Below are 72,089 nucleotides of genomic sequence, written 5' to 3' on the forward strand. Positions count from 1 at the left end.
ATATATTAGGAAATATATTTTAAGTATTTATTCAAGTCAAAACTTTGGTCAAAAGATCCATATATTTAATTTCAAGACCGATGGTATTTTTACTTAGAAGAAAAGGCAGACAGAACAGTCTATATTTTAAATAAAATACTTCTACTCTCTAGAATGACTTAAAATTTGGTATGGATCATTTAAATAGTATTTTCTGTGCATGGTAAAAATTTCATAATATTTCGATAATTTTTGTTCCGACACAAAAATCAAGGTAGTTGGTCCCACGTTTGACCTAGCTACCATTGATCAAGGTTGACCAAAACTTGCAGGACATCATTTTATAATATATAGGTAATTATCATATTTTTTATGATATTTATTTAAGAGTTTTTAGGGTGGTCATATTTAATGGTGCTTAATACTTAATTTAAATGATTAAACAATAATTAAAAGAAAAAGAAAAAATATATTTAATTAAATATATCAGCTGAGTTTTGAATCATATAAAGTTGTTTGTCTTATATGGCTATGTCAAACAATCACAACCTACTTGCCAAGTCATCAATCCATGTGACATACAACATCCACCATCCATTTTCCTCAAATCTCCACCATTCAATCCACCTAACTTTTCCTATAAATAAACCCCCACCCCAACCCATTTTCTCCAAGCTAAAGAGCCACAAAGTTGCTAGGATTTTTTCAAAAAGTGCTTCTCTTCATCTCTTTCAAATTCTATACACACACTTCTTCTTAAAAACCTTCTCCCTCTTAAATATATATACATATATATAAGGTTTTAAAACCCAAGCTTAGCTTCACCTAACCAAGCTTATTCCCACCAAGTGAGCTTATCCACTACCACTCTCCGGCCTCCCTAAAGGCTGGCCAAGTTCGACCATAGTGCCAAAATCCGGCCGAACCTCCGGCGAATTTTTTCGGTGAACTTTTCCGACCATTTTCCAAAAGTGGTAATTTTTAGCTTCTTCTTTGATTTTATTTTATTTTATCTTTGTACTTAATTTCTCTACTTCATCTCAAGCTCTAATACTAGATCTCCTATAAACAAGGTTCTCTAAGAAAAGAGAACAAAGATTCGAACTCGGAATTTCGAATAAAGTACTTGATCTTCAAAAAGAAGCTTTAAAAGAAGAAGATCCATAAAATACAAGTACTTAAATCTCTGTAACACCTCATGAGTGAGATTTCCTAAATCTCTATAACTCCTCACGAGTGAGATTTCATATTTGACAAACCTCATGAGTTGGCCAATTACTTGCACTTTATTTATCTTGATCTTGGCCAACATATTTCATGAATCTAGAAATAAGTACGGAAGGTATCATATAATCCTCACTAACATCTTTAGTATTCTTTGGGATTATAATTCGATAAATAGTAAGCTTCGTAATTTTGTCAAATATCAAAGACGGATTTAATCACACGAGTTGGCCAATTACTTGCACTTCATTTATTTGGATCTTGGCCAACACATAGTTCGTGTACATAGTATCATTACGAAAAGTATCGTATAATCCCCATCAACATCTTTAGTGTTCCATGGGATTATAAATCGATAAATAGTAAACTTCGTAATCATCCATCTAAGCTTCAAAGGTGGATTTAATGACACGAGTTGGCCAATTACTTGCACTTCATTTATTTGGATCTTGGCCAACGCATAGTTCGTGTACATAGTATCATTACGTAAAGTATGGTATAATCCCCACTAACATCTTTAGTGTTCCGTGGGATTATAAATCGATAAATAGTAAACTTTGTAATCATCCACCTAAACTTCAAAAGCACAAATCCAAAGCCAATTACTTGCACTTCTTTTATCTCGATCTTGGCTTATATAGAACCCATAAATTTGCACGAAGTTAAAAGTATACTTTGGCTCTATACTTGTCAAAATATAAGTATACTAAAATCCTTAAGCCTGCGAGCTTAAAAAGGATAAGTTACAATTCCGAGATTGTAACTAAAGTATTCTCGATTTATAAATACATAATCGAAATAAGAAGAATACTGAAGAAGTCATAAGCTATATTGCTTATATATATAAAAGACTTCTTATATTACTCCGATAAACATATATTCTACAAAGACGGAGTAATCGAAAGTATACTTGACATATTATTCTATATATCAAGTCTAGTATACATAGTTGATATTTAATATTCTTATTTGAATATTATATTATCTTGTGGGCTAGTACCATAACATACTAGTTCAACCAATCTTTTCTCTATACTTGTTATTTTGTGGATTATCTTATTAGTTTTATAGTCAGGTCAAGTGACGTGAGGTGATTCTCATTCTAAGACCCAAGTCCTATACGTACTAGCGGGGAGTTAGTAGTATTTGTACCGTGAACAAGAGGAAAGACCCAAGACTGGATCACTAAGATCCAAGACCGATAAAAGCCAAGGAAGCCAAGTCCACACAAGGGTTTTACATCAACTTTAAGAAATAGCGGGGAGTTATTGTCTAAGATAAGTTGTGTAGGTATTACATTTATTTTAAGGTGGTGACCTTTGTTTTTCGCACCAAGACAAATATTTATAAGGGTGTAAAGGCTTCTCCGCCTACTAAAGGAGCGAGTTTATTATAAGGAAAAATCCTGAGTCCGGGAGAGGAGCTCGGGGACTGGAGTAGGGGTGAGCGTATCTATTAGAGGTTGCGCCATCGCGAACCAGGATAAAATCATCGTATGGTATTTTCTTTCCTTGCACTTTATTTTCCGCACTTATAAACTGCATAACCACTCGGTAAAGTTTTAAAAAGGGATAAATTTTTTAAAATGCAACAATAATTTTTAAATTTGTAATTAAGCTATTCAACCCCCCCTTCTAGCTTAATATAGCCCTTTTACGGGACCTATCATTGGGTGAGTCCAGTTCAGTGTGTGCCGAAGAAAGGAGGTATCACGGTTGTAGCTAAAGAGAAGAATGAGCTCATTCCTACTCGGACAGTCACGGGGTGGAGAGTTTGCATGGATTACAGGATGTTGAACAAATCCACGAGAAAGGATCACTTCCCTCTGCCTTTTATTGATCAAATGCTTGACAGATTGGATGGGCACGACTACTATTATCTTCTGGATGGCTATTCGGGCTATAATCAGATTTGCATTGCCCTAGAAGATCAGGAAAAGACTACTTTCACTTGTCCATTTGGTACTTTCTCCTTCAGAAGAGTTTCTTTTGGATTGTGTGGAGCATTTGCCACATTTCAAAGATGCATGATGGCTATCTTCTCTAACACGATTGGTCAGAATGTAGAGGTGTTCATGTATAACTTCTCTATGTTTGGCGATTCATTTGATGAGTGCTTGCAAAATCTTAGTGCAGTTCTTAAAAGGTGTGTTGAGACCAATCTGGTTCTCAAATGGGAAAAATGTCACTTTATGATGCGACAGGGCATTATTCTTGTTCATAAGGTCTCTAGTAAAGGTCTTGAGGTGGACAAAGCCAAGGTGGGGGTCATTGAAAATCTTCCTCCACCAATTTCTGTCAAGGGAGTTCACAGCTTTCTTGGTCATGCGGGTTTCTATAGGTGGTTCATCAAGGACTTCTCTAAAATTTCTAAACCCATGTGCAATCTGCTGGAGAAGGATATCCCGTTCAAGTTTGATGACGAGTGCCTAGCTGCTTTTGAGTTCTTGAAAAAGAGTTTGATCACGACACCTGTCATAACTGCACCAGATTGGAATGAACCTTTTGAGATGATGTGCGATGCAAGTGACTATGCAGTTGGAGCAGTTCTTGGGCAGAGAAAGAACAACATATTCATGTGGTCTACTATGCTCGTAAGACCCTCAATGGTGCGCAACTGAATTATACTACTACTGAGAAAGAACTATTGGCCATTGTCTACAGTTTTGAGAAGTTTTGATCTTATTTGCTTGGGACTAAGGTGACAGTTTTTACTGATCACGCTATGATTCGATATCTCGTCTCGAAGAAGGACTCGAAGCCTGGATTGATTAGATAGATTCTTTTGCTTCAGGAATTTGATTTAGAGATCAAGGACAGAAAAGGTACTGAGAATCAAGTCGCTGATCATCTTTCTCATTTGGAAGACCCAAATGCAACTTCACAAGATAAGACATTGATAAATGAGTCTTTTCCCGATGAGCAGCCGTTTGGGGTGCAAGAAAAAGAACCATGGTTTGAAGATATTGTGAACTACCTTGTGAGTAATATCATGCCTCCATACTTGTCTTATGCTCAAAGGAGGAAGTTTCTTCATGAGGTAAAGTGGTACATGTGGGATGAACCATATCTGTTTAGGGAAGGAGCTGACCAAATCATCAGGAGATGTATTCTGTACATCGAAAAGGGGGGATCTTGCGAGACTGTCATTCGACTGTTTATGGAGGCCACTATGGTGGAGAGAAGACAACAGCTCATGTCCTTCAAGCAGGATTCTTCTGGCCTACATTGTTTAAGGATGTGCATCACTTTGTTTTGAAGTGTGATCAATGCTAGCGTGTGGGTAATATGTCGAAGAGGGATGAGATGCCTCTTAATGTGCTTCTTGAGGTTGAAGTCTTTGATATTTGGGGAATCGACTTCATAGGGTCGTTTGTCTCATCTTGCAATAATCAGTATATCTTGTTGGCGGTCGATTATGTGTCGAAATGGGTTGAAGTTCAAGCTTTGCCGGTAAATAATGTGAAGGTAGTGCTTAATTTTCTTCATAAGCAGATATTCACACGATTTGGGACTCCAAGAGTCATAATCAGTGACGAGGGATCGCAAGTTCACTACTTTGATGCAAAGGTATAATGTGAATCATCGCATCACTACAGCCTACCAGCCTCAGACTAATGGTCAAGCTGAGGTGTCTAACAGAGAGATCAAGCGTATTCTAGAGAAAGTTATGTATCCATCAAGGAAGGATTGATCTTTGAAGCTTGATGAAGCTGTTTGGGCATATAGAACAGCACACAAGACTCCACTTGGCCTGTCGCCATTTTAGTTGGTTTATGGTAAGGGGTGTCATTTTCCTGTGGAGCTCGAGCATAAAGCATATTGGGCTTTGAAGAGGTTGAACCTTGATTTAGATGCAGCTGGTAAGAAGAGAATGCTTCAATTGAATGAACTCGACGAATTTTGACTTCAAGCGTATGAAAACAACAAAATGTATAAGGAGAAAGTCAAGAGGTGGCACAATAGGGGTCTGGTGCTTAAATCATTTGTGTCAAGGCAACAAGTTCTGTTATTTAACTCTCGTCTCCTTCTTTTTCCTGGAAAATGGAAGTCGAGATGGTTCGGGCCTTTCATAATCAAAACTGTGTTTCCGCATGGAGCTGTGGAGATTTTTGAGAATGATCCAGGCCAAGCGGTCAAAATGAATGGTCAGAGGTTGAAGCACTACTATGGGGATACGGCAAACCGTGAGGTGGTTAGTGATGTTCTATTGTCTACTTGATCTCGAGATTCTATGTCAAGCTAACGACGTAAAGCAAACGCTTCTTGGGAGGCAACCCAAGTTATTTGTACATTAGTAGATAGAGGAAGAAGAAAGAAAGGAGAAAAACACAAAAAAAATCAAAAAATCAGAAAAATTCGGTGCCAACTACAGTAGCATGGCGCGCCCGCGCTGAAAAGTCAGTAGCACGGCGCCTCCGCACTGGCATGCGGGGCGGCCGCGCTGGTTTTCCAGAAGCACGGCGCGCCCGCGCTGCCAGGCAGGGCGGTAGTGCTGAGTCACTGTTTGCGAAAAAATATATTTAAGTCGGAATAAAGAGAAAATCGGGGATTTTATTCCAAAATTAAGTCAAACCCGATTTTTACTCTTCCACATCCCATATTTCCCTATCCAAATTAAACCCATTATTCCCATTATTCCCATTATTTCCATAATCAATTCCTACTCCTTTTCCATAACCAATTCTATTCCTAAACTCCTATATATACATACACTTATACACAAACTTCTCCATCACTTCTCAAACTCTCAAACACACAAATCTCTCTAACAAACTTCTATTCTCTCAAGCTTATTCAATCTCAATGGCACCAAAAAGACAGTGAACCCAAGTAAGCAGCAACACCACTGATTCTTCGAGTGCAGGTGGTGTGATGCCTAGACTTTCAACTTCCGAGGCTGAGACAGAGTATGTGAGGCTGCTTTCGAAGCCTATAGCCAAGGAGCGTGGTTTTCTGCCATCGGAGAAAGATGGTAAGTTGTTGGAGATGGGTTGGGTTGTTTTTTGCAAGACACCCGCTGATGTACCCATGAGTGTGGTACGTGAGTTCTACGCAAATGCTAAGGCGGAGAATAACGGTTTCACGGTGGTTAGGGGGATGAAGGTGGAGTACAGTGTTGAGGCTATTCGTGAGCATCCCGAGAGGAGGCCATATTAGGAAAACTGGAATGAGAAGAATCCGGAGGAGTTTGACTTGGATTTGATTGTTGCTACCCTGTGTGTGCCTGAGACTCATTGGAAGTTCAAGAAGGGCACGAACGAGTATGCCACTTTCCCTGCATCGTGCATGAACAGGTTTGCGCGTGCATGGAATTCTTTTATTTGTGCTTACATCATGTCATCTTCTCACATGCATGATATTACTGTGGAGCGTGCACATTTGTTGTGGGGCATTCTTCAGGGAGACTATGTGGATCTTTGGATGGTGATTCATCAAGGTATTTTGAGGTTCTTGCGAGGGAGTACTACGGGTTCGATACCCTATGTGTCCATCGTGACGAAGTTGTGTATGGCGGTTGGCATTTATTGGCCCGCACATGAGCAGCTGCAACTCCCTAGTGCTCTGATTGATAGTTTGACGCTGTTGAATATGACGGAGTGGTATGGAGGGAAGCCCGATCCTAAGGGGCTTGGATATTCTTATGACCATCTGCCAGGTGGAAGGCCAGCAGATCAGACGTATGCTGGTGGGACTTCGCAGGCCCGTTGAGCAGCTTGGAGAGCTCAGTTGGGAGAGGAGGATGGTCCTTTGGGATCGCAGCAGCAGCAGCAGTAGGAGGAAGCACAGGGCAGTGTTGGGTTGAGTACGACGCAATATAGGCATTTAGCTAGGAGGATGGATGCGATGCATGACATCCATAGCAGGTTTGAACAGGACCTTACCCAGGTGTTGGGGACTACATTCAGAGCCACATGAGTGACATCCAGTGGCCAGTATTCGGTGCGGATTCTATATATCCGCCTCCAGACACTCCTGACACTCCACCCCTTGAGGGTAATGACCCTGATTCTGATTAGGTATGCCTCATTCCTTGCTATTACCTTCACTGAGGACAGTGAATATTTTAAGTTTGGGGGTAGTAGTTAAGGATTATGTGTTTTATGTGAATCTCATATAGTTTGCATATTCATGATAATTTAGTTCATATAGTTACATATTTTCCATGTAGTAGTTTTTTTGTATTTTTTTTGGTATGATAGTTTGTTGCATATAATTTCATGCATTTGCATAATAACATGATACCTTAGATGATTTTGCCGATTGATTTGTGATATTGATGCTAGTGTAGTGATGTCGTGCTTATAGGTCGCTTGAGTGCTAGATCATGGTCATCGTTTATTTGTTTGTCGAGGTTTAATCACTTGTTTATATTTAGAATTTAGGATATTCTCTTAATGATAAAATAACATGGATATTTAAAAATTGGAGTAAAAATTAGATTTAATTGCTAGTTATTGTGGCTAGGGGTCAAATGGCTAGTAGCCGGCTCATTTTATGAGTAGCCTAGGGTTGAACGAGATGGAGCGAAACACACTCGTTCAGAAATTTGTGAAAAAAAAGAAAAAAAAAGAGAATATATATATATATAAATATATATGTGTGTGTGTGTGTGTGTTTATGCATAATTGATCACGAGTGGGCTATTTAATACTCGAGTTATTAAGTTCTTAGGGGACTTTGTGCCTAGTGACCTAAAGCATTTTATAGTCTGGGATCCACTAACCTAACGCTCGCTACATGGGTATTATTGTATAAGTCTTTTGTAGACCTCACTCATTGCACGGTCAAATAAGCATATTTGTGTTGTTTTTGTGTTATGAATGAAAGCATGGATCCATGTGAAACTCCGATGTAAGAATTGAAGTGTTATAAGGTATTTTGAGTTTAGCTTTTATTCTATTTATAACCTTGCGATTGCCTTGATGAGTAGTGAGTCATAATTATTGATTTAGTTGCGATAGTTTATCTGTGAGCATTTGCACACACGCACGTTGCGGGCTTGTAAGTTGATTTGTGGGGCTTGATTGATCTTTATGCGAATAGCTGCATTTGTTGAGATGTTGCTTGTTGATTGGTTTAGTTATTCTATGGGGATCATTGCATTCATATAGTTGCATTCATGCATTTTATTTCTTGTTCTTTGAGTCTGTTTATGCTTGAGGACAAGCATTGATTCAAGTTTGGGGGTATGTTGAGTGGCATTTATGTCACTTTAAACGCTCCGTAAAGCTTTGAATTGGTGTCTTGTACTCGAGTTGTTGGTGTTTTTAACGTGTTTTGTAGTGTTTTTTTGCATTTCAGGCTTATATCAGGAATTCAGGTGAATTGGCATTGTTTTGATGCTAATATGGTGTTAGGATAGTGTCTAGAATAAAAGCTCATGAAAAGACCAACTCAAACCAGCAAGAAAAGAAGAATTCAGAATTTTTTCCAGAGAGTCAGCACGCCCGCGCTGTAGTAGCACGCGCCCGCGCCAGGAGTACAGAGATGCAGCGCGCCCGCACTGGTGAACCGCACGGCCGCGCCATGTCGAATTCAAAGAATCTTGTTTCTACTCTGATTTTGATCCAGAAGAGTTCTAATCTACATGGGCTACTATATAAACATAACTTAAGGTCGTTTTTCATAACAAGACGTACCAGAGCTTAAGGAGAAGGCGTAAGAAGACCGTATAGCACAATTCAACCAAGGCGAAGAGGATCTAGTTTATACTTGTGATTCTTTATTTTAAGTTGTAACCTTGAATGCTAGTTTTCTTGCTTGTGAACCTATACTCTTGTTTTATACTTGGTTTATTATTTATTCAGTATAAAGACTATGTTTATTATACCGTGCTTTCATCGGAAGCCACGTTGATGATGAGTCCGATTATGGGCTAATCGTTATCGTGGGGTTCTGACGGATTTATTTAGTTAATTCGTTTCGATACCTTAGTGTGTGGTGATTGTATGATAACCTAGTTGTGCTTATTCGTCTTATGAGCGTCGCGAACTTATAAGATAGCGTGTTAATCTCTATTGAAGCGAAAGTAAATATAGGGGTTTAGAACTTGCCATGCTAGCATAGGTTCATGTATTTGATATGCATGTTTCGTAGGTAATTTTAACCATCTTACTTGCCATATGTAATCACGATAGATAACTTGTGCATTAAACCGTTATGTTATCAGGAATTCAGGTGAATTGACATTGTTTTGATGCTAATATGGTGTTAGGATAGTGTCTAGAATAAAAGCTCGTGAAAAGACCAACTCAAACCAGCAATATAAGAAGAATTCAGAATTTTTTCCAGAGAGTCAGCACGCCCGCGCTGTAGTAGCGCGCGCCCGCGCCAGGAGTACAGAGATGCAGCGCGCCCGCACTGGTGAACCGCACGGCCGCGCCATGTCGAATTCAAAGAATCTTGTTTCTACTCTGATTTTGATCCAGAAGAGTTCTAATCTACATGGGCTACTATATAAACATAACTTAAGGTCATTTTTCATAACAAGACGTACCAAAGCTTAAGGAGAAGGCGTAAGAAGACCGTATAGCATAATTCAACCAAGGCGAAGAGGATCTAGTTTATACTTGTGATTCTTTATTTTAAGTTGTAATCTTGGATGCTAGTTTTCTTGCTTGTGAACCTATACTCTTGTTTTATACTTGGTTTATTATTTATTCAGTATAAAGACTATGTTTATTATACCGTGCTTTCATCGGAAGCCACGTTGATGATGAGTCCGATTATGGGCTAATCGTTATCGTGGGGTTCTGGCGGATTTATTTAGTTAATTCGTTTCGATACCTTAGTGTGTGGTGATTGTATGATAACCTAGTTGTGCTTATTCGTCTTATGAGCGTCGCGAACTTATAAGATAGTGTGTTAATCTCTATTGAAGCAAAAGTGAATATAGGGGTTTAGAACTTGCCATGCTAGCATAGGTTCATGTATTTGATATGCATGTTTCGTAGGTAATTTTAACCATCTTACTTGCCCTATGTAATCACGATAGATAACTTGTGCATTAAACCGTTATGTTGTCAAATTTTTTAGACATATAGGGTCTCAAAAGAATTAGTGTCTATTCAGCTTCTATCTCTTTTATAGATGTCGGGTAGTATAGTATTCATACAACAAAAGTTGGCGTTTATCAGTTTCGTGTTATCTGATTAGTGTCATCACCATTACATGCTAAGGTTAAGAACGAAAAGGCTATTGAATGAAGTATTTAATGAAGTTAGAATCCCATGTTTGTGTCATATAGTATTCAATCCTCTTTATTCTCTTAGTTTATTTTATTTAGTATAATCTCTAATTTAAGTATAGATAAATAACCTCAATTTATTATTCGTCTTAGAATTGGATAATAACCAGACCATTGTTGCATAAATACATTGATTGAAATTAACCTAAACCAGTCCCTGTGGGAACGAACTAGAATTAATTCTATATTACTTGCGATCACGTATACTTGCGTGAATATTAGCGCGTGTTCTAGCCCAAACAATACCTAAGGGAGCACATCCCCATATCTGTAACTTCCTTCACAGTAAAAAGATTTGCCTTATCTTTTCCTTAATTTTAGGCATAAATATCCCAATTTTGACTCGTTGACCCAGTTTTGATCCGAAAAAGATTTATACCAAATTTTGGGCATAACAATTATCATTTAATGTAGGAGAAGTAGAATATATGTTGGAGTTTACAGAGAAGAGTAGTTAGAATTTATAGTGAATATATATAAATAAAGTTTATTTGGAGTATAATAAATATTCGAATTTTTTTAAAAAAATGAGATTCTGAATTTGTACACAAGAAAAAGTTTCATTGTAATTAGAATAGGTATCCAAATTCTGTATTAAAAAAAGAGTTCGAATATCATGTGTAAAGTTTTTGGGTTTAAGAGTGTACATTCAACCAATAAAACAAAAAGTAAAATACAATAACAATCTGATTCTAAGAGAATACATGTAACGTCTGGGAAAATTACGTCTGTATTATATAATATTTATAATAAATTATGTGTGTTAATGTGTTATGTATGTGTAATTAACTGTCAAACCCTAATTGCTATGTTTTACGTGCATTCTGTGTCGTCCATGTATTTTCAGGATATTTTCAGATATTTTATTTTACATTTATAGCTTTCATATCAAAAATTATACGACCTGAATCATGATTTTATAACTGATATTTCAAATAAAATAATGGGCCTTATTTTTCATCAAACGGCTTTTACCATCGCATAATTCTGAACATTCAGGTATTTTATAAATTTTCTCGTTTTGCGAAAAATGACTTTTCCGGGCCCCATTGGGTGTTAAAAACCCCACAAAAATCACATTTTTATTTTTATAAAATTATAAGACTTTCATTTATACCATTTTTTTGTATTGTTGCATTATTCATAATTTTTGGAAAATTTTGGTATATATATTGTATATATAAAATATTTATAAATTAAATTTTAATACTAAAAAATTATTAAATTAGGGGCTTAGTAATTTTAAAAGATGTAGAATTAGGGCCTTAATTTTAATTAGGAGTATTAATTTCACTACTATAAATACCCTATTTTTTATTTAATTAATTATAATTAATCATTAAAAATCAGAAAATTTCTCAATTTTCTCTGAAATTAGGGTTCTTGAGTTCGAGAATCAAACTGTGATTTTGATCGATTCTGGTAACCAAAAGGGGTCGTGTTTGTGCTCAATCTTCATAGTTTTTCAAGCTCTGTTCAATTTTATCATCAACACGAATCAAAAAGTTATGAAACTCAAACTCGATTCTGGGTTTCACGAACAGATTTGGGTTTTTGATTTCTGGAAATTTTTGGATGTTCTTGATGGTTGATATATGTTTATATGTGTTAGTACAAGTTATATTCATCATCAATTTCATGTCTTATGTACCCGGTTTGATCAATTCGAATTTTAGGGTTCATATATGTTTTGATTTGGGTATTTTTGATCTACTGATATTTGGATTATGAAACTGATATGGTTAGTTTTGTCTTGTTGAGTAGTAAATTTTGAGTATTTTTACATGATTTTTACAGTTCATGATAATTAGGACGAGCTCGATGGATTTGACCCGTTTGTAATTCGGGTTGAATGATTTCATGATCTATACGACGATTTTTGGTTCTGTTTGATGTTATGAATAGATTCTTCATGTCCTAAGCTTCATTTTGATGTATAAAACATAGAGTTTTAAGTTCAGGTTAGTAAAATCGTAGTTTGGCCGGATTTTAAGTTGGTTTCGCCGGAGATGGTGATGCAGGGGTGGTTCTGGTCAGCTACGGCCAGAATCGTGTTGCTGCAATGATTTGGAATAGATCCCAGCTGAGAAACGAATCAAACGAAGTTGATTTTGGCCTGGAATTGCCTCGCCGGAATTTGCTCCGGTGGCTGGTTTTTTCGAATTTGCTCCGGTGGCTGGTTTTTGGAAATAATCCGGTCATGTTCTTCATGACCCGGATTGTGACCCGGTTGACCCGTTTGGTTAACCCGGTTTTGATCTGATTTGTCAGATGCCTGGATTCTGACAAATATTTATAGAAAATGATTTTTATTTTTATTTTTATTAATTATAAAAATAAGTTTTATTTATTTTATAAATTGATTAATTAATTATTTAATTAATTGATTTATATTATAAATAATTCTGAAATATTTTTAAAAAATCAGATTTAATTATTTTCTTAATTTTTTCTTAATTTTTTCTTAATTTTTTATTATTTATTAATTAATTAAAAATGATTAATTATTTTGATAATTAATCAAATAATTTTCAATAAATTATAATAAATTCATTTTAATTCCAAAAATTATAGAAAAATCATTTTTAGTTCTGATTTTTCTTAAATAATTATTTAAAAATTATTTTAGGATTTAAAAATTAGTAATAATTATTTATATTAAATAATAAATTGAATTATTTGTATTTAATTGATAATAATTAAACCGTTAGTCCGATTCGAGTGAAATGAAAGCCCTTTGACTCAGAAAAATGAATTATTTTTATTAAAAATAATATTAAAACCCAATTTCTTCTAGAAATTAGTTGACTTTGTTATTTATTTGATTATAAGCCGACTCGCGTGCCGAGATGAGACCGATAAATTCTGAAAAATAGGAAACGAGTCAGATAACGATCAGTTAGGCGATCAGCGAGTCGGTTTTGATTCTAAAAATTATTTTAACTATAACATTAATTATGTGGCTTATGTGCTTATGTGTATTATGTGGTTAATTGAGTCTTACTTGCTAATATATAATATACGAGTCAATCATAAGCGCATGGATAGACAATAGGAACGATGTGATGTCGGTTCGAGACGTAATTAAAGTACGAAATGACTAAACTAGTCTATTTCTCTAACAGAAGCTAAGCCAGTAAGGCAGATTGAGCCGGTGATAGACAAAGGTGACGTATTTGAAGTGAGTCGCGCAGAAGGCAAATTTTTCCCCTATTTTAATTTTAGAATAGTGATATTTCTTCAGATTCATATCACACTTGCACTCTTTTGATTCTTATTCATAAACACTGATACACACTTATTATTCTCTTGTTCACATTTCATTTTGATTCTTGATTTCTCCTTTTTCTTTGAATTCCTTATTCATATTCCAATTGTTACACATACACATTGGTATATTCTGGTGATTAGAATATATCAAAGCATACCGATTGTTCCGGTTGCAACTCCATGGAATGGATAGTGATATTTTGGGGATTAAGTTTTACTTAATCCTAAGGACCGAGACATAACCGGATCCTTGAGATGGGCCGTAGTGCCTGGGTGCCTGACTGGATCTATATAGTGGGATATAGATTTGCACTATATCCTGGCTGATCAGCAGGGTATAGATGCAAATTTGTGTCCAGTTTAGTTCATTTGCATTCGCCAGCAGTGGCCTTCTTTCTATTCTCGGGGGGTTATATCTTTGAAGATATACCCAGATTACCGATTCATTTAAACTGCTTTAACACACTTTATATTTTGCGGACTTGTTGAGCAATTTTTGGCTCACCCCTTTTTGTTGTTATTCACCTTATTATTTTCAGTTAAGAAGGAATATGAAGCCCATCAGGACTCGAGTGGTAAAGAAGCGGGTCAAGGCTCGGGATCCTCTCATACCCAAGGTGTTGATCCCAATCCAGGAAGAAAGCTTTGAGTTACCCGAACATGTGGAGTGTAGATAGTTAGTGTGTGTGTTTGAATAAAAGATGAAATTAGTTTAAAACTGGTTAGACAATGGTTTGTAATAAAGAGAGTTTATAAGATTTTAAGTATGGTTTGTAATAAAGTAATTAGTGGTTCTTGTTTTCATACTTCAACCTAAAAAGATCTTGGTTAGTGTTAAAGGGGTTTAGATATATTTCTTTATTATTTGTTATCAGATTTTACAGGTTTGGTGATTAGCTAGTAACCCCCAGACTTATACCCCGGGTCTGGAGGGCGTTACAATACACAATGCGTATCAATAAATCATCGTTATTTCATTAATATGCTGAAAAAGGTAGGTTTTATTTTTCCAGTCTACTCATCAATATATCACATATATACTATACTATTATAAAAGAAACAGGGTTTCGTTTGGTCGGTTGGTTAACACCTCAAAAAATATGCTAACACCTTTCAAAACAAAATTTAAACAAATATAATTTTATTAAAAAAAATTAAATCATGTATCAAATATAACTACAAATTCTATGAATTATTATCCAACTTAACTTCTAATTGTACTCAACTTCTTTCTTACTTTTTTTTATAGGGAACCAAACATTTCCAAAATTAATTTTAGTAATTCAAATTTCAATATAATAACATAATTAATAAATAAAGAAAAAATGAATAAAACAATTTTTAAAAAAATATCACTATTACTATTATAAGCGAAACATGGTTTCGATTGGTCGGTTGGTTAACACCTTTGTAAAAAGTATGCTAACAACTTCCAAAACAAAGTTTAAATAAATATAATTTTATAAATAAAAATAAAATAATATATATAATATAACTACAAACTCTATGAATTGTTATTTAACTTATTTTTTATTTGTACTTAACTTATATCTTACCTATTTTGTAGGGAACTATACAAAAATAATTTTAGTAATTCAAATTATAATATAATAATATAATTGATAAATCAAGAAAAACTAAAAAAAATATTTTATAAAATAATAGTAATAATATTATAAGAGAAATATACTTTCGTTTAGTCGTTTGGTGAACATCTTTCTGAAACGTATGCTAACACTTTTCAAAATATAATTAATAAATCATGAAAATATTAGGAAAACAATATTTAAAAAAAACAATACCAAATCATCTAAGACTCCACAGTTATGCACCCGCGCAGTGAAGCGAAGTGGGAGGACATTTTAAGAATTTAAGTATCAAAATTTTGAATTTGAATCTTTCAACAATATGATACATACAAAATAATAAGTACATATTTTTACTTCACTAATCTCAGTAATACATAATTATTGTTTTTATAATTTATTTATATAAAATAATAAAATTACAAATGTTATAATCAGGCTAGTATTATATATACATAAATACATGTTAACTATTGATGATACCTTATCATTATTCTAGCCGAATGTTAGATATTTTAATTTATGAGGAGAGATATTTGAATTTATAATAAAAGATGATATTTTTTATTTTAATTATAGTATTTTCTTATTAATATTATGTTTGAAGGAGGGGTGGATCAAACTAATACTTATTTACTTTATAATAATTATTTATTAGCATTATGTTTGACGGGATGTCGGCTCAAACTAATACTTATCTAATTTCTAATAATTTCTTTTATTACTAATGTATTTGACGGCTGGACGGCTCAAACTAATTTTGATCTAAATTATAGTAAATTTTTAATTAATATTGTGCTTGACAAGATGACGGCTCAAACTAATTTTTATCTAAATGATAAGAAATTTAGTATTATTTTTGACGGAAGTACGGCTCAAACTAATCTTTTTATTTAAATTATAATATTAGTTTATATTAAAGATTATAAAAGTTTTGTAACACCGTCGCGCGGATTTATTTAGAGTTCGTATTTTAAAGAAAAGGATATCATTATTTATAAATAAGAGAGCTTCATATCATTTTTCAACAAATTATAAGTCTGAAAATACATGTATAATTAAATGCGAGTAGTTTAAATTTATAAAGAAAAATATATCATGATTTAAGAAAAATGAGATGCGAAAGTTGAGGTACCATCCTATTTCAACTAGAAAACACAATCATATTTATCTGAAATTAGGTTTTTGATTTTATATTCTACAAGGATATATATTCAAAATAGACAATTGCATATCAGTATTGTGTTTGAGGGGAGGGCGGCTCAATTTTTTTTTTCTAAATTGTAATATTAATTCATATCATAATTTATAGAAAAAATATGAGATAAGAAAAATCTTGATCTGTGCAAAGCTGAAGCCCGGTGAATAGATTACAGTTGGTGGCTTACAGATACCATGCACGAGCCGAAATCCATGTGCTAGTCCTAGCTCACTCTTTGCATAAAATTCATATATTAATTAAAATTCACATATTTTTCCTAATATAAAAAGGAAATGAGTTTAAATTTAAAAGAAAATGTATCATTATTTATAAAAAAAAGGGTTTAGGTTATTTTTAACAAATTATAAATCTAAAAAACATGTATAATCAAATTAGAATAGTTTAAATTTATAAAGAAAAAATCTATTACTCCCTCTATCTCATTTTTGTTGTCCATTATTATCATTTTTCTCTGTCCCAAAATAATTATCCAATTTGATTAATATGATAAATAAGTGGTGAAATAAAAGGTATGTAAAAGATAAATAAAAGGTAAAAATTGTTGTTATAGTTTTACATTATGGCAACTATCATTCTATTTGATTTGATTGAAATAAATTTGAATTTAAATTGATGGACGAAAAAAAATGAGATGGAGGAAGTATTATTTAACAAGGATGAGATGTGAGAAATTATGTAATATCCCATCAAACTAGAAAATATATTCATATATATATATATTATTAGATTTGCGATTTTATACTAGACAATGATATTTAAAATAGATAATATATTCTAAACATACAATTTTTTATCAGTATTATATTTGACGGGAGTACGACTTAAATTAATTTTAATCTAAATTTTAATATTAATTTATATCAGGACTTATAAAAAGTTTAAATGGCATTCGTGAAGCGCAGCTTCATTTACTAGTTTAGTGAAATAAAAAATAATTATTAACTTAAAAATTTTTATAAAAAAATATTTTATAATTGTTTCATGCATCGCCCCGGTATAATGCTGGTTATTATAACCGGTATAGTAGTGAATTTTTTTTTGGTGAACTTTTGTTGATTCAAACATCACAACATACATCTGTAATGGGGCCTGAAAAAAACATACATCCGTAATGGGCTATCCTATAAATTAGAAGCCTGTTAGACTAAGCCCATACGGCCATACATGTGGTCCAACCCAAAGAACCTCGCTGCCGCCTGCAAGATTTAGGGTTTCAAGTAGTGTTCTATAAATCATCTCTATCACACCCAAATCGAAAACACAAATTAGAACATATACATAGTTCTTTTCGTATCTTTCCATCATCTCAATTCTCAAGTTCTGTTTATATCTATTTGTTTATATGTTTCGATTTTGGTGAAATCAAGTGATGAAAATATAACTGCAACAATATGAATCTCCATGATTCTTAGTATTTAAGTCTCTGATGATTTCATCTCAAATATTTGTTTATGTATTTCTTTTAACTTGTTTTACTACTACATCGGGAGAGATGTGATGATTAACAATTTGGTCCGTGTTTCAGATTAACCGTGACCGAAAAACCTTAACCAACCTCTGATCTCTCTCTCTCTCTCTATTTTGTAGTTTTAATTAGCTTATGTATTTGATTAGCTCTGTGATTAAAATGCCTAAAGGCAATATACGCTATTCTGATTATATATGAGCAGAGAATCATTTACAATGAGAGCTAATATTACTACTACTGTTACAGTTTTTTTTTCCAATTTCTATGTAAATTAGAAAGATCTTTATATTATTAAGGTTATAAATTGATAAGAGCGATGATGAATTTTGAAATTTTATCACATGTCAGACTTCAGAGATTATCCAACAAGATGGTCAATGAGAAGTAAATTTCATTTTTTCTGAGCCATGTGTATAATTTGAACTTTAATTGACAATTACATATTCGATTTTAATTAGTTTTGTAAATGAGTTGTGACAGTGTGGTTTGGTTGGCAAAGGATGATGATACAAATTAGATGTCTGAAAATTTATGAAGTATAAACTATCGAGGCTTATTGATATTCTGACTTTTGCCAGTTACACTTTTATATTCTTGTGATTTATATATTTTTTAATTAACTTGGTGTATCAAAGGCATCTAACAGTTTGTTTTGGTATTATTTAATTCAATAATGATACCGACGGATTAGTTTTAGCATAATTTCGGAACTTGACTAATAATCTGAATATGGAGCAACGAGACAAACAGTTTAGTATAAGCAGATTACAAATTTAGCTTCAGATTTCAGCCCTAGAAAGTTTGAGCTGGTAATTTTTACTATACTAAAATAATGCCTAAAAGTTCAGGATTTAAACATGTGCCACTGTAATAATAGACAATGTCTGGATTCGAGACTGTTGATTATCTCAGCAATAATTTTTGTAGTAGCTGTATCTTATGAATCCATAGATTTCAATTTTCCTTTGGATAATAAGACATTGTATTACTCAGCTTCGTCAATTTCATAATTAGATTAGCTGTTTAATTGTCTTTTGTTTAGGTGCTTATGCTCTGAAGTCTAAAATTTGCCAAGTCTTAACAATCACATTTAATATACTACAACTATATTTTTGGTGTTAATATGATCAGCTTAAACTGACACTGTACTCTCTCTGTTTTAAATTATTTGTTCACTTCTAAAAAATTAGACATTAATAAAAGTAAAATTTAATGAAAAAATGTATTAATTGTCTTAAATGAGTATAATATGCATTACTCCTGTTTTTTTTATTTGTTGTTTTGATTTTTGCACGTATTTCAATGTAATTTTACGGGCTAGTTAGAAATATGATTTTAAAATTTTTTTTTTTGTGAATTAAAATATAAGTTGTCTATTTTTATTTAAAAAAGAAAATTTATAAATGATAATTTTAACTAAGCCGGTCAAAGGATATTTAAATTTGTGCAAAAATCAAAGTGACAAATTAAAAAAAACAGAGGGAGTATATGTTTAGTCTTGGAAATATAAATGTGAGATATGTGGGCTAAAGTTGACTTTGAAATTATAAATATACATTGAAAGTTGAAGTAGGCCATTATTTGTCGTAAATAAATTTGAATTTGACGTTAAAAAAATTCAAAGTATATATGAAATTTAAAGCGAAAGGACTAAATGTTTATAGAATTTTAACCATCAATAGGAGTGTTATGTTAAAAGTGTTGTGCATCAAAATTTAAAAAAAGAGGAATGTGATTGTAGGTCTTAAAATTTACAAAAACAAGAAATTTCACCCGAGAGAAATTTAGTCACTCGTTATAAATCTTGACCGAAAATATTAGTTATGTTTAATGTAGAGAAAGTATAAGAGAATGGAAGATATTGGGAAAAATTTGTATTTCATTTCATTAGTTAAATAAGCTATTTATAGTAGTTGGTTTACAAGTATTACTAAATAAATTATTCAAATCTTTTTTCATTAAGTATTACAAATCTTCGTTGGTAAGTTTTGTAAATCTTTCCTGATAAATTTTACAAGTCTTCCTGATCAAGTTTCTTTTTTAAGAACCTGTGCAAATCTTTCTGAGTATGATTTGAGAGACTTCCTCGATACGTTTTGACAATCACTTTATATTTATTCTAATATTTCAACACTCCCCCTTATTATCAAATGCGAATTATTGTAAAGATTGACCGCCTCGTTAAAACCTTGTAAGGAAAAACCTAGTGGGATGAAAATCTTGACGAAGGAAAAAGAGTACAAACCCTCTGAATAAAACGTCTCACATTTTGACATCTTGTTGTATTGATGATTTTAGTCTCCGCATTCCAATATTATTTCACAACTTTTTAAAAGCTGATGTAGGTAATGACTTTGTAAGCAGATCTGCCAGATTATCACAAGATCGAATTTGTTGCACGTCAATGCCACCCTTCTCTTGGAGTTCATGTGTGTAGAAGAATTTCGGCAAGATATGTTTTGTTCGATCTCCTTTGATATATCCTTCTTTTAATTGTTTGATACAGGCTGAATTATCCTCGAACAAAAGTGTAGGTCTGTCTGAAATACTTGATAACCCATACGACTTTCGAATATGTTGAATGACAGACCTTAACCAAACACATTCTCTGCTTGTTTCATGGATCACTAATAATTCTGCGTGGTTTGATGAAGTTGTCGTCATAGTCTGTTTTGTAGATTTTCAAGAGATAGCAGTATTATAATATGTAAATAGATAACCAGTTTGTGAACGTCCAAAATGAAGATTCGACAGATATCCAGATCTGCATATCCAACTAGCTGCAATTTTGAACTGTTTGGGAAGAATAGTCCAGGATCAATTGTTCCTCGGAAATACCTGAATATATGCTTGATCCCATCCCAATGCCTTTTAGTTGGATCTGAACTAAATCTTTCCAACAGGTTCACAGCAAAAACAATATCAGGTCTCGTGTTATTTGCAAGATACATAAGAGCACTAATTGCACTAAGATACGGTACTTCAGGTCCAAGTGCATCTTCATCTTCATTTCTAGGACGGAATGGATCAATTTCAACTTCGAGTGACCGAACAACCATTGACGTGGTTAGTGGATGAGATTTCTCCATGTAGAAACGATCAAGAACTTTTTCTGTATAAATAGACTGATGAACAAATATGCCTGAAGATAAGTGCTCCACCTGTATACCTAAACAAAATTTTATCTTTCCAAAATCTTTCATTTCAAACTCATTTTTCAAATAAGTAGCAACGTTAATAATATCTTCAGAAGTACCTACAATATTCAAATCATCCACATATACAATAATAATAACAAATCCAGTTTGTGACTTTTTGATAAACACACATGGACACACTTGATTATTTACATATCCATCATTCAACAAATATTCATTAAGCCTGTTGTACCACATACGACCAGATTGTTTTAAACCATATAATGATCGTTGCAATTTAAATGAATATAAACGACGGGACTTAGTTTCATCTAACTTTAATCCTTCAGGGATTTTCATATAAATATCACTATCAAGTGATCCATAAAGGTAGGCTGTCACAACATCCATGAGACGTGTTTCTAATCTTTCCATACAAGCCATACCCCTTAGAAAACGAAAAGTGACTCCATCCATTACAAGAGAGTAAGTTTCCTGGTAATCAAATCCAGTCCTTTGAGAGAATCCCTGGGGCACTAGCCGGGCCTTATATCTCAACATTTTATTTCTCTCATTTCGTTTTCGTACAAACACCCATCTATTCTCGATGGGGATCACACCAGCTGGGGTTTGGACTGCAGGTCCAAATATATTTCTCTTGCGCAAGGATTGTAATTCTTCATGTATTGCAATTTTCCATTTTAGCCAATCATCTCTTTGTCGACATTCTTCCACACTTTGTGGTTCAGGATCGGAGTTCATAATAATATCAAATGCCACGGAAAAAACATATACATCATCATCCTCAATACTCCCACGATCCAGTAATTTCGCGTTATAGACATAATTCATTGAGATCTCATAATTTTCAGGTACCTTTGCTTGTGTGGAAGCATTTGCCACTTCTGGAGAACATTCTCTTCTGGAAGCAATCCCACGTCTGGGAGTTTTGTTATAGCCACTTCAGGGGCTTGAACCTCTTCAGAAGGTAATACCACTTTTGGGGTATTTTCTGGAACACTTGCCACTTCAGGGACAGGTCCGATTAATTTCCGTTTTCGTGGTACAATATCTTTTGCACCAACAGGTGAACCACGCTTCTGGCGTGGCTTTGAATCACCAATCAATTCTTCAGGAATTGATTTCTTAGTAGGGATTTCAACTCGTGTCGGAACATTAGTAGCAGGTATTTGTGACCTTATAATATGTCTAAAGTCACTAAAAGCATCCGACATTTGATTAGAAATATTTTGCATATGAATAATTCTTTGAACTTCAGATTCACATTGATTAGTACGTGAATCAATAGAATTTAATCCTGATGCATTCCATGATAATTCAGAATTTAAGTTATGCAAATCATTATCTCCCCGTAATTTAGGGAACATGAATTCATCAAAATGACAATCAACATATCTAGCAGTAAACATATCATCAGTCAATGGTTTAAGTTATCTTATAATAGATGGTGAATCAAAGCCAACATATATACCAATTCTTCTTTGAGGTCCCATTTTAGATCTCTGTGGTGGTGATATAGGGACATACGCAGCACAACCAAATACCTTAAAGTGAGAGATATTAGGGATTTGACCAAGAACTAATTCTTGAGGAGACTGTTTGTGGTAAGCAGATGGTCTTATCCTAATTATATCTGCAGCATGAAGTAATGCGTTACCCCAAACAGATGTATGCAGATTAGCTTTTAAAAGTAAGGGGCGTGCATAAGTTAAAGTCTTTTAATTAACCATTCCGCTAAACCATTTTGCGTATGCACGTGAGCTACGAGGTGTTCGACAGAGATTCCTATTGACATACAATAATCATTGAAAGTAGGAGATGTAAATTCAAAGGCATTATCAAGTCGAATTGATTTGATAGGATTATCAGGAAATTGGGCTCGTAATTTGATTATTTGAGCAAAAACCTTGGCAAAGGCTGTATTTCTGGTCGGGAGTAGACAAACATGAGACCATCTAGTTGAAGCATCGATTAGGACCATGAAATATCTATATGGTCCAGATGATGGATGAATAGGACCACATATATCACCTTGAATTCTTTCTAAAAAAATTGGAGACTCGTTTTGAAGTTTAACTAAGATGGTCGAATAATTATTTTTCCCAAAGAACATGTTGAACAAGGAAGTTCATCATGTGGCATGACCTTTTGATTCCTAAGGGGATGTCATGTAGAATTTTCTATAATTTGACGCATCATGGATACTCCTGGATGACCAAGTCTTTCACATCAAAGGGTGAGTGATTTTGGATCTCTAATTTTGGGAGTAGTGATATTGTGAGACTCGATTACTCTAATTTCGGTAGCATATAATCCATACGAGATTCATTGCAATTTTTCTAAGATCTTCTTATGTTCTGAGGTGATTGAGGTGATAAGGAGATTTCTTTTTCATTTTCTCTAGTGGTTTCTACATGTAAACCATTAAGACGAATATCTTTAAAACTCAGAAGATTCCTAGTGGATTTGCTAGAATATAGAGCATCATGTATGTGAATTTGTGTCTCATTTGGTAGTATAAAACTAGCTTTCCCAAAACCCTCTATGATATTTGCTGTTCCCGAAATCGTCCAAATGTGTGAGTTGGTTCTAGTCAATTTTGAGAAATATTTCTGATTTTGTAAAATTGTGTGAGTGGTTGCGGAGTCAATAATGCATATATCTTCCATATTTATGTTGTGTATATATAAGTGAACAACAATTTTATTATGCAAACAACGTACATAATACAAGAATATAAAATAAGTACATGAAAGCAAAATATTAAAACAAGCACATCTAAAACATGAAATCAAAGAAATATAAATGAAATCTAGTTATCTAAATCATAATAAAGGTTAGCACCAGTGTCTAGTTCTTTTGCGGTCATGTTGTTTGGTTCTTCATTTAGATTATGACTAGCGAAGTTCGTTTCTACCCTTTTTCCGTTATTCTTTTTATTTGACTCGTGGTGGTCAACTAGATATTTCGGTGTGTGACAGGTACGTCTTCAGTGCCCATGTTCCCCACATCTGAGATATATATCCTAAGTATCTTCTTCTTGTGGTGCCTTCCTTTTATTTGCCACTCCATGTTGCCACTTCTGGTGGTCAAAGTTGTTGTAATCATCACGCTGCCACTTCAGGTGGCTAGAGTTATAATGATTTCAAAACCGGCCTCGAAAGTTTCCATGCCCACGGTTTCGTCCGTAACCTCGTCCTCATCTCTGCCCTTTCTCACGCCCATTCTTATAGAATGACGTGTTATGTACTTCAGGTAAATGGGCAGAGCCTGTGGGACGTATCTGATGATTTTTCAGTAACAACTCATTATTCTTTTCAGCGACAAGAAGAAGAGATATTAGCTTGCTATACTTCCAAAAATTGCACTCCTTATACTGTTGCGCCAGAATCATAGTGTTGGGGTGAAAGGCTGAAAGGGTTTTTTCTATCATGTCAGCATCAGCAATATTTTCACCATATAAAATCAGTTTTGTGCTTATTTTGAATAAGGCAGAATTATATTCAGCGACAAATTTAAAATCTTGCAACCTTATATGTATTTAGTCATAACGGCATGTGGGAAATTGAAAAGTTTTTGATGATCAAACCTATCTTTAAGATTGATCCAAAGGGTGAGTGGATTTTTCACAGTTAGATATTCAGATTTCAAGTTTTCATGGATGTGGTGTCTAAGAAAAATGATAGCTTTAGCATTTTGTTCAACAATTGGGGTTTTTCCTGATTCTATGATGTCTTTTAGCCCGTTAGCACTAAGATGTAATTCTGCATCGAGTACCTAAGACAAATAATTATCCCTAGACACATCCAACGCAACAAACTCTAATTTTACAAAATTTGCCATTCTGAATGTAAAATAAATATTAAAATATGATGCAATGCTTCATAAATATAAAAATAATTATTTCCAAATAATAACATATATTATACGATTAATATAAAAGCTACGACGACATAGCCATCCAGAAAACTTTTGGATATTACTTGATGGCATAACCTTCTTTATAACGTTTAAACAGTAATATAAACAAATACTGATAATAATTAGAATCAAATGATTAAATTTAAAACGTACCTCTTTCGTTAAATGAAACTTATTTGGGTAATATCTTCTTCGTGAATAGAGCTTACTTGGACAATACCTCCTTCGTAAATAAAGCTTGCTCGGGCAGAGACTCGTGCTCTTTTGTGGAACAAGCTTGAGTTGACACGGTTTCGCGAGTAAAATTAAGTTATGCCTCCTTTGTTAAAATAAGGTTCGGCTGGCAGAGACTCGTGTTGATAACGTGTTATAAACCTTGACTGAAAATATTAGTTATATTTAATGTAGAGAAAGTATAGGAGAATATAAGATATAGAGAGAAAGTTGTATCTCATTTCATTAGCTAAATGAGCTATTTATAGTAGTTGATTTACAAGTCTTACTAAGTAAGCTATTCAAATATTCTTCATTAAGCATTACAAAACTTCGTTGGTAAGTTTTGTAAATCTTCCTTGATAAGCTTTACAAGTCTTCCTGATTAAGTTTCTTTCTTAAGAAGCTGTGCAAGTCTTCCTCAGCAAGATTTGAGAGACTTCCTCGATACGCTTTGACAATCACTTTATATTTATTCAAATATTTTAAAATCACTAACCTTTTTATCAGAATTTTGACAAAAGACTGTGTATGACAGACGCGAGGCTAAAACATTTGGTTCATATTTAGCAGTTGATCAGTAGTTCAATACTAAGAGCTGGCAATTCGTTCGTTTCGTGTACTTTCGTGTTTCGTGTCATGAATGTCTAACCCAAATCTGAACCGTTAAGGATTCGTTTCGTTTCCTGTTCGTGTACCTTCATTTCGTGTACGTTTCGTGTCGTGTTTCGTGTAATTTAAAATTAATAATAAAAATAAAGATAAATAAAATATATATTTAAATATTAAGTTTTTATTAGTCGAGTCTTAAGTCAATAAGTCATAAATACTCAAGTGCAGTCAAGTCTTATGAAATTTAAATTTGAATCTATTTTGTATCTATATTCTGTAAATATTATGTGTAAAATATTATTGTAAGATATATATTCATATAATTTTGATAAATTTATTTAAATATTTATTTATTTCGTTTACTTTCGTTTCGTGTCATGTACCCAAGTGTAAATCCAAAATCGACACTAAATTCATCTCTGTTATTTTCGTGTTCGTGTACCAAAAATGTCGAACCAAACCCGTTATTTTCGTGTCATTTTCGTGTCGTGTTTTCGTGTATGAAATTTCCGACTTGTTGTTCAAGACATGCCAGTACTTTAACAAGATTAAGTCAAATTGACAACCCTAAGTAAGTTATATTGTAATCTTAGTTCGCATTTGTACTTGTAACATTTAAAGTCTGTAAAAATGTAAAAGAGCAGACTGTAGTCTTTTTGTTTAAACAGTATCAAGACGAAGGATTCTATTTGGAAGAAGATCAAGAAGATCATGCCTCAGAAGAATTATGAAGAAGCTTGAAGTTGAATAAATCTGTTTGGATAAAAATATTTTAAGTCAAAGATCTCTACAAGTCACAGAGTTAATGTTATAGAGAAATCACTCGGGAACTCCAAATGATTTATCGAGAAGTCAGAAAAGCTTATAGAGAACTCTCGGAGATATCGACAAGCCAAATTGAAGACATGGAGATTGGAGATATCGAAAGTCATTTCTTCACTAGAGAACTCATAGTTATCGACAAGTCAACATGCATTAGAGAACTCTGAGTTATCGATAAGTCAAATTCCACTAGAGAACTCAGAGATATCGATAAGTCAAAATTCACTAGAGAACTCTGAGTTATCGACAAGTCAAATTTGACTAGAGAACTCTAAGTTATCGATAAGTCAATAAGCCACTCGAGAACGCAGAGATATCGATAAGTCAAAATGAAGATATGAAGACTAGAGATCTCGACAAGCCAAATTCTCCTATAGAGAACTCAGAATCCTCTACAAGTCAAATTTACTATGGAGTACTAGAGATCTCGATAAGCCACTATACTTATCGAGATGTCAAGTTCTCTATAGACCAAAATGGAGATCTCGAGGTAAAATCTCAAAGTACAATTTGCAGACCAGTTCAATATCCAAGATTTACAATTAACAAACAATCCAAACAGCTGGATTGACAAGTCTACAAAAAGCAGCTTGAAGGATGTAAAAGATCAATGGTGAAGATTAAACGGCAAAGGAAGATCAAAGTAAACACAGGATGCTAAGATATGCTAAGCTAGAAATAGAAGATACACTTTTCCTAAAATGGAAATGACAAGTGACAGTTTACTAAACTTAATAGCATGTCTTATTGTATACTGTGTAAACCAACAATTAACTAAATTATAAAGTTAACACTGGTCCTTTAGTCAGTTGTAACAATTTAGATAGAAAATCTTGTAACACTCTCAAGGAGAAGCTAAGCTCTTTATTAACAAAGAGCCTAGAAATTTTGTAGCAAAACATTCTTAATTTTAATATAAAATATTAGATATATTTGAGATGTCATGTCTAATATATTTCATGTTTAATTTTCAGATCTTAACAAACAGGAAATATTAGTACTTACTGGAATCAGTACTTACTGGAAGTCATTACTTAAGGATATCAGAACTTAGATTATTAGAAGATAAATATCAGAAGATGGATATCACAAATTAAGTACGAGAGGACTAACTGTTAAGGAAGGAAGATGATTTACAGGAAAGAAGATCGTGACTAATACAAAAGAAGATATTCATGGAAAAAGTTAGAGGACTTAAAGAATTATATAAGATATCTGATTGATATATTTTAGGAGACAGAATTATATTCCATATCAATTAGAAGTTATCTTGTAACTGTGTACTATATAAACACAGACATAGGTTTACACTATATGTGTTATCATTATCGAGAAGATTATACATTGTAACCTAGCAGCTCTCGTGATATTTGTTCATCACTGAGAGAGAACAGTTCCATTGTAACAGAGTTTATTATATCGAATATATCTATTTACTGTTACTTGTGTTCGAAATTGATTTGATTGTATTCCACACTGTATTCAACCCCCTTTTACAGTATTGTGTGACCTAACAATTGGTATCAGAGCTTATCTGTTAACACACATATAGTAAAGATCCAAAACAATCATGTCTGAAGAAGCTGAAAATCCAACCAAGCCCACCAAAACTGAAGAAACTCAAAAGACTCAAATCCACAGTCGATATGAGACTATTAGGGTTCCCATACTGAGACCTTCTGAGTATCCCATATGGAAAGTAATGATGGCTATGTTTCTGGAAGCTAAAGATCCAGAATACCTTGACAGAATTAATGAAGGACTGCATAAGCCAACCAAGCTCTCTGTTGTAGTTGCAGATCAGCCAGCAAAGACCATACCAAAGGAGAAAAGTGAGTATACAGCTGAAGATATCTCATCCATTTCCAAGGATGCAAAGGTAAGGTATTTGCTGCATAGTGCCATTGATAATGTCATGTCAAACAGGATAATTCATTGCAAGACTGCAAAGGAGATATGGGATGCTTTGGAGAAAAGATGCCAGGGAACTGATGCAATCAAGAAGAACAGGAGGACTATACTCACTCAAGAGTATGAGCACTTTGACTCAAAAGCTGATGAGTCATTAACTGACTTATATGACAGGTTTGTCAAACTCTTGAATGATCTGTCACTGGTGGATAAGGAATATGATCTTGAAGATTCAAATCTAAAATTCCTTTTAGCTCTTCCTGAAAGTTGGGATTTGAAGGCTATTACTATAAGAGACAACTATGCTCTTGATGAAACTACTCTTGATGAAATTTATGGTATGCTCAAGACTTAAGAACTTGATATGGATCAAAGAAGCAAGAGATATGGGAGAAAGTCAAGGGAAGTTGCTCTTAAGGCTGAGGAGGAATCCCCCAAAGTGGTTGTCTCAAAGAAAGGCAAAGGAAAAGCTCTCATCACAAAGTCTGATTCAGAATCATCAAGTTCTGATGATGATGATTCAAAAACTGAAAGTTTACCTGAAATAGATGTTGATGAAGAGATGATGAAATTGTGTGCTCTTATGGTGAAGGGTATCACAAAGATAGCCTACAGGAAATTCAGAAGGGGAAAGAAGTTTTTTAAGAAAGGTGGAAGTACTGATAAGAAAGGTTTTAGAAAGTATGAAGGCAAAAGTGCAAAGTCTGACAGAGGAGACAACTCAAATATCAAATGCTACAATTATGGTGAAAAAGGCCACATATCTCCTGACTGCAAGAAAGGAAAGAGTGTCAAAGGCAAGGCACTTGTCACAAAGAAGAAAAGCTGGACAGACACTTCAGATTCTGAAGATGAGGTGAACAATGCCTTGATGACAGCCCTGAAACTGCTGAACTGAAGGTACCTCAAACAACTTATGCCTTTCATACTGATGATATTACTGAGTTGAGATTATATTATAAAACCATGTTTATTAGCTACAGAGATCAAACTTTAACATCTGAAAGATTAACTTCTGAAAATCTTGCTTATAAGAAAAGGAATGATTATTTAGAAAAAGAGTTAGTTATGTTCCATCAAACTCAGAAACAGAGAGATGATGTTTTTTATGTTAGAGATGAATTGCTAAAATTGAATAAATCTCTCAAAACTGAGTTAGAAAAAGAAAAAGAGATTATCAGGACTTGGACTAATTCTGGCAGAACAACTCAGAATTTATTAAGTAGTGGAAACTGGAAAGAGGGCTTAGGTTATGGAGATGATAAAAGTGAAAAAGGAACTGAACAAATTGAGCCAATTGTTGTTAAACAAACTGTTAAGCCAAAGGTAAATCCTGTTAAGTTTATAGCTAAAACTGTAAAGTCTGATTCTGAAAAGATGAAAGAGTCTGTGACAGAAGTTAAGGAGAAGTCAACTTCTGACAAATTAGAACAGGATAAACCAGCTGAAGTTAACATAGGCTTAATGACAAAGAAGTAGCTTAAGCATAAGCTGAAAGAAATAAGGAATGTCAACAAGGTTAAGGCAGCTAGGAAAAATAGGAATGCAAAAGGAAGGTGTGAATAAAAGCAATAATTATATGCCTGTTCCTAATGCTCCTAGAAAGAAATGTTATAATTGTGGAAACTCTAACCATCTTGCTTCTTTTTGCAGGAAGAATAAGAATATAAACTCTTTACCTCCTAAGTCAGGAGTTAAGAGTCAGTCTGTTAGGTTTAAGCCACAAAATCCTTATTTTCATTGTGGAAGTTTATGGCATTCCATTTATACTTGTAAGGAATATCATAGTTTATACTATGATTATTATCAAATAAAATCTTCTTTGAAGAAAGTTTCTTTAATTCCTTCTATTGTAAAGTCTGATATAAAGTCTGATATAAGTTCTGATAAACAACATGTTAGCATAAATTCTGATATTAAATCCACTGCAAATGCTAACAAACTTAAAAAGGCCAAAGGATCCAAGCAAGTCTGGGTCCTTAAAACTAACCATTAGTGGTCTTTGTGATTATAGGGCAACATGAAAAACATCCTAGTACTGGATAGTGGATGTTCAGGACATATGACTGGAAATAAAGCCCTGCTGTCAGACTTTGTGGAGAAAGCTGGCCCAGGAGTTTCTTATGGAGATGGCAACATGGGAAAAACTCTAGGATATGGCAATATTAATCTTGGGAATGTCATCATTGAAATAGTAGCTCTTGTCACAGGACTTAAACACAATCTGCTGAGTGTGAGTCAAATCTGTGACAGAGGTTATCATGTGGATTTCTTTGAAGAACACTGTGAAGTTGTAAGTAATTCTACAGGCAAAGTGGTTCTGAAAGGTTACAGGCATGGTAACATTTATGAAGCCATACTTTCAACAAATTCTGATGGTTCTACAATTTGTCTGTTGAGTAGAGCATCAATTGAAGAAAGCTGGAATTGGCACAAAAGTCTCTCTCATTTAAATTTCAATAACATAAATGAGCTTGTAAAGAAAGATCTTGTGAGAGGATTGCCAAAATCAGTATTTGCTCCTGATGGCCTTTGTGATTCATGTCAAAAGGCAAAACAAAGAAAATCTTCTTTCAAGAGCAAAACTGAGTCATAAATTCTTGAGCCTTATCACCTACTGCATATTGATCTATTTGATCCAGTCAATGTCATGTCTATTGCAAAGAAGAAATATGATGTGGTTATAGTGGATGAGTTCACAAGGTACACTTGGGTGTACTTCTTGCACAAGAAGAATGAAACTGCATCTACTCTAACTGATCATGTCAGACAGCTGGATAAGTTGGTCAAAGATTCTGTTAAAATTATAAGAAGTGATAATAGCACTGAGTTCAAGAATTCAATCATGGAAGAGTTCTGCAAAGAGCATGGAATCATATAGGAATTTTCTGCACCTGGAAGTCCACAGCAAAATGGAGTTGTAGAAAGAAAGAACATGACTCTCATTGAAGCTGCACGAACTATGCTTGATGATGCAAAGCTACCAACCTACTTTTGGGCTGAAGCTGTGTAGACTGCTTGTTTTACACAGAATGCAACACTCATAAACAAACATGGAAAAACACCATATGAGATGGTGAAGAAAAAGAAGCCAAATCTGAAATACTTTCATGTATTTGGATGTAAGTGTTTTATTCTTAAGACTCATCCTAAACAGCTGTCAAAATTTGATCTAAAAGCTGATGAAGGAATTTTTGTTGGATATCCACTTTCCACAAAAGCCTTCAAAGTCTACAATTTTAAAACAAGGGTTGTCATGGAATCTATCAATGTATCTTTTGATGATAAGAAGATTACTGGACTTGAAGTTTTAATGATCACGATCAGCTGAGATTTGCAAATGAAGACTTAAATTCTGATTTTGTAAATCCTGATGACTTAAACTCTGAACCTGTAAGTACTGATGTCATTGAATCTGTGGTAACAACTCCAAAGGAAAATGCACCTCTCCAGGGGGAGCAAGCTGAAGATCCTACCACATCTCAAGACTCTCAAGAAGTATCAGAACCTATCACTGGCTCTTCAAGTTCTGATTCATCTAGTTCTGATGAGCCAAATTCTGATAATTCTGGAAGCTCTGATACTTCAAATCCTGAAGGATCCAAGTCAAACTCTGAAGTCTCAGAGAGCATAACTATAAGGGGAGCATCATAAAATGCTGATGGAGACAGCATGGATCATGGGGGAGGATCCAGTTCTAAAAGTCAACTTCAATCTGCAAGGGAGTGGACCAAATCACATACACCTGACTTAATTATTGGAGATCCCGAAGCAGGTATCAGAACTAGAACTGCAATATAAAATGAATGTCTCTATCATTCTTTTCTATCTCAGACTAAACCAAAGAAAGTAGAACAAGCTCTTCAAGATGTTGATTGGGTGCAAGCAATGCAGGAAGAGTTAAATGAATTTGAAAGAAATAAAGTCTGGACCCTAGTGCCAAGACCAAAGAACAGATCAATTGTTGGCACAAAATGGGTGTTCAGAAACAAAACTGACAGTGATGGCATAATTACAAGGAATAAATCAAGGTTGGTTGCAAAAGGCTACTCTCAACAGGAGGGTATTGATTATGATGAAACATTTGTACCAATTGCTAGATTAGAAGCCATAAGAATCCTTTTGGCTTATGCTGCTCACAAAAAGTTTAAAGTCTTTCAAATGGATGTGAAAAGTGTTTTTCTTAATGGAGAATTGGAAGAAGAGGTCTATGTTGAACAACCTCCAGGCTTTGTAGATTCAAAATTTCCAAATCATGTCTACAGGCTTGACAAAGAACTTTATGGCCTTAAGCAAGTTCCTAGAGCATGGTATGAGACTTTAGCTCAATTCCTTCTGGAAAGTGGATTTCACAGAGGTACAATTGATAAAACAATGTTCTACCTCAACCATGGAAAGGACTTAATTTTGGTACAAATATATGTTGATGATATCATATTTGGTTCTATAAATGTCAAACTCTGTGAGAGGTTTGCAAAGCTAATGCAGTCAAGATATCAAATGAGTATGATGGGAGAACTCAACTATTTTCTGGGACTTCAAGTCAAGAAAAATGAAGAACGTACTTTTATCTGTCAATCCAAGATAGTACACCAGAAATTTACTGAAGAAGTTTTGAATACAAGATAGTTCAACAACATCCACTCCCATGGCCACTGCAACCAAGTTAGATAAAGATACTAGTTCATCAGTAGATATTACTAACTACAGAGGTATGATTGGCTCTTTACTCTATTTAACTGTAAGTAGACCTGATATCATGTATGCTACCTGTCTTTGTGCAAGATTTCAGGTTGATCCAAGAGAACCTCACTTAATAGCTGTGAAAAGAATTTTCAAGTACCTTAAGGGTACAACTGATCTGGGATTGTGGTATCCTAGAGAATCAGATTTTAAGCTAATAGGTTACTTAGATGCAGATTTTGCAGGATGCAAAATAGACAGGAAAAGCACTAGTGGAAGCTGCCAATTTCTTGGAGGCGGATTGGTTTCTTGGTTTAGCAAGAAACAGAAATCAATTTCCACATCAACTGCAGAAGCATAATATATTGATGTAGGAAGCTGTTGTGCACAGATTCTGTGGATGAAGAATCCGTTACTGGACTATGGGTTAGAATTTTCTAAAATACCCATTTACTGTGATAATCAAAGTGCCATTGTTATGACAGGAAATCCAGTTCAACACTCAATGACAAAGCACATCAGCATTAGGTACCATTTCATAAGGGAACATGTGATGGAAGGTACAATGGAATTGCATTTTGTTCCAACAGATCAACAACTAGAAGACATCTTCACAAAACCACTATGTGAAGCTACTTTTACAAGACTGGTAAATGAACTTAGAATGGTTTCAGGTTCTTTCTCTAAATCTTCTTAGTTTTTGTTCTCATGCATCAGACTTTATGATCAGTGTTTACAGATTGTCTTATCATCATGAAATTTGTTCTTTAATTGAAATTCATTAAATACTTATTGTTATCTGATGTGGATCTTTAAACTCTAATAGTGTTTTGAATGTTCTGTGACTATTCAATCCAATGAGGATAACTGTGCTAGATGCTGACCTAGTAGTCTTTAACATACTAGAAATCCCATGTTTGAATTAGTTGTTTATGTGGAAACTCATTAACACAAGCAAATTCTGATTTTGAGCTTAGTCAAGTTTACTTTGTGTATCTTATTACTAAGTCACAAACTAGATTCTTGCTTCTTATCTATTATATTCTGATGTTAGTAAATCATAAGGATGAACTAAATGCTGATAAACCGCACTTATCAAAATAAAAGAAAAAAAATGAAATAAAAGTCAGGTACTCCTTTAAAATCTAGAGTAAATATGTGGAAGGGAAGACCCAAGTGCATTGTTGGTATTAAGTAATATGCATTAGAAAAGCAAATAAATTTTCTTGGTGACTTTTCACATTCTCTGAATACTGGAGAAATACTCTGACAACAGCATAAATTCTGATAAGAAGTCGTGACTCACTTATATTGAGAAGCCACTGTAATAAGGAATTTCAAAAGATGCATAAAATGAGCACAAACAGTTGAGGTGGACTCTTGCATAAATTTGTTCTTGAGTAGACTTTGTGATTGATGACAGATTTTAAGCACTTTTCTTAGTTATGCCTTATTTCTAAGATGTACTGAAGTTTATCAGACTTTAATCTTTATCTGATATTCTGCTGAATACACACACTTTCACTCCATATGAATGATGAAAATTACTGTGGTGATTAAGTTGTTTTTGATAAACAGTTAAGTGTCATTTGCATAAATTCCGAGGACAAGTTCTGATGATTAAACTCTGAAGAAAACAAGTCAGTATTTGTATAAAGAATCACAGAAAAAGATATTTACTTTTTGAGTTCAGAAGCCATATTCTGATGACTGTTAAAATCTGATATAAGTTAAGTTCTGATATTAAATCCTGATGGAATCCTTGATGCTTACGTGGCATTATTCTTTACGTGACTTATTTTTGGTAAAAACTAAAACAGTCATATTTAAATCAGAATATATTTGGGTAAGATAAAAACAGTCATAATCATTATAGGTTAGTGATAAACGTGTTTATCTTGAAAAACTACATGTGCACAATAATTGTTGTTTATTTCTCGTGCTCATTAACTCCTGCTTTAACTTTTTACTGACTGTTATTATTACACATCGGTCTAGGGAGACAAGGCATCATTATTTTTTATTCTTAATCGTTAAACAGTCATCGAGTGCCTTGGTATTCCATTGGCTATTTAAACCGACTATTCATCCCAGCCAAATCATCTTCCATTTTCTCACAAACTCGCTCTCTTTTTTAATTATCATCAATTTTCTTCTTCATAAACAAAAATGGTTCTTTTCAACTTGTTCATGAACTATGAAACTTTCAATATATAGTTGAGTTGTGATGACTGGCAACAGGAGTGGCATGTCACCGCCATTCCTAAAGAGCTCTGGAACTCTGTTCTACAAGAGGTTCACACAGACCTCTTATTCTTTTCGATGGACTTCCAGCTCCATCTTGATCGATTGGAAGAAGAAAGGAGAGAGTCTCTCCTTCAGCAAGAACGGATCATCCATCTTGCAGTGCTCTTTGTCAGCAGCAGGAGGAACTAGTCGATAGGTTTTCTTAGACTAGGATTAAGGCTGCTGATGTTAAGATTCTTAGACTAGGATTATCTTGTAATTTTTGCATGTAATCTATAAATTTCATGAAATGTACTCGTTTGATATATTAACGAAATTTTCCTTAATTGCAAGATTTAGTCTCTGTTTCTCTCATATTATGTGACTGTGAATGTTCTAATTGTAATTTGTTAATCTTTACTTCATCTATTTGAACTTTATCCTTTGATGAATGTTTTGATTACAATTATGGTCAATAATAAATTGTGTTGATTTGAGGAAACTGTTGAAGCACGAGTTCATACATCAGAATCTGTGATAGTTGAAGCTGAGAATGTTACTTCTCAGAAACAAACAGCAACTCAAAGTTATGATACTTTGAAGAGGAAATCTGTATGTTCTGTTGCTGTTAAGGCAACTCCTTCATTAGCAAGGAGATCGAAGAAAATGAAGGCTAGGAGGTATTTGGCTAAGGCTCCATCAGAAGATCCTGAAGAAACTGAGGAAGGGGATCAGGAATCTATGATCTCACAAGAACCAATTGTTATTGAAGCCCTTCCAGCTCAGGCCAAAGACACTGCTAATGATACAGTGGTTACCTCTCATGTCTCTCCTATTAAAGCTACAGATGATGCTAAAGAACAAACTGAAAACTCTGAAATAGATATTCATAATTTGAATATACCAAATGTTCTTTATCTGGAAGCTCCATCTACAAAAGCTCAACCATCTACAGTTAACTCTCCAATCTTAGATGCTGAGAGACCATCTACACCAGCTCTGGAGATAAATTCTGATGCTCAGAATTTAAATGAAGTTGTTCCTGAATCTCCAGTTGCTTCACACACTGTTGTGCTGTCAGAACATAATGAGTCTTCCTCAAGTTCTGAAGACAGTGTTTCTGTTGAGACTCCAGTTCCCATTCTGGGAAAGGAAGAATTGGTGAAGAAATTTGTTGAACAGGAAGCACCTATTCCTTGGGAGGATACTCACAGAGGTGTGGAGTGGACCAAGAAGTGGAATGAATCAGATTTTATTCCAAGTTCTAACATTCTGACAGAGCATATTGCTAAAGCTGATGAGTTTATCACAAACGCTAATTTAAAGACACAACTCAAGATCACTGCTCTATCTACCAAACATCTTCAAGGTCTACATTCTTCTACTCATGAAAAGGTTGATACACTAAAGGAACATGATGATAAGCTAGATCTATAGCTTAAGCTTGACAAGAATAGATATATCAGACCTGCTCTTGAGAAAATTGAAGCAATTGAGAAGATTCAAGAAAAGCAACATACCCAAATTGATGAGGTTCTGGCTAACCAAGCTTCTCAGAAAGCTCAAATGGATGAAATCCAATCTTCAGTTAAACTTCTTCTTTCTCTCTTACTTCCTGATGATGCCAAAAAGGGGGAGAAGGTAGTTAAGTCCAAATGCTCACCTACTGAAATACTGAAGAAAAAGGATGATAAAAATGATGACCAAGGAAACTCTGATAAGAGTAGAGGTCAAGGAAAAGTTCAAGGAAAATCTTCTACACAGAACAAGTCAAGTCCTGATACTGTGAATGCTAAAAGTCTGAAGTCAAGTTCTGATAAACAAAGTCCGATGTCAAGTTCTGATATTCTGATTCAGTAAGGATCTAAAGTCTCTCAGAAGTTTTTAAAAACTCTGAAGCTAAAGGGGAAGCAGACTACTGTTTATTACAAAAATCCTAAAATCCAGACACTTGATGAGGAAATAGCTAGAAGATTATTTCTGAAATAAAATCCAGGAATGGATTTGTAAACTCTCAAGGGAAGACAAATCTTAAGTCTAAAGCTTCTGATGCAAAGAAACCTCCAAGGCCTAAGGAAAAAGGCATTGTGATCAGGGAAAAGTCAAATTCTAAGACTCCAAAGTCCAAGACTAGATCACAAACTGAGATTGATCCTAAGTCAAAAGGAAAAGAAAAGATTAGTGTGCCTTTAAAGATTAAGAAAAAGATAAGTTCTTCCATTCCAGTCTATCAAACTACAGTGCATGATGATGATTTGATAGAAGATGAAACTGTTCAAATTCTGAAGAGAAGAAAGATAATTGAAGAATCTAAAATAACCTTTGACACTGCTCAAGTTGTTCAGAATAAAGAACATCAAGCTACAGAAGAAACAACAAATTATGATCAAGTTAATTTGGAAAAGATGATAATTGCTGATAAGAAGAAGCTGTTATGGAAGAAAGCTACTCCAGTTGAACCGAAATCCAATCTTATGATGAATCAACTCGCAATATTTGGGTTGAGATCCAAGCAACCTAGAGATAAAGCTGGATTAGGTTCTGATGAAGAGAAAATAAAAACATGAGTAGAAGTTACTCTAAGAGATCCTTTCATGTTGACAGACAAACCATATGAAAAAATCAAAAAAAAATCACCTTGACAAAGTGTTGTCTGCTCAAATCGTGATAGATGCTCATTATAAGGAAAATCTAAAGGAGAAATTGATTTTATTTCTCAATGATGGATTAACTTACAGACTAGCTGATACTGATGTGCTAAAGAAGTCTATCAGAGAACTTCAACATATTCATTATCTTCTGGAAGTAAAATCTGATGTTAGAAGAAGATGGTCAGAATAAATTTTGAAGGCTATAAGAGATCTATTTAGAATCTCTGGTACAAAGACTTCTCAGTATATACCAATGATTACTGAAGGTGATGGAAGAGAAATTCCTATGCTGAAGAATTCTGCTAAGGTGGAATGATTTTTGAAAGGAAAATGCTTATGTTATAATGAAAACTCTTCACATCCTAGAGTTATCAGACTTGGTGATGGACTTGAAAGAACATCAATTCAAGCTCTCAGAACAGCCATTTATCAAATTGGTGATAGTAAAGATGAAAAACTGATGCAGGTCAAAGCACAGTTAGTTGAAATTCTGAGGAAAGCTGAAGACAAGCTGGTAAGAGATGTTGTTAAGAATCATTATGGATTTAGATTGATCCAGTGAAGTTGGTAAAGCTACAAGGACTGTAAGTTGTAGTTAATAGTCTTATTAAACTCTCATTGAATTTGAACTTAAATGTTTTTTACATCATCAAATCTATTAACTTGTATATTTTTGCACAATTTACAAGTTGGGGGAGATTGTTAGATATATTTGAGATGTCATGTCTAATATGTTTCATGTTTAATTTTCAGATCTTAACAAATAGGAAATATCAGTACTTACTGGAATCAGTACTTACTAGAAGTCAGAACTTAAGGATATCAGAACTTAGATTATCAGAAGATAAATATCAGAAGATGGATATCAGAACTTAAGTACGAGAGGACTAACAGTTAAGGAAGGAAGCTGATTTATAGGATAGAAGATCGGGACTAATACGAAAGAAGACATGCATGGAAAGAGTTTAAGGACTTAAAGAATTGTATAAGATATCTGATTGATATATTTTAGGAGACAGAATTATATTCCATACCAATTAGAAGATCTTGTAACTGTGTACTATATAAACACAGACATAGGTTTACACTATATGTGTTATCATTATCGAGAAGATTATACATTGTAACCTAGCAGCTCTCATGATATTTGTTCATCACTGAGAGAGAACAGTTCCATTGTAACAGAGTTTATTATATCGAATATATCTGCTTACTGTTACTTGTGTTCGAAATCGATTTGATTGTATTCTACACTGTATTCAACCCCCTTCTATAGTGTTGTGTGACCTAACATAAAATTAAGTGAGTTTTGAAAGATCTGTGTTCTTTATTATTGCATGTTTAATTTCTGCAGTAACATATTTCACTACAAGATTTAATTTACTTTGTTCAACCATAGAAAGCTCAAGAAAAGCATAAAAATAGTAAAACACATTCACCCCCCTGTGTGTTATTCATTCCCTAACAAGTGGAATCAGAGCAAAATCTGAAAGTAAACAAATTCAAGATCTTGGAAGAATGAATAAATAGAAGATCAATAGCATCAAAATTCCTACCTTTGACAAAGCTAACTACACTCTTTGGAAAAAGAAAATGTTGTTGTTTATTAGGGTGGCCAATCCACTCTATATTTAGATTCTCAAAAATGGGCCCTTAACTCCTATGGTTAGAGTTAAAGAAACAACAGATGGTGATATGATCATTCCAGCTCATTATGCTCCAAAAGACCCTTCTGAGTACTCTGAGCCTGAAAAAGAGAAAGTTTCCCTGGATAGTGGCTTACAACTGATATTGATAGAGTCACTTGACAATGTAATGTACAACAACATTGTCAACTGTGACACTGCCAAGCAAATCTGGAAAAATATTGAAATACTCTGTGAAGGAACTAAGAAAGGTAGATCTAATCAAAGAAGGATACTGATTTCACAATATAAGGGTTTCATGGCCAAGCCAAAAGAAAGTATCATTGATGTGTTTGAAAGGTTCAATAAGCTGATAAATGACTTGCAACTCCATAAAAAATACTATAAAGCTGAAGAGGTGAACTTGAAATTCTTGCTTACTGTTATTTCTAGAGAACTAACAATGAGATTTACAGAAGGGGGGTTGAATGTAAATCTCAAAACTTTTTCAAGTTTTGAGCAGTTTATAAAGACTGTGTGTTCAAGATGAACAAGTGTGTGAATTGCTTTAAGCTGATACAGACAGATATATATTCAAACACAAATGTAAAGAACACAATAAACCTTTAAAAACTTTTCTGGTGGATTTGTTGTTCCACCAGAGATGGTATTTCAGAAATTCTGTGATCTAAGAATTTGATCACAGCTGCATCCTAGTACAAACTAGATAATTTTTCTCTCAAGATTTTTCTAAACAGCTCTGGAAAAATTCTTATCTAATTACTAGCTACTACTTGGTTTATATATTACCAAGTTTACAAGTGAAGACAAGGATATAATAAAATAATAAAGTAAGATCTCCACTTGTTTCTTCTCCAGTTCACTCCAGTACTTTGTTGACTTAATGTCTCTTTATACTAGAGTAGAACGGCTGCTTTTTCTGATGTTCCTGAAATTAGGCTGCCACATTTCAGTTATATCTGTTCACCCACGTGCCTCTGTTTGTAGGTACAACTACCACTTATCAACGGTTAATTAACAGAACATCCGTTGAAGCTTTCATCCGTTGATGCACTCATCCGTTGAAGGATGTTATCCGTTGAAGCTTTAGAGACATCCGTTGAAGCTTAGCTTCTCATCCGTTGAAGGTCTTTAAGTCATCCGTTGATACCACTTCATTTATACAAGATTACAAGGCATGAAATATTTACAATTGACCTTCCTATCTGCATATCTTCTAGTAGTCAACATGACTCATAGTTTCTCTCAACTTCTAAGAATTACATCTTAAATACAGAGACTGAAATATGCTACAACACTAGACTTATTTCTAAGTAAAGCTACACCATCAACGGATAGCCAAAGTGGTCTTATCCGTTGAGGCTACAGACACTGAATTTGTACTTAAGTGTTTTGTTAAACATATCATCAAACTAATGCACATATATTCCTAACAATCTCCCCCTATTTATGTCTATAAGAATTGTAGGCATAAATTCAGGGTTAACTTGATGATAACAAAACACTTAACAGATATATGAATTGAAACTAAGTAGAAATTTGAAAATGCTGCAAAAATGTATGTACTAGGAGGAAATTGAAGATTTACAGTATTTCCAAGGATACTCCTTTAGCCTGAGCAAATCATCTTTTTCTTCTTTGTTCCCTGGTTTTCTTTCCTAGCCCTTTGTCATTTTCCTCAATTTGGAGTTGGAGTTGTCTGAAGAATTCAGCTTCATCTTCAACACTGATATCCAACTTAGATTGCATTTCCTTGAGAGTTTCATTGCTGGCAATCTTGAGTTGGTCTTCAAGTCTGAAAAATCTTCTGACTCCTTTATCATCTCTAAATTCCATCAACCAATGAGGTGATTTGTGAATTGTAATTCCCCTTTCTTGAATGAGTAAAGTCCTGGGTAAAGCATTGGGCTCCCTCCAAGTTTTCCTTATATTGGCAATCTTGTTGAGAATTTCAGTCTTGGCAGTTCTGGTAAAGCCAGAATCCTTTTGTATAGCTGAAAAGACTCTAATCAAGGTAGAGTAGCCTTCATTCAGAATCCTGTGGAGAGGCCATGTTCTTTCCCCAGCTCCTTTGTATCTGAACACTAATCTCTCTGGTAGCTGTCTGTAAGCAGCTATTCCTCTTACATCCTCCAGCTCATCCAGATAGAGTTCAATGTCTGAAATTTCTTTTATGTCACAGATGTGAACATAATCATCTTTAGAAATGGATGGCTTAGGCTTAGGCTTTTGTTTTTGAGTGAATTTCTTAGAGGTTATGGGAGGTGTAGATTTGGGTTTTCTTTTCTGTTTCTTTGGTAGTGGAAGAGTGGTTAGAAAGGTAGGCAATTTGATGGTGTCCCAATCAATAGGTTCCTCTTTTGGAATGATTGGTTCACCATGGATGTTTATAGTGGGATTAGCAACAAGAGGTTCAGGTATGGAAGGTAGTGGTTTAGATATAGATTTGGTTACTTCAGTATTATCTTCACTCCTTCTATGTGCCTTGGCCTTTCTTCTGTTTCCCTTCTGCCATTCCTCTCTTTCTTCCATACTCTCACCAAATATACTCCCAAAAACCTCATCTAGGTTTGCAATCTTGTCTTCACCCCTGACTTCAATTCCTTTCTCTTCTTCAACTTGACTTGACTTTAGCTGTTGTTCAAGCTTTGCTTGTGCTCTTTTGTCAGCCTTTAGTTGCTTGACTTCTTCCTTCTTGGCTATTGAGAATTTGGGATGTCCTTGCATCACACATATGCTCTTTCCCTCTCTAGAGATAATAGCCCTATTTCTCCTTACAGCCTCATCCATGGTCTCTTTGAGATAAGCAATACTCCTACCTAAAAGCTTGTTCTCATCAGCTTTTGGAGGAGGAAAGTCCACTTCTTTTAAAGGATTCTTTGTAGAGTCCTTATTGGATCTTTTATTGGGCTTGAGAATTATAGCTTGTAGTTCTTTGGAAGAAGCTTCTCCATCCTTATGTCTCCCTACTGGCTTGAGCTCCATGTTGATTGGTTCAATCTTTGTGCTATATTTCACAGATGTTGATTTATCTTGTGTAGAGCCAAACAACAGTTGCAACCTTTCATCAATTCTCCTCCTTTGCTCTTTCACTTGAATTTCAGCTGCTGCTAGCTGAATCAAATCAATTCCATCAGGCTTTCCTTTGATTTGAATGATTGGAGAAGTAGTGATGGCAGGAACTAGCACTTTAGATATTTTGATTTTTGTAGATGGCTCTCCTTCCCCTTCCCTTTTACTCTCCCCCTTTTTGTTATCATCAAGGAGAGGGGTCAAGCCTTGTGCTTTTGCCAGCTGCATTAGGAGACTGGTTTGAGATTGTTGGTTGTGAAGAATGGTGGCCACAGAATCTTCAATAACTTGAACTCTGTCTTCCAACTTGGCCAGCCTTTTCTCAGTAACTGATTCCTTTTTCAATCTCAAAACCAAGTCCTGCAATGTACCATAGGGCATGACTGAATCCAATTTTTCAGAACTGTAGGATTTCAAGTCAGCAATATCCTTCCTGAGATCATCCATACTCAGATTCTGCTTTACTTGCTGCAACTTCATGAGATGCAGTGAGTCCAGGTGAGCTTGAAGGATAGCCTTGATACTTGCATGTGAAGTGTTCTGAATGGCCTGTTGAATAGTGTTGATTTGTTTGACTAAGGAGACATTGAATTCCCCTGATCTATACTCCTTTGTCAAAGCCCATTCAGGTAGATTTGGAATTGAACTAGGGCCTTCATCTCCCCCTAAGTTCATGCTTCCATCAAAAGAAACAGAGTCATCATCATCAGAATTTACTCCAAATTCCTCAGATGGCTCACCAGCTGTAGAAGGCATCTTGTTAATAGCAGCTTTATCCCTTTGAAGAGATTCTGTTGTGTGTACTAGATGTAGTGTCTTTTCTGCCTCCTCATTGCCCTGAGCAGCCAACATTTGATAGGCTGACACAGGATGAGTAAAAGTGTCAGCATCCAAGGAAATGTTATCAATTACAGCTTTGTAATGTTGCTGAAATTGTCTTTCCTTTTCAGCATCATCCACAATCATTGACTCACTAGCAATGGTTGGTTCCACCCTTATATCTACTGTACCTGCCTTTCTCTCTTTTTCTCTATTTTCTTGCATCAGGGGCTCCCCCTGGCTCACACAACTCACTCCCTCACCTTCACCTACTAAGGTGGTACTCCTCTCACTTACTTTTGCCATGCTGGAAGAAATAGCATGCATTTTTGAGCTCTCAATCTCTCCTTTTGCCTGAGAGCAACCCAGCCTCTCACTCAAATTTTCACTCCCTTCCCTCAATCCTAAGAGTGATTGCACAGTATTCATGTCTTCTACACTTGGAATTGATTCAGTTATGTGTGGAGAGACTATCAACGGATGTGGAATATCCGTTGAAGGTGAAACTGATGTTATCAACGGATAACTGCTGTTAAGCTTATCCGTTGAAGAGCAACCACTTGTCAACGGATGAGTGATATCCGTTGAAGAAGGAAAAGAAGTTGAAATTGAAAGTGATATAACTGTTGAATCTGTGTAGATTGATTTGAGATGTGGTGACACAGATCCTTCAATTATATCTGAAAGAATTTGCGGGTGATCCAACAAATCATCTAAGAGATGATGATCACCTGTATTTGAGTGGGGCTCCTCCCTGAGTTGTAAAGAGGGAGAATCAGGAATTGATGGGAATAACATATCCACATCCAGAGATGGTGATGAAGTGTTTGGTGATTGATGTGTGATTATTGTGAGAGAATGGGGCTGTGACTCCACATTTATTGGAGCCACATCAAACTGAGTTTGAGAAGGCATAGATACAGATGGATGTATCTGTGCAGTGTGTGCACCCTGTGTAGAAGATTGGGTTCTAGCCTTCTTTCTTCTAATAAAAGCTTTTGTTGGTGAGTGTTTGGCTTCAGTGTCCCTCCCTCGTTTGTTCTGTGTTCCTGGTTGGGAACTATTTTCAATAGTAACATCCTTTTGGGAGGATGCAACTAGGGATGTGCTAGATACCTTTTCAACCACCACAGCTTTTTGAGAAACTGTGGCTTGGCTAGCTTGGGAAGCACTTAACTCTCCTTCCTTATCCTGGGGGTTTCTTTGATGTTCACCCCTCCCCTCACCACTCACACCCTGTTCACTCCCCTCAGGGTTAATGGTTGGTGTTACAACTGTTGTCTTTTGAGAAACAACAGAGGTGGTTTTCTTTGTCTTTGATTTTGAAAGTTTAGTTTTGGTGACCTTGGTAGAAATCTGTTGGGGCATTGTCACAGATTTCATGGTCACACTAGAAGATAAAGAAATAGAGGGGTTGGAAGAAGTAGGAGTTGTAGAAGCAATTACCTCACCTACCTGAGGTGCATTCATGATTGGTAAATATACCAATGGCACACTGCTGTTGAGATCCATTCTCAATAAATCTGCAAGAACTCTTTTCTCTTGTGCCCAGCACTTGAGTTTATTATTCTCATTGATTATGACCAAACCTTTGAGAGTGAAGGAGATAGTCATATCTATGGAGTTGAACTCAACAGTTGTCCAAATCTCCTCAACTACTTCACAGTAAATCGTTGGGGCTTCCATCATTGTATAGCTAAGTTTACAGTTTTTGATGAAGTCCATCATTTTGTGATAGTCTGAATGGGCTTCATTCTTTTCTACCAAAGCTATGAAATTGTTCTTCTCATAGATGAACCCAGATTGAGACATAATTTTCACGACTGGTGCCATTGTTGTGAGTAGAAATTGCAGAGAATAACTTGAAGGTTTTGCAGAGAGAAAATGGTAAATGCTTGAAATTTTAAGAAAGCGTAAAGTAAAAATAAAAAATCAGAAGGGCTTATATGCTTTCAAAAAAAAAAAAAATTAGTAAAAGATTAATCAATAAGTATATGTTAGTGAATTTCAGCCGTTTAAGAATAAACTGTAAGTATTCTAACAACTACCTTTAAAACCAATACATACAGATGTATGTATGAGTATCAACGGTTAAGAAAATAGAATCAACGGCTGTGAAACACCTGAATCGACTGATGTGACATTTCAACGGATAAGGCAAATTGTCATCCGTTGAAAGGTACTTCAGTTTTATCCGTTGACGGATAAAAATTCCAGAAATGTATTTGTCTTTCAACGGATAATGAATATCCGTTGATAGAGCAATTTTGACTTTCAACGGATAGGAAACATCCGTTGATGGTATAAACTTTGTTAAAAGTCAAATTTGTTCTAGCAACTAATATATTTCAGGCTTCAATTCAAATTACAATAAGGACATGAATTTTAAGAGTAATTAAGCATACCTAGCTCACTTACTAATCTTGTGAATGTTGATTCATCAAGTGGCTTGGTAAATATGTCTGCAATTTGTTGTTCATTTGGAACAAAATGTAGTTCCACTGTACCATTCATGACATGCTCCCTAATGAAGTGGTACTTGATATCAATGTGCTTGGTTCTTGAGTGCTGTACAGGATTCTATGTTATGGCTATGGCACTTGTGTTGTCACAAAAGATAGGAATTCTATCAACATGAAGTCCATAGTCAAGGAGTTGATTTCTCATCCATAACACTTGAGAGCAGCAACTTCCAGCAGCAATGTATTCAGCCTCAGCTGTAGAAGTAGAGACTGAATTTTGCTTTTTGCTAAACCATGATACAAGCTTGTTTCCCAGGAATTGGCAGGAGCCTGTTGTACTTTTCCTGTCTATTTTGCAACCTGCATAGTCTGCATCTGAATAACCAATTAGATCAAAGCCAGATTCTCTAGGATACCAAATACCTAAATTTGGTGTACCCTTGAGATATCTGAAAATCCTTTTGATAGCTATTAAGTGAGACTCCCTAGGATCAGCTTGAAATCTAGCACACAGACATGTAGCAAACATTATATCTGGTCTGCTAGCAGTTAAATATAAAAGTGAACCAACCATGCCTCTATAACTTGTAATGTCCACAGACCTTTCAGTCTTATTTAATTCAAGTTTGGTGGCAGTGGCCATGGGAGTTTTTGCAGATGAACATTCCATTAAGTCAAACTTCTTTAAAAGATCATGAATATATTTAGTTTGACTAATGAAAATTCCATTACTAACTTGTTTAATTTGTAAACCAAGAAAATAGGTTAGTTCTCCCATAAGGCTCATTTCATAATTACTTTGCATTAGCTTAGCAAACTTTTTACAAAGTTTATCATCTTTAGAACCAAATATTATGTCGTCTACATAAATTTGAACAAGTATACTAGAGCCATTAACATTCCTAAAGAAGAGAGTTTTATCAACAGTACCTCTAGTGAAGTGATTCTCCAAAAGAAATTTTGATAAGGTTTCATACCAGGCTCTAGGTGCTTGCTTCAGTCCATAGAGTGCTTTCAACAGATAATATACATAGTCTGGAAAATTTGGATCTTCAAATCCTGGAGGTTGACTTACATAGACTTCTTCCTCTAATTTCCCATTTAGAAATGCACTCTTGACATCCATTTGATAGACTTTGAAATTGGCATGAGCTGCATAGGCTAGAAAAATTCTGATGGCTTCAAGTCTTGCAACAGGAGCATATGTCTCATCAAAATCTATTCCCTCTTGCTGAGAATAGCCTTTAGCAACCAATCTGGCTTTATTCCTTATGATAATGCCATTTTCATCCATCTTGTTTCTGAATACCCATTTTGTGTCAATAGGACTCTTTGTCTTTGGTTTGGGTACCAGCTTCCAAACTTGGTTTCTCTCAAATTGGTTTAGCTCTTCCTGCATAGCTAATATCCAATCTGGATCCAATAAGGCTTCTTCCACTTTTTTAGGTTCCTCCTGAGATAGAAAACTACTATACAGACATTCATCTTGAGTAGCTCTTCTTGTTTGCACTTTAGATGATGCATCACCAATGATCAGTTCAAAGGGATGATTCTTGGTCCATTTCCTTTGAAGTGGAAGATGTGCTCTAGATGAGGTGGCCTCAGTATTGTCATGATGTGAGACAGAGTGTTGACTAGTTGAAACTCCCCCTGAGTTGTTGGTCCTTTGCAGGGAACTTGGAGTTCTATCAACTGATGATGTAAATCGATTATCCGTTGATAAACTATGATCAACGGATGCTTCATTTAGTACTTCAACGGATGATACACCATGTCTTTCAACGGATACTGCATTGCCTCTATCAACGGATGCAGAATTCTGACTTTCAACGGATGCAGTATTTTGTGCATTATCCAAGGGCATGTTTTGAATCCCTTTTGAAGTGTTATCTCCATCAGTCTCCTCTTCACTATCATCACAATATATCTCAATGTTGTCAAATTTGAGTCTCTCATATTGTCCCTCATATGTTAGTCCATCAATCTTTTTATCATCAAACACAACATGCACAGATTCCATAACAATGTTGGTTCTTAGATTGTAGACCCTATAAGATTTTCCAGCTGAATAACCAACAAATATCCCTTCATCAGCCTTTGCATCAAACTTCCCTTTATGGTCAGATTGATTCCTTAGTATAAAGCATTTACATCCAAAGACATGAAGAAAGTTTAGAGTTGGTTTTCTTCTCTTGAACAACTGATAAGGAGTCATGCCTTTAGCTTGATTGATCAAAGAGATATTTTGAGTGAAACAGGCACAATTAACAGCTTTAGCCCAGAAATATGTTGGTAACTTTGATTCTTCAAGCATTGTTCTGGCAGCCTCAATTAAAGATCTGTTCTTTCTTTCAACTACCCCATTTTGCTGAGGTGTTCTTGGAGCTGAGAACTCATGCATGATTCCATTTTCTTCACAGAACAGCCTCATTGATAAATTCTTGAACTCAGTTCCATTGTCACTCCTGATATTCCTAACCTTCAGGTCAGGATGATTATTGACTTGCCTGATGTGATTGATAATGATTTCACTTGCTTCATTCTTTGATCCAAGAAAATAGACCCATGAAAACTTTGAGAAATCATCTACAATCACTAAGCAATATCTTTTTCTTGCAATTGACAATACATTGACTGGTCCAAACAAATCCATATGTAGCAGCTGTAATGGTTCATCAATTGTTGTTTCAAGCTTCTTTTTGAATGATGTTTTCCTTTGTTTGCCTTTCTGACAAGCATCACACAAACCATCCCTTGAGAATTCAACAAGAGGAATTCCTCTTACTAGGTCCTTTTTGACTAGATCATTCATTGTCTTGAAATTCAAATGGGATAGCTTCTTGTGCCATAGCCAACTCTCAACTGAACTTGCTTTGCTGAAGAGACAAGTAATAGATTCTGCATTTGCAGAGTTGAAGTCAGCTAAGTACACATTTCCTTTTCTAACTCCAGTTAGAACCACTTTGTTGTCTTTCTTACTAGTGACAACACAGGCTTCAGAATTGAAGGAAACTGTATTCCCTTTATCACATAGTTGACTGATGCTCAGTAAGTTATGTTTGAGACCATCAACTAATGCAACTTCATCAATGATGACATTCCTTGTTGAAATCAAGCCATATCCCATAGTAAACCCTTTGCTGTCATCTCCAAAGGTTATGCTAGGGCCAGCTCTTTCCTTAAACTCTGTGAGCAGGGAGAAATCTCCTGTCATGTGTCTTGAACAGCCACTGTCCAAGTACCATAGATTTCTTCTATTTCCCTGCACACCATAAAATCAATCAATTTGATTTTGGTACCCAAGTTTCCTTGGGTCCATTCTTGTTAGCCTTTCTCCTAGACTTCATTCCTCCTGCATCTCTAGACTTAGGTAACTTTGAGTCAACCTTGGTCTTAGATGTAGTTGGTTGAGGTGTAGGGTTAGTCACAGAATCATTTAGCACATTTGAAATATGATAAGGCATGGATTGTGCATACATGTTGTTATGGATAAAAAGCTAAGGTTATTACTTGCTGTATTTATTACTAAGATTCAGGAGCTCAAGGCCTTTAATGGCTGCTCTCGTGTTTCGTAGCTTAATTCTGCCTTTACGAGATGCCTACGTATCTCTGTGAGTTAGAGAATCAAGCCAAAAAACGTAGTTTTGATTTGTGGGGTGAGACCCCTTATATAGATGTTGGTGGTCCTTGAATTGGACTTGGTATAGGAGACTTGGTGGGCAAGTCTCATAATTAGAATGGACTTTGGAGTCCTAGATAGTAGGAAACTGATTCCTTATCCTTTTAGGTCCCCTTGAGGCTTATCTATAAGGATTTATATCCTTATCAGGACTCTTCTCAACAGCTGATTTTTCCCTTATTAATTAATTACGAAATTAATTAATAATCAGGGCTTTTGGGCCTTTTTTATTCGACTAGACCTGATCTGGTCCATTAGGCTTAACCTTTCTGGTCTGAATATCAAACACCTTCTTATTGGGTTCAGCAGCCCATTATCAGGATTTATTTATCCCTATCATTTGCCCCCCAACTTTTGGGAAACATTGATTATGTTTCGCAGAAGTTAAGTCTATTCATTCCCTTACAGGGTTTCGTTCTTGCGTAAAGTGTGGAGCGACCTACACGTTTACAACGAATTTTTCCTTTTAGGAATTATTTTGATTTCCAGGAATTTTTCCCTTATTTCCGGGATTTTTCCCTAATTTCTGGAATTTTCCCTAATTTTTCTGGGATTTTTCCTTATTTTCCTGGGATTTATCCTTAATTTCTGGATTTTTCCCTTAATTTCTGGGATTTATCCTTAATTTCTGGATTTTTCCCTTAATTTCTGGATTTTTCCCTTAATTTCTGGGATTTATCCTTAATTTCTGGGATTTATCCTTAATTTCTGGATTTTTCCCTTAATTTCTGGATTTTTCCCTTAATTTCTGGGATTTATCCTTAATTTCTGGATTTTTCCCTTAATTTCTGGATTTTTCCCTTAATTTCTGGGATTTATCCTTAATTTCTGGGATTTATCCTTAATTTCTGGATTTTCCCCTTAATTTCTGGGATTTATCCTGGATTTATTCCTTATTTCTGAAAATATTAACATTTTTCAGAAACTATTTAAGGAATTTCCTTATTTTTTTGTAATTTTCCAGGATTTTTTCTTCCCTTTTTCTTCCTTTTTTCTCTCTCTCTTTTTTTTTTTTTTTTTTTTTTACAATTTTCGACCAGGAATCCATTCGACCAGGATCCTGGTCGAATTAGCCCCTGCTGTGCCTTGGTCGAAGGATTTTCGAGGAGATTCCATTCGAGCAAGAATCCTGGTCGAATTTCGGCCAGGATTTCTCCCCCTTTTTTTTTTTTTTTTTTAAATATTTTGACCAGGAATTTTCGACCAGGAATTTTTTTCAACTTCGGTTAAGATTTTCGGTCAGGATCTCCATTTTTTGACCGAATTAACCATCATCTCTTGCCTTGGTCGAAGCTATTTCGAGCTGGATCATTTCGACCAAGATTTTATCTTGTTCCCTGGTCGAAAGGATCAAGGAACAAGGTCGAACATTATTCTGGCATTTCGGTCAAAAAACAATCATTTTCGACCAAGATTTTTGGTCAGAATTAATTTCTTGACCGAATTAGCTTCTTTTATCAGCCCTGGTCGAGGGAAATTCGACCTCAGACCATTCGACCAGGATTTCTCTGTGTTTTCTATTCGAAAGGGTCAAGAATATATACATATATTTTTTTGTATATACTTGGATTTAAGCTCTTAATTCTGGGCTATGACTTGGGCCCATTTTAACTGGGCCTATTTTCTTATTTGGCCTACCCTTTTTTCTGGGCTTCAATAGAAAAACCTTGGGCCCATTTTTCTTGATCCAACTAGGTTTTTGCAATTGGCCCATTGTTTTAACTGGGCTCCCTTTCCACTCTTTTTTCTTAAACATCATTTGGGCCTCAAATAGGGCTTTTTAAACACTTGGGCCCTTAACCGGGCTTGATTTTTTCTAAAATTAGGCCCTTTTCTGAGATGGGCTTTTATTTTCTAAGCCCAAATTCCAAATCCTTCTAGGGTTTTTCTGGATTCTTCCAGATTCTTCAAAAACTCAAGTTTTCTTCTGATTTTTGCTAGAATTCTCTTGAATTTTCCAGGAACTTCCTGGATAATTCCAGAACCTTCTAAGTTTTGGGCCCAAATGGGCTTTTTTAAGGCCCATTATCCCCCTTCCTTGGCTATATAAAGGTGGGGTGAGAGTTTGATTTCTCCACACCTCTCATTTCACCTCTCTACTCATTCTACAACTTCTTCTCATCTTCCTCCAACTTTCTAACCTTTCCTCTCTCAAATCCCCTCCTTTAGTTTTCCAACCTCTCCTTCCTAGCTTTACTAATGGCTGACAAGAGTTCTGAGAGGGCGGCCAAGATAGCCTCGGCTTCAAAATGAGGTAAGGATATCGAGATCCGTTCTTCATATATGTCTTTAATTGATATGATTAACACTAGGGGGGATGAATATCCCTCCACTGCACATCTCGACTCTTTTAATCATTGTAATACTTGGCACAACATAGATTTCAATAAACTAAATGCTCGTTATAACGTCCTTCCTCCCCTTAGATTAGTTCCAGTCTCTGGTGGTGATCGTACTTGCCACTGGAGACCCGATACTCTCTTCATTTACACAGATGCCCTTAATGCTGGGCTTAGGTTTCCTTTTCACCCCTTTATTCCTCATCTTTTGGCTGATTTACAAATCAACCCGTGTCAGCTTCCTCCAAACGCCTGGAGGAACATTCTATGTTTTATGGTCTGCTGTCTTAGGGAGGGCTTTCCTCTTTCTGTAGCTGTTTTTAGGAAAGTCTTTCAGTGTTACAATAGTTCTTCCAGCATCTGCGGCTGGGTCTATGTCAAGCAAAGGCCCAAAAGCAAACATATCTTTAACAGTGCCTCTATTCCTGATAATAATCAAAATTGGAGGAATAGTTTCGTCGGGTTACGTTGGGAGAATGGTGACTGGGGCACACTTTTTCGATCTTCCTTTGGGAAGGTCAGTGATGGTAGCCTCAAATCCATTCACTTAACTCCTGAAGAAACTATTATTTATAATGGGCTTACTCAGGATGATGGCACGACCACCAGCTGGACTCTCTTAGAGGAGTTTTCCCTGATTCATGTGGGACTATCCTCTGTTTCTCAACAGGGTATTTTTCTTCCCTTCTCAACTTTACTTCATTTCATGCATTATTAACTTCACTTATTTTGTCCTTTGCTTTGTTTCAGCTGCTAAGGAGATTAACGAGGACAATGTTCCTTTGGTTGAGGAAACAGCTAGGATGAAGAAAGCTCGGCTCGCAGGCCTAGACACCCGGGGAAAGGCCACGGAGCCTATCTTTTTGAAGAAGCAGAAAGAGCCTATAGGGGAGGCTTCAACTGAAGGAGCTGGGGGCCATAGTGCTCCTATTACTGCTGCTGCCCCTACTGCTGCTGCCACAGGAGCCTTCCAGCCTCTCTGGGGATTCCGCCGAGGGGACACCGTGGTTGGTTCCATGAAACATGCTTGGGATTGGTCCTACCATAGCGTGACTCCAAAGGACTTTACTGATGTGGTGGCCACCCCTGACCTTGAGAGGATTAAGCTCATGGGAGCCCAATCTCTGGCTTCGGTATGCCTTCTCTCTTTTAAATTTATCTTTCATTCTTGTAGCATTTTCTTGCCTTATACTTCGTTGGTTGCTTTGTTTCAGTCTAACGCCTATTTTCAAGGCGCCGTGAGGCAAGCCGAATCATGGAAGCGGGCTTCTGATAAGGCCGATAATGCCCTCAGGAGGCAACAGAAGAAGTATGCTACCCTGGAGAAGAAGCTCAAGCGCAAGGAGGAAGAACTCGGAGAGTCTAACGCCGAGCTGGTGGTACTTCGGGCGGAGAAGGATAAAGCTATTGACAACTATCTGGACTCGGAGGAGTTTGCCCAATCTATGAGGATTAGGGATGATTCAGTCTTTCCCGAGTTTTTTAGGACTGGTTGGGACACGGCCCTTGGGACCGTGAACGAGGCTTGTCCTGATATTAACCCGGCGGACTATATCTGCCCTGATGACGAGACTTTGCTACAGAGGTTTCGTACCCGAGTAGTTGTCTCAGACCATGTTCCTCAGGATCCACTCCTTCCTCCTCCCGAGTCTTCTTCCAGACCTACTGAGGACGACAGCTCTTCCTCCTCCTCCGAGACGACAGAGACATCCAGCGAGAGTGGAGAGGACGATGATATGGATGCCGAGGGTACTTCAGCTCCTTAGAGCTTTTTCAGCCCTGCGTGGCTTTTTTTATTTTCGAGACTTTATTTATCAAACTTTTGTAACATCTATCAGATCTATTTCATTTATCACCTTTTATGCTTGCATCCATGCATTTGATTTTTATTTGTTAGGCCACAAACATACTTTGAAGAACTTATAAATTTCATAAAATTGTCTGGGATTCGTCCCTTACACAAGTCTTAATAAATTTCGTAATAAAACTAAAACATATAAATCCTAAGCAAGCAAAGCTTCAAGGTGCTTTTCAACCTACTCGCCATCCTGACGAGTGAGAATCGTACTTCGACCATCTCACACGTAGTAAACCTTCAGGTTTTGTGCGTGCCAGGTTCTCGGGACTTCAAAACCATCCATAGTCTCCAGCTTGTAGGTTCCTCTACCCTGAACGCTCTTGACTCTATACGGCCCTTCCCAATTTGGGGCAAGCTTTCCTTTCTGTCCGACACCAGAAGCCTCTATTTTTCTCAAGACTAGGTCACCTTGTTTGAAAAACCTCTCTTTAACCCTTAGGTTGTAGTAGAATGAAGCCTTTTTCTGATATTCTACTATCTTTGCGTGTGCTTTATCCCGCACTTCATCGATTAAATCCAGGGCTAACTTCTGCCCTTCCTCATTTTCTTTTTCATCAAAAGCCTGAATCCTTGGAGAAGAATGTGATATCTCCACGGGAACTACTGCTTCCGCCCCATATGCCAACATGAAAGGAGTTGCATTTGTCGTGACTCTACAGGTAGTCCTATAGGCCCACAATATGGGAAGTATCTCATCCACCCAATTATTTCTTGACTTTTCGATCCTCTTCTTTAGTCCATCCAGGATTATCCGATTTGCTACCTCCGCTTGCCCATTGGCTTGCGGGTGAGCCACAGAGGTGAACCGTAACTCAATTTCATTTTCTTCGCAATACTTCTTGAATTCCTCGTTGTTGAATTGTGTTCCATTGTCAGTGACGAGGATACGGGGAATTCCATATCGGCACATAATGTTTTCTCACAGGAATTGTGCAACCTGCTTAGTTGTGATTTTGGCCAAAGGTTTGGCTTCGATCCACTTGGTGAAATAATCAATGGCTACAATCAGAAACTTCCTTTGTGCTGTGGCCATAGGAAAAGGCCCTAGAATATCCATCCCCCACATAGCAAAGGGAATAGGTGAGTTGATAGAGGTCAGCATCTCGGGGGGGTTGTCTGGCGACTGGTGCATGCTTCTGACAACGATCACACTTCTTCACATATTCTTTGGCATCAGCCATCATTTCTGGCCAATAGAAGCCTAAACGAGTTATCTTATGAGCCAAGGCCCTGCCCCCCAAGTGTTGCCCACAAATACCTCCATGCACTTCCTCAAGAGCTAAGCGTGCCTCATCGGGCCTGAGACACCTCAAGTAAGGAACCACGAAAGATCTTTTATATAGAATCCCATCTATCAAAGAGTACCTTAGTGCTCGAACAGTTAACTTCCGTGCCTCAATTGCATCGCTTGGCAACCAACCGGTCTGAATGTGAGCCTTGATGGGATCAATCCATGACGTCCCCAAGCCTACGGGAGCCACAAGCTTAACATCTATGCTTCGTGTCTTCAAAACACGGAAGTACACACTTCCTGAACTTTCTTCAATCTCAGATGAAGCAAACTTTGATAGCGCATCTGCTTTAGCATTTTCTTCCCTTGGAATGTGTTTAACATGGCATTCATTAAATTGGGTCATCACAGCCCTTACTAGGCGAACATACTTAGCCATCGTATCATCCCTTGCTTCAAATTCTCCCTTTACCTGGGATATGATCAACTTCGAGTCTCCACGAACCTTTAAGTTTTTGACTCTAAGTGTCCCAGCTAGACCAAGGCCAGCAATCAGGGCTTCATACTCTGCCTCATTGTTTGTGGTTGGGAAGTCTAGCTTCATGGCATACTCAATTAAGAATCCATCAGGGCTTTGCAAAACCAACCCTGCTCCACTGGAATTTGTTTTTGATGCTCCATCAAAATAGAGAACCCAATATTCTTTCTCCTTGTCCCCATTGTCGACTCCCTTGTCTTGAGGTATGGTATCTTCCTGCCCCCCGACTTCTTGGTTGGGTATGGTACATTCCACCACGAAGTCAGCTAGTGCCTGGGCTTTTATGGCCATACGTGGCTTATACTTGAGATCGAACTCTCCCAACTCTATTGCCCACTTAATCAGTCTCCCACTTGCCTTGGGACTGTGAATGATATTTCTCAGTGGCTGATTTGTTAGCACTTCAATTTGGTGAGCTTGAAAATAAGGACGCAGTTTTCTTGAAGCCATTACCAAGGCTAAAGCGAATTTCTCAATGGCTGAATAATTCAACTCAGCACCATGCAAAATTTTGCTGACATAGTATACGGGTTTCTGGACTTTCAGTTCCTCCTTAACCAACACCGCGCTCAAGGCGCTTTCTGAAACAGCCAAGTACAAGAATAAAACTTCACCCAGAACTGGCTTGGCCAACAACGGGGCCTGGCCCATATACTTCTTTAACTCTTCAAATGCCTTCTGATTTTCCTCACTCCATACAAAGTCTTTAATGTTCTTTAATGACTTGAAGAATGACAAGCACTTGTCTCCTGACTTGGAGATGAATCGTCCTAGCGCAGCAACCCTTCCTGTGAGTTTCTGAACATCCTTGACAGTTTTTGGGGGTTCCATGTCCAGGATTGCCTTTATTTTATCGGGGTTAGCCTCAATTCCCCTCTTTGAGACCATCAATCCCAAGAATTTTCCAGATCCTACTCCGAAAGCACACTTCGTGGGATTCAACATCATCTTGTGGTACCTCAGGACCTCAAAAGCTTCCCTCAAATGGGTTATATGATCAGTCTTTACTAGACTCTTGACTAGCATGTCATCAACATAGACTTCCATAGTCTTCCCAATAAGATTCTTAAAAATTTTATTCACCAACCTTTGATAGGTGGCTCCTGCATTCTTGAGACCAAACGCCATAACAAGATTACAATAAACACCAAAGTCAGTGATAAATGATACCTTTAGAATATCATCCTTATGCATTTTGATCTGGTTGTATCCGCTAAACCCATCCATGAAACTCAGCATCTCATGTCCAGCGGTGGCATCAATCAAAGTATCAATTCTAGGCAGCGGAAAACAGTCTTTGGGGCATGCATCATTCAGATCGGTGAAGTCTATACACATCCTCCACTTTCCATTAGCCTTCTTCACCATTACAGGGTTTGCTAACCACTCCGGAAATTGAATCTCCTCAATGAAACCAGCCTCTAAGAGCTTTTCCACTTCCTGCTTTATAGCCTCTTGTCTTTCCGGGGCAAAATTTCTTTTCTTTTGTTTCACTGTCTTCCGGCTTGGATCCACGTTTAACTTGTGAGTAATTAACTCCGGGTCTATGCCTGGCATATCAGCTGCTGACCATGCAAACACATCACTATTTTCTTGCAAAAATTTCACTAACTTTCCTCTAAGGGGCTCCTCTAATGTGGCTCCAATGAAAGTCATCCTCTCAGGATTCTTGGGGTCTAAAGGAACCGAGACCAATTCTTCTGCTGGCCTTCCTCTATTCTCATCATTTTCTCGAACATCCATATCTTCAATAGGAAGAACCTGCCCCCCGACTCCATCTGCCCTCAAAGAGGCCACATAACAGCTTCTAGCCATTTTTTGATCTCCTCTTTCTTCTCCAATCCCGTTTCGGGTGGGAAACTTCATGACTGAGTGGTAGGAAGAGGGGACTGCCTTGAAGGCATGTATCCCTGTTCTTCCCATGATAGCATTATAAGTCGAACTAGCCTTTACCACCACGAAATCCAGCATCTGCGTTGCTTACCTTGGCTCCGTACCTATGGTGGTTGGCAATTTGATTATCCCTTCCACAGGACATTCTACTCCAGCAAATCCATATATCGGCATGTCGGTTGGTGTTAACTGGGAGTCGTTATACCCCATCCTTAGAAAGGTGTCGTTGAGCAAGATATCCACAGAAGCACCATTATCCACAAGGACCCTCTTAACCGGGCTATTTCCTATTATTGGTGTTATGACCAGCGGGTCGTCATGGGGAAACTTCACACCCTCTAGGTCGGAATCATCAAAAGCCAATGTTACTTCTGTCCTGGCCCTCTTCGGGGCTTCTCCAATAATATGCATAACCTCTCTAGTATATGCCTTTCTGGAATTTTTGGACAATCCAGCAGCAGTTGGACCTCCAAAGATCGTGTTTATCACAGGCCCTCGAGGTCTCGGCCCTCCATAAATGGTGTTTATAACTGGTCCTCTAGGCTGGGGGTTTCGCCCCTGATCGTCTTGGTCCCTCCTACGATCTTCAAAGTTCTTCCTTCCATTATTATTTCTGTCCCCTCCATCTCCAGTATACTTGTTCAATCTTCCTTTTCGAATCAAAAACTCAATTTCATCTTTCAATTGCCTACACTCATCGGTGTCATGGCCAACATCTTTGTGAAACCTGCAATACTTGCCCTTATCTAGCTTGGCAGGATCAGCCTTCAAGGGCTTAGGCCAGCGAATATCTCTGTCTTTCTCAATCTCCATCAAAATCTGACTTCTGGGAGCATTCAGCTTAGCGTATTCAGTGAACTTTTGCCCAGGTCCTCCCTTCTTGGGGGTTGAATCAGGATTTTGTTCGGTTCTAGGATATTTGTCCTTAGCGATATACTCCAAATCAGTTTTTCGTTTCTTGCCTCCAGTGGGCTCATTACTTACTACGGTCTTCCTCATACTTTCTTCAACCTTGATATACTTCCCTGCCCTCTCTTGGAGCTGCAACATGCTCTCAGGGGGTCGTTTGGCCAAAGACATCTTGAAAAACTCATCCCTAGTTCCTTGTTGCAGTGCTATCATGGCTACCTTATCATCAAGGTCTGGGACTTTTAAAGCCTCCTTTGTAAAACGATTCAGGTAATCTCTTAAGGATTCCTTAGCTCCCTGCACAAGACTCATAAGAGATGCTGAACTTTTCTCATGGACTCTTCCACTGATGAATTGCTTAATAAAAGCCTGACTTAATTCTCTGAATGATCCAATAGAATTTGGGGGTAGGCGACTGTACCATCTTTGAGCCATACCCGACAGGGTTTGAGGGAAGGCCCGACATTTTATAGCATCATTCACGGGTTGCAGCAGCAGTGCATTAGAGAATGTCCTAACATGATTAGCGGGGTCTCCCGTGCCATCATAGGCTTTGATAGTGGGCATCTTGAATTTCCTTGAGATATGGGCATTCATTATCTCTTCTGTGAAGGGTGGAGTTGGATCGTCAGGATCTCCAAGGGGAAGGAGATTGCTTGGATCAGTTCTTGGGACAGCAGCCCTTCTTCTTACCGGACCATCCAGGTCTATGATAGGAGGAGGATTTCTCCCCCTAGGAGGTATGTGGGGTCTGGTGGCTTGGTGAGCCTCCAAATCACGCCTCAGCCTTTGGATTTCAGCCTCATGAGCCCTGATCTTTTCCTGCACTTCTTGGGGATTCGCCCCTGGGGTGCTTTGGGGGCGTTGCCTTCCATCAGCCATTGGCTCTTTTCCAGGACGCCTCCTTCTCGGGGCCACTTCATCATCCGAAGATTCGGAGTCTCTCTCAGTGTATGGACCAGAAAATTCCCGATCCTCAGGGATAGGATCCAAACCTCGTATATAGGGGGGCGACCGCCCTCGTGCTTCACTTCGCCCAGCATATCCGCTTCCTCCAACCTCAGGGTGAAGGGGCATCCCATAAGGGGGGTTAGTAGTAACAATAGTTGAATATTCATACCCGACGGGTCGAGAATTCACAGGTATATGTATTTGTTGAACTTGAGGATTCGTACCTTGAATAGTCGGGGGAGTTGTCCCTTGTGGCTGAGGATGAGTTGCCCCTGTCTGGGCTTCCCCCTGAGTAGATGCATAAGTTGAATGGGGAGGAACCTCCACGGTTGATGAAATCACCTGGGTTGTCTCTAATGGTGTTCCTTCCTCTAGAGCTCCAATTGTTCTCCGTGTTCTCGCCATGGTTGTTGTTGTTGATTCCCACAGACGGCGCCAAATGTTATGGATAAAAAGCTAAGGTTATTACTTGCTGTATTTATTACTAAGATTCGGGAGCTCAAGGCCTTTAATGGCTGCTCTCGTGTTTCGTAGCTTAATTCTGCCTTTACGAGATGCCTACGTATCTCTGTGAGTTAGAGAATCAAGCCAAAAAACGTAGTTCTGATTTGTGGGGTGAGACCCCTTATATACATGTTGGTGGTCCTTGAATTGGACTTGGTATAGGAGACTTGGTGGGCAAGTCTCATAATTAGAATGGACTTTGGAGTCCTAGATAGTAGGAAACTGATTCCTTATCCTTTTAGGTCCCCTTGAGGCTTATCTATAAGAATTTATATCCTTATCAGGACTCTTCTCAACAGCTGATTTTTCCCTTATTAATTAATTACGAAATTAATTAATAATCAGGGCTTTTGGGCCTTTTTTATTCGACTAGACCTGATCTGGTCCATCAGGCTTAACCTTTCTGGTCTGAATATCAAACACCTTCTTATTGGGTTCAGCAGCCCATTATCAGGATTTATTTATCCCTATCACATGTTATTCCACATAGGCATATTGTATGGCATTTGAGGCATACTAAATGCAGCAAGATAAGGATTGTTAAAATATGGCATGTTTGCAAAATGTGCATAAGGATTCTGTTGAGACATAGTAGGCATAGCATGTAGAGATGATGCAGACATGTTAGGCATGGAAGAGGGTACAGTTATGGGGGTTTTCTTAATAGATTTGCAATTAGCAGATAGATGATTAACACTACTACAATGCACACAGCTTTTTCTAGGAGCATACCTATCAGGTGTGTAATTATTATGTTTGTTAACACCTACCTTCCCATTTCTGTTAGATTTTCTTTTAGTTTCCTTTTTATCCTCAACCATCTTGAGCCTATTATTTAACTGTTCTAAGGTCATGTGCCCTATATTCACCTTACTGACATCTTTGGATGTGCTTGCTTCTTCTTTAACAAAGTTCTTGGAAGTTGAACCAAACTTTTTGTTGAGTTTCTTTAGATTTTCACTAATAGAAACATCTGCCTGTTTTAATTGAGGAACCTTCAACGGATGCTCATTTTCTTCCTTCAACGGATAACCTTCATCATCCGTTGATTCCACATCCGTTGACAGCCCATCAATTAATTCCAGTTTCTTTTTGTTTTTATCCCAGGCAGTTTCACAGAATGATTCAATTCCTTGGACCTTGGCAATTTGAGCACTAACATCCCTAGATGTTTTCCAGGCTTTAATCACCTCTTGCTCTCTCTTTAATTGATTAGAAAGTATTTCTACTTTCTTAATAGATTCAGCTAGTTCATTCTCAACAGATATACAATACAGCTTGGTTTTCTCTAGGTCAATCAACTTATCTTCTAACATAGCATTTCTATTACTTAAAAACAGATTGTTCTCTTTAATCCTACTATTTTCTTTAGCAAGAGATTTAAGAGACACACGCAAATGATACAATTCAGTAGACATGTCATTAAAAGCATCATTGCACTCTTCTTTAGTAAGTTATGTTACATCAGTAGTGATTACCTGAGTTGTTACCTGATTGCTTGATGAACTAACTTCATTTTCCTCAGAATCAGCCATGAGAGCTAAGTTGACATACTCCACATCTTCATTCTCTTCCTCTCCATCAGCTGCCCAATCTTTTTCTTGAGTAATGAAAGCCCTTTCCTTTTGCTTGAGCAGATCAAAATATTTCTTCTTGTAATCTACTTGGTCAAATTTCTTATTTTCAGAGGTTGGCTTTCTGCACTCACTTGCAAAGTGTCCACTTATACCACAATTGAAACACTTGAACTTTGATTTGTCCACCATGTTCTTATGAGGTTTAGTGGCTCTAGTGTTTTTCTTAAACTTCATCTTTGCAAATCTCCTGGACAGAAATGCAAGATGCTCATCAACACTATCAGAGTCATCTTGACTGGAGTTGTCTTCATTCTCAGCAACTTGCTCTTTTCCTTTGCTTGATTCCTGATATCTTGTACCATCTTTGGAGTTTGATGTAGATCTCACAGTTTCTTGTCTGCATTCCCTCTCATTTTCAGCTACCAATGCAACTGAACTTCCTTTCTTTCTCCCCTTCTCCAATACCTCATCATGTTCCAACTCTAGTTCATAAGTCTTCAAGATTCCATATAATCTTTCAAGAGTGAAGTCCTTATAATCCTGAGAGTTTCTTAAGGAGACAGTCATGGGTTTCCGTTCCTTTGGCAAGGATCTTAAGAATTTAAGATTTGAATCCTTCACCTGGTACACTCTACCATACAGCTTCAATCCATTCAACAGCTTTTGGAATCTGTTAAATGTGTCATTTAAAGATTCATTTTCTTCAAAATGAAAATACTCATACTGTTGAATGAGAAGCTGCATCTTGTTCTCTTTTACTTGTTCTGTACCTTCACACAGCAGCTGAACTGTGTCCCAAACCTCTTTGGCAGTTGAGCAATTTATCACATTATCAAACATATCCTTGTCAAGACCATTAAACAAAATGTTCATAGCCTTCTTATCCTTGTGGACTTCTTCTGTGTCTTCCATTGTCCATTCTTCTTGCTTACTGTTATTTCTAGAGAACTAACAATGAGATTTACAGAAGGGGGGTTGAATGTAAATCTCAAAACTTTTTCAAGTTTTGAGCAGTTTATAAAGACTGTGTGTTCAAGATGAACAAGTGTGTGAATTGCTTTAAGCTGATACAGACAGATATATATTCAAACACAAATGTAAAGAACACAATAAACCTTTAAAAACTTTTCTGGTGGATTTGTTGTTCCACCAGAGATGGTATTTCATAAATTCTGTGATCTAAGAATTTGATCACAGCTGCATCCTAGTACAAACTAGATAATTTTTCTCTCAAGATTTTTCTAAACAGCTCTGGAAAAATTCTTATCTAATTACTAGCTACTACTTGGTTTATATATTACCAAGTTTACAAGTGAAGACAAGGATATAATAAAATAATAAAGTAAGATCTCCACTTGTTTCTTCTCCAGTTCACTCCAGTACTTTGTTGACTTAATGTCTCTTTATACTAGAGTAGAACGGCTGCTTTTTCTGATGTTCCTGAAATTAGGCTGCCACATTTCAGTTATCTCTGTTCACCCACGTGCCTCTGTTTGTAGGTACAACTACCACTTATCAACGGTTAATCAACAGAACATCCGTTGAAGCTTTCATCCGTTGATGCACTCATCCGTTGAAGGATGTTATCCGTTGAAGCTTTAGAGACATCCGTTGAAGCTTAGCTTCTCATCCGTTGAAGGTCTTTAAGTCATCCGTTGATACCACTTCATTTATACAAGATTACAAGGCATGAAATATTTACAATTGGCCTTCCTATCTGCATATCTTCTAGTAGTCAACATGACTCATAGTTTCTCTCAACTTCTAAGAATTACATCTTAAATACAGAGACTAAAATATGCTACAACACTAGACTTATTTCTAAGTAAAGCTACACCATCAACGGATAGCCAAAGTGATCTTATCCGTTGAGGCTACAGACACTGAATTTCTACTTAAGTGTTTTGTTAAACATATCATCAAACTAATGCACATATATTCCTAACACTTACTCTCCCTGATCATTTGGAACAGAAAATCTTAGCAATCACGGAAAGGAGAGACTTGAGCAAAATAACTCTGGAAGTCCTGTATGGAATCTTGAAAACATATGAGCTAGAAATGATTCAAAGGAAATCATTAAGTTTTGGTCAAGGGCTTGTTGTAGATGGTTCAAGTGTCCTAATTGTCAATGAAAGCCAGACCTCTAATGATGAGCCAAGATCTCAGACTCCAACTGTCTCAACAAGTGAGCAAAGAACTAATGATTCACCAGAACAGGTTATTCTGGAACTGGCAGAAGATGAGTTCTACACCTTGGATGAACTTGATGAGCTTGATCAGTCAATGGCCTATCTGGAAAGAAAGTTCTCTAACATTAGAGTAAAGAAGCCAAGATTCTTCAAGGGTAAATGATAGTCTTTCAACAAAGACAATAGCTGGAAAGAAAAAGGGAAGTACACATATGATAGCAAAAATGGTTACAAAACTGGACATGTTGACAGATCGAAGATAAGGTACTTCAACTGTGATGAACTAGGCCATTTTTCTACAGAATGCAGGAAACCCAAGAAAGCAAAGAAATATAAAGCTTATCTTGAACTGGAAGCAAAGTATAAAGCCCTTATGAAGAAACAGCAAATCAAAGCTTAGATTATAGAGGGAAAAAGTTGGGATGATTCTGATAATGATGAAGATGAGGAAGTTGGAAATTATACTTTAATGACCTTGGAAAAAGGAGAATCATCCTCATCAAAATCACAAGTACCAACTCTCACTACCATTGATTTAAATGTGAGTCAATATAAGGAAACTGTAGAAAAGATGAGCACGAAAATGTTTCACATTCATACAAGTATGGTTGTTGCTAATGAAAAAGTTAGCAGATTTACAAAGATAAATGAGAAGCTTGAAAGTGAGAAACAAGAAACTGAATTGTTGTTGGTAGAGCTTGAAACTATAAGGCAAGAAAATACATATCTGAAAAATATGCTCAAGTATGCAAGTGAAAATGAAGCAGTGCTAAGGGAGAAGCTGGAAAAGAATGAAGTTAAATTGAAATCCTTCAAGAATGCATCCGAGTTAATTGGACAGTACCATGAGAAAAACAAGCCATGTGCAAACATTGCTATTGGTATTGACTATGATGCCTTGAACAACAAGAAGAAGAATATAGGTGACAAAGGAAAAGCAACAGAGACTGATAATGTTCCAACCATCCTGAAAAAGGTTGACTCACCTATGTTCAAGGCATGTGAGGTCAACTTCAATGAAGAAGAGTTAATTATCAAGCAAGAAATTGCTGATGAAGACAATGAGAAGAAAGATGCAGAATCAACTCAATCCTTCAAAATTGAAGAGAAGCTCATGGATAATCAAAGCTCCAAGACACCTGTCAAAGAAACCAAGACTGAAGATGCAAGAAAGAAGAAGAAAAATAGAAATGGAAAATTGGGATAAATAAAAGCAATAATTTTTCTTATGTTGCAGATGCTCCAAGAAAGAAGTGTGAAAAATATGGCTCTGTAAATCATCTAACTCACCTTTGTAAAAAGGTTGTTAGCAAGCCAATTGAAGGAGCCTGCAAATATAATGAAGCAGATGCAAATGATCCCTACTCATTCTGTGACAAGTTTGATTGTATCCCTTGCAACTTGAAAGTGATGAAGAGTTGCCACAAACTGAGAGTAGACTTTAAAGAAACAAAAATTGGGTCATATAGGGAAAATGCAAAATAGTCATTGAATTATATTTTATCTAAAACAACTCATTCTACTTCTGCTAAATCAGTTAACAAGAAGAAAGTACCAACACTGCTTGGGTTGTTAAACAAATTTAAAACTCATTGTATGCAGGGCAAAGTGAAGGTCATATGGATCATTGAAAGTGGGTGTTCCAGACATATGACAGGTGATAAGGCCCTGTTATCACAGTTTGAGGAGAATGATGGCTCTTTGGTGACCTTTGGAGACAACAACAAAGAATATACAATGGGATATGGCAAGATTATTTCTAAAAATGTTGTCATTGATGATATAGCACTGGTAGCTGGTCTTGAAGTGAATCTTCTCAGTGTTAGCCAATTTGCAGACAAAGGTTTTGAAGTCTTATTCAACAAAGAAGAATGCACTTTTATCAGCAAGAAAACTGGTGAAGTTGCTCTAAAAGGAGCAAGGAAAGGAAGCTTGTTTGTTGCAGACTTGAACTCAACAAATAAGGATGGAATTTGTTGCTTTTACACCAAGGCATTAGAAGAACAAAGCAAGCTATGGCATAAGAAGTTGTCTCACTTGAATTTCAAGGCAATTAACACCTTGGTCAAAAAGGTGTTAGTAAGAGACATGCCTGAACTGGAGTTTGCTCAAGTTGAAGTTTGTAAAGCTTGTCAGAAAGGAAAAATGAAAAGATTAAGTCACAAGTCAAAAACTGTGAATTCTATAAGTGTACCATTGTAACTTATTTTCATGGACTTGTTTGAACCAGTAAATGTCTTATCTATTTCAAGAAATAAATGTGCACTTTTAATGGTGGATGATTTCTCAAGATACACTTGGGTAGAGTTCATGCACTCTAAAGATGAAACTTCACACATCATAATTGCACATAAAGAAGATAGAAAAATAAGCTGAAGATCAAAATTGTGTGAAGAGATTGAGAAGTGATCATGGAACATAATTCAGGAATGCAACATTGAGTGAATTCTGCAAAAACAAAGGGATTATTCAAGAATTCTCAGCAGCTGGAACACCTCAACAAAATGGAGTAGTTGAAAGGAAGAACATAACATTAGTTGAAGCTGCTAGAACAATGCTGCAAGATGCCAAGTTGCCAACAAGTTTCTGGGAGGAGGCTGTTAACACTACATGCTACACTCAAAACAGATATCTCATTAACAAGGCACATGGTAAATCACCATACTCAATCATGTCTAAGAGAAAGCATACTATAAAGAATCTTCATGTGTTTGGAAGCAAGTGTTACATTTTGAAAGACAACTCTAAATATGTGGGAAAATTTGACTCAAAAGTTTTTGAAGCAATTTTTTTGGGATATTCATTGGAGAGAACTGCCTACAAGGTCTATGTAATAGATCAAAAGAAGATTATGGAAAGCACAGATGTGACTTTTGATGATGACAAGTGTCCAGGCTTGGAATGCCTTCATGAAAATGAAGCTGAAGCCCTTGTATTTGAAAACCTCAACATTGATAGTGATTCTGATGGTAAAGATGAAGCCAATGCATAACAGATATTGAATGAAGAGATTACTGAACAGGAAAATCATGGAAATGGAAGCTCATCTCAAATACTTGAATTTGATAACACAAACTCAGGGGGAGAAATAGAAGAAGGATCTAGCAATCATACCAATAATGAAGAAAATAATGAAAGCACAAGTCAACAAACTCATACAAGGAAGTGGGATATGAGTCACACTAGAGAAGAAATTATTGGTGATCCTACTGCTGGTGTGAGGACTAGAAGTGCAACTGCTAATGAGTGCCTACATGCATGTTTTCTGTCTCAAATGGAACCCAAGAAAACTGGAGAAGTTCTAATGGATCCTGATTGGATATCTGCAATGAAAGAGGAGCTTAATCAGTTTGAAAGGAACAAAGTTTGGGAGTTAGTTCCTGCACCAAAGAATAGAAGCATTATTGGAACAAAATGGGTGTTCAGGAACAAGATGGATGAAAATGGTATAGTTACCAGAAACAAAGCAAGGTTGGTTGCAAAAGGCTACTCACAAGAATAAGGAATTGACTATGATGAAACTTTTGCTCTAGTTGCAAGACTTGAAGCAATAAGTATTTTTCTAGCATTTGCTGGACATTCAAATTTTAAAGTGTATCAAATGTATATCAAGAGTGCCTTCCTAAATGGTGAGTTAGAAGAAGAAGTTTATGTGCAACAGCCACCTGGCTTTGAAGATCTAGAATTTCCAAATTTTGTGTACAAATTACTCAAGGCTCTATATGGAATATAGAAGGCACCTAGAGCTTGGTATGATACATTGTCAGAATTCCTACTGAAACATGGTTTTACTATATGTGCTATAGATATGACTCTCTTCTACAAGAAATATGGTGAAGATATGATCCTAGTTCAGATCTATGTGAATGATATCATCTTTGGTTCTACTAATGAAAAGCTTTGCCAAAGATTTTCTAAGCTTATGCAGTGTGAATATGAAATGAATATGATGGGGAAATAAAGTTACTTTCTTGGACTACAAGTCAGTCAAAGAAATGATGGGATCTTCATCAGCCAAACTAAGTATGTCAAGGACTTACTGAAAAAGTTTGGTATGGTTGATTGTTCACCTGCTTCTACACCTATGTCTACAGCAACAAAGTTGAATGAAGATAGAAAAGGCAAGAGTGTAGATATATCAAGCTATAGAGGAATAATTGGATCATTGCTTTACTTAACTGCAAGTAAACCAGACATCATGTTTGCAACATGTCTATGTGCAAGATTTCCAGCTAATCCAAAAGAATCACATTTGATGGCTGTAAAGAGGATTTTCAGATATTTGAAGGGGACTCCAAACTTGGGATTATAGTATCCTAAGGGAACTAGTTTTAAAGTTGTTGGCTACACAGATGCAGATTTTGCTGGATGCAGGGTTGACAGAAAAAGTACTAGCGGAAGCTGTCAATTTCTTGGTCAAAGACTTGTATCCTGGTATAGCAAGAAACAACAATCTGTATCAACTTCTATAGCAGAGGCTGAATACATAGCTGCAGGAATTTGTTGTGCTCAAGTGCTTTGGATTAGAAATCAGCCAATGGATTATGGCCTAGTGTTATACAAAATTTCTATCATGTGTGACAATACTAGTGCTATATCTATAGTGGTTAATCCAGTTAATCATTCTAGAACAAAGCACATTGATGTAAGGTACCATTTTATTAGAGAACATGCTACAAATCGTACCATTGAGCTCATTCTTGTTCCAACAGAAAAACAATTAGCTGACATTTTTACTAAACCTTTGGATGAAGCAACTTTCACTAGACTTGTAGGTGAAATTGAAATGCTTAATTCTTCATCCTAAGGCAAGAACTCGGCTAATGTGTTGCAGCAGATTAATTTCTAGTAAATCAAAATTAGTTTGATTTAATTGGAAATTAACTCAAATATGAATTATAAATATTTCAGATATCTTTGCATATTTATTTTTCAAAACAAAAATTTTCAGTTTGGAATTTTTCAAATTCTAAGTAAACTGCTCAGTTATTAATTTACATCCTTAATATATAAAATTAACATAAGGCAGAATTTAGGTGATCAAAAGTATATAGAGAACTGAGTTCTCGATAAGTCTAAATGACTTATCGACAAGTCATTTCAAGACTTCTCGAGTGAGTTCTTAATAAGTCAATTTACTGACTTCTCGAGTGACTTCTCGATAAGTTTTATTATGACTTATCGATAAGTCCTTGTAGAGTTCTCTACTAGTGTTAATTCAAAAAGTTCTCTAAAGTATAATTTTTAGACTTATCAATAACTCAGAACCGAAATAATTTAACTTAATAAATTATTTTGGTAAAATACTTTTGGCAAATTTATTCTAATTTTATTTTGAATTTATTCAAATAAAAGTTGGAATTAATTCAGTCCATTTTTGGACAAAGTGGGTATTTATTTGACATCTCGATAAGTAAATTTTTAGTTCTCTATAAGAGTAATTTAAAATGACTCCTCGATATGTAATTTCTTTCTTAAAATGACTTCTCGATAGACTAATTCCAAACGTCTATTTTTGAGTTCTCGACAAGTCATTTGCTTTTAGTATAAATACCCAGACATCTCGATACATACATACTTACAATTTTTGAGATCTCAAGTGACATAGCCTTTCAATCCAAAACCGCTTTCTCTCTCGTTTTTACTCATTTCTCACTAATTTTTCTTACCCATTCAATCTTACCCATCAACAATGGCACTAAATGTTGTTAGAGCAACTATCACAGGCAAAGGAACAAACTACCTCGCTTTTACTGATGTTAACCAAGATCCTGACAGTTTCAAGGGGTTTGTGAAACTTTTGGCCGAATCTTATCTTGCAGGAGCTTTGACTGTAAATCATGTTCTGTATCTAGATGTTCTGCATGAATTCTAGACTACAACAGTAGTGAGGACTGATATGAATGACAACTCTCTCTCTCTCTATGGTGGTGACATGCACAATTGGAGGCCAACTAATTGAGTTCAATGAACAAGATATGAATAGAGCTTTGGGGCTGCCAACTGAAAATCTGGCGGAGGTACCAACTCCTGATGAACTAACTGAGTTTATGGACTTCATCAACTATGGTGGAAGAATCAACCTGTCAAGCTTGAACAGAACAAATCTAAGGAAGGAGTGGTCCTTTATCTTTGATTCTGTGGTGAGGGCCTTCACATGCAGGAAGACAGAGTATGACAATATTTCAAGTGTGGTGCAAAAGCTGGTGTACTCAATTGCCCACAACAGACACTTGAATGTTGGTCTATTGACCCTGAAAGAACTTGCAACCAGGCTAACAATGCCCCTGTCAGCTAGAGGTAAGGAAATTTTCTTTCCTAGATTTATTATGTCCACTTTAAATCATAAAGTAGCAGACATACATTCATTAAATGGTATATATAACACAAAAATAGGCAATTGTAAGGAAGTATCCAAAATAATATTTGCTTCACTTACTACGAAAAATAAGGTAAATGTAAGTCTTAAAATCACTCCATTCATGTTAGAGAGGTTTAAGACTTACCCTTACCCAATGCCTGACATGAGGTCAAATGTACAATCTAGCACAACTATGATCCCTGAACCTGTGGAAGTACAAACAGAGAAACACCCACAGGGATCTTCCCAAGCTGAAACCATTTCTTCAAATCCCTTAGTAGCTAGGAAACCATCCACCTCATCTTCTCAAAAGGATGAGGTGAGTAAAAGAAAGAGAAATGAGGTAACCCTAAAAGTTATAACTAAGAGTGGTGAGGATCAAACAGAAGCTGAGTCACCCTTGGTCAAGAGATCAAAGAAGAATAAGAAATTTGAGATGACCAATCAAGCCACCTCTGTATCCTCCCAACAGGATGCCGTTGTAAAAATGGGGACTAAACAGACTCTAGATACATCCTCTCAACAGGGTGTGTCTATTAAAAAGAGCATTCACCCCAATGCACCTTGTACAGAGTCTGCACAACCTACACCTGAAGTAATTCAAGTGTATGGTCAGAGGAATAAGGATGGCACATACAGTGAGGGCACATCTTTTGAAGCTCCCTTATCCATTCAGGGGGAGCTGTCAACACTCACATCTAAACAACAATCTCTCATATCTCAAATTTCTTCTCTACGAACAACACTTGAATTCAATTCTCAAGTGCAAGCTAACTCAAGTGACTTGGTTCAAGAAACCTTGCTCACCACCCATACACTTCATTCAGATGGTGAGAGGCTACTAGCTGGGGTAGACCTTGATGAAACCATCAAAACCATTGGGGATTCATTAGTTTTTACTGAAGACCCCATGGAGATACTAAATGTACCTTCATGTGCAAATCAGTCTTCACAGACTGTAAGGTTTAAGGGTAGTACTCCTGAGGGGGATCTATCTAAATCCTTTCCAATTCAATTGGAGGTTCCTCATGTAGGAACAACTCCCTTCAAAACCCTAACAGAAATTACTTTGGCAGTTGATGCTAAGAGTACAATTTCCAATGATCCTGCTATGGGGAGGCAAGTTTATCACATTCAAGTGACAGTACTTTGCAAGAAGCACAAGGGTTTGAGACTGGTGCACATGACAATAACCCAGTCAAATCCCCTCCAATTCAATTGGAGGTTCCCACTCTATGTGAGGAACAATAACTTGTCAAAACCACATAGCAATCTGTGAGTAAAAATGTGACTTCAGTCACAGGTGATTCTGATGCTCAACCTTCTACCTCTGATGCTCAACCTTCTACCTCTCACTCACATTTCATCTCTCAATGGATCCAAGACACTGAAAATCAACCACCTACTATTGAAGATCTTAGAGTTGATCAACTTGGAGGCCTGGCTCAAATCTCAAAACAGCTACTCACATCCAATATGTCCAATCAAGACTATCAAGTAATCATGTTCACCTACCAGGATAATGTTGAAGAAAATCAAGCAAATATTATTGATGAAGTTGGTTAGGATGCTAACTGTGATGCTTGGTTGGACAAGGAGTTCATAATTGAGATGGATGTTGTATTGGCAAAATTCAGGGATGAGTACATTACAATCTTGGGAAGCAGTGCCAGATTTCTAACTCCACAAGAGGTGTATGATGCCATCAATGATGTCTATAAAGCTCAAATCAAGGCTTTCCACAACTTTGAAAAAGTACTTAATCACATTGAATGGTCATAAGGACAAGATAATGAAAATGGTGAGAGAAAAGATGGATCAAATCATCCCCTCTCAAACTGAGATAAAAAACAAATTCAAAAT

General features: G+C 36.3%; 4 non-coding genes across 4 annotated transcripts; all 4 read left to right on the forward strand.

Moving 5' to 3' along the window:
• The first annotated feature begins 17,889 nt into the window (after positions 1-17,889).
• Positions 17,890-17,962, forward strand: LOC141722778 (small nucleolar RNA Z199). Its single transcript, XR_012575781.1, has one exon. It is a non-coding gene; the product is annotated as a small nucleolar RNA Z199 (small nucleolar RNA).
• Positions 17,963-18,142: 180 nt separating this feature from the next.
• LOC141722780 (small nucleolar RNA U54) lies at positions 18,143-18,222 on the forward strand. Its single transcript, XR_012575783.1, has one exon. It is a non-coding gene; the product is annotated as a small nucleolar RNA U54 (small nucleolar RNA).
• An 84-nt stretch (positions 18,223-18,306) lies between these two features.
• LOC141722781 (small nucleolar RNA R64/Z200 family) lies at positions 18,307-18,408 on the forward strand. Its single transcript, XR_012575784.1, has one exon. It is a non-coding gene; the product is annotated as a small nucleolar RNA R64/Z200 family (small nucleolar RNA).
• An 80-nt stretch (positions 18,409-18,488) lies between these two features.
• Positions 18,489-18,576, forward strand: LOC141722788 (small nucleolar RNA Z266). The gene has a single exon (XR_012575790.1). It is a non-coding gene; the product is annotated as a small nucleolar RNA Z266 (small nucleolar RNA).
• The last annotated feature ends 53,513 nt before the right edge of the window (positions 18,577-72,089 follow it).

Source organism: Apium graveolens, chromosome 4, assembly GCF_009905375.1.
Source record: "Apium graveolens cultivar Ventura chromosome 4, ASM990537v1, whole genome shotgun sequence".
Lineage (NCBI taxonomy): Eukaryota > Viridiplantae > Streptophyta > Magnoliopsida > Apiales > Apiaceae > Apium > Apium graveolens.